Raw genomic sequence first — 71850 nt, 5'->3', positions numbered from 1 at the left:
ATCCACGGGAGCCCAGGAAGTGTAACCGAAGCCAGCACTTCATGCACAGGATGTATCCATATTGAAATTACACTCTGCCCTCACAAAGACAGAGCGAGAGTTAAGGGGATGGAGGGTAAAGAAAGCGGAAAGGGGAGGGGAGCGAAGAGGAGTCAGAAATGTGAAAAAGGTTGAGGGAGGAAGGAACAGAGGAGACGAGAGGTCAGACAAGAAATAGTGAGAGACTCAGGAGAAAGACACAGAGGAGATTATTAGGAGAAAAGTAGAAGTAGAAGAGAGTGCAGGATGAGAGGTCACAAGATCGTGTGGATACCTATGGATGCAACAAACACATGGATTGGCTGAGCATAGTAACATCCAGTTTTTTAGTTAAAGGATAAGTTTGACTTTTTCTAATCTGTCATAACAACAATAGTCAGTTCCTTACTGAATACTGAAAACAGGTTTTCTTTCTGTAATAATTCCTCCTGTCCAGACTGGCTGTGAGGAGATCCCTTCCAGTATATGTGATGGACAAACCCCTCAGTCCTTGGTTCTGATCAAAAATATCTTCAAAAGTTTACCTGATACTAACATGAGGCCCCACCAGTCTTGAGTTCATGCAGGCACCTGTTGCACATCATCTTTCAAGACGCACATGAATAATTGTGAAATCGTCCTTTAATAATTAAGCAGTTTTGAAAAAGTTTCAAACCTCAGCTGATGCAGGAGGATGTAATTGCTCAGTTAAAGTTACAAAGCTTTAATTCTACAGGGGACGGACTCGTACTCTCTTGAATGCATTACTTGGCGCATTACATTCTTTAAACCACCCGTCCACTCTGATGCTGTTTTCCAGTACAGTTGAATGCACATTTGCTATTGCTATTGCTCCTATTACTGGTGCGGAAAGGTATGTATCCTGAATGTACATGTGATGATCGGATATGTCCGCTGATCAGATGTAGTCCTGACAGCTTTTAGGAGTAAATCCACCCTAGGCCAGAGGCGGATGACATACTCAAATCAAATGCAGTAATGCATGCTTGTGTGTCATTTAGTCTTGCTAGCATGAACGAAGCGGTAAGTGCATTGAAATGAGTGGCTGTGTAACACTTTTGATGTCTGTGGCTTTGATGCTCGTGTGGAGGGAGAGGGAAGGGGGGAGGAAGGGAAGGGGGCACGAGGTGAGGGTGGACACTGATAGGCAGAGAGAAAAGGAAGGGAAAGAGCTGATGCAGTGAAGCTTCAAGGAGATCAATGGTAGAGATTTCAGCATGAGTCCAGAGAGTTTCTTCTTTCCCCCTCATCTTTTCCGTTAATGGTCACACTGTTTGGTCTGCTTTCTTGTTCAATCAAGTATTATTTTTAGAGCATTACGGCAAACAACATTAGGAGTGCATTAGAGATGCCGAGGAAACCAAAGGAGCAAACCCTGCAACAGATGTAGATTTTAAAAAAAAAATCTTACCTCAGACTCACGTTTGTGCTCTCGGCTCTGTACAGATCACCAAACGGACCCCAGCACGATCACAGGGACGTCAAAGGACAGGGGGCTATATTTGGTTTTTCTGGATGAAGATTAGAATAGGTCAATGAGGAGCTGGCATATAACCACCTGGACCAGAGTTCACTGGGTCTGTTCATCTGAACTCAAATGACTTAGTTTTTTTTTTTTTTTTTTTTTTTTTTACAGCTCTTCACAGAGTTTGCTTAAGCTTAAATCTGTTCAGTTCCACAGATGTAGAAGGCAGATGCATTTAAGTTCATTACAGACCTTAAAGTTTAAAGCTATAATGTGAAACCTGAGTTAAGATTTTATTATTAAATGGTCCACTAAAGCATTGTGGACACTGACTTACAAAGTATCAGGAGATTAAGTGTAGTCTATCTGCGTAAGGAATGTATAGAGGTCAGTTTCATTTAATGCAACATTAAAAGATTCAAGAGTGTTTACTAAGTAAACAACAAAAGCTATTTTACCAAAATCCTGTTAAAAACACCAGCAACTGTGAGCTTTAGATATGATCTCTCTTTGTCAGGAGTAATGACCGGAGGCAATTCAAAGAGAACTTTGATAGAGGAAATGAAAGGATGCAGAGCTTTGGTGAGTCAAACTGGTCTGAAAAACATCATGACAGCAAGTAATTACTTTTTTCAAATTGTTTATTCATTGCTACAATTTGATGTTGATGGATTTAACCCATAATAAAACAAACATGACTTATGGCAAGAAAATAAATAAGACAGTCACAAATTTGCTACTGCCATAAAAGAGCAATTTACTTCAATTTAAATTCATTACACTCAAAATAAAAATCCAATTTGGCACTCTAAATGGGCTTATTCTTATTTCGGCGTAGTGCATTGGGTGGAAGATTGTTTTTGGACAGGTATTTTGTTAGTCGCGTGGTCCCAAGTGACACCGTGGGCTAATTTCCTTGGTTTATTAGTTTTACAAGAGCTGGGGATTCGTAATGTGACCGTGTCCTACTCTCTCGGGGGAGTTATCGTGTTGCAGATCTGTAGTTCTTGTGTGCGTATCCTGCCTGTTTTGTGGCAGATGTTCTCTGCACTGCACATATGGTATACAGGAGCTAAAGAGAGACTAAAGTAGATGTCCATTCGCTGTTGTGACAAGGGGATTTGGTGTGCATGTGCTAGTGTGTCAACCTAAGGCTATTTTACAAGTAAGTACCATTGCCCACCAGCACCTTGCATCCATATGTTATTTCAAGTTTTAAATATCATGTAAATGCAAAAGTTTAGAACCATATGGTAATGGTATTAAGAAATAAATTGGGAGTGCGTGTTCACACATACACACCTTTAATTATGTTTCTTTGGGTCTCATCAAATGCCTCCTGACAGTCACACTTGCAACATTTAACACAGCTGTATACATTTTAAAGATGCACTACCAGTGAGCCAGAGGACGTTACATACATGCACGTGCGACTATCTTTATTTTGTTTCTCTGACCCCTGAATTGTGCACGGAATTGAGTGTGACTCTTTTTGATTTTCGACAGGAACAAACAGCCTGATAACAGTCTCGCACTTTCCAAGCCCAGACAGGCCACGCAGGTGGTGGCGATACACTGTGCTGTAGATGCACCATAAAAACAGCTCATCTGTCCTGCCATTTTTTGTTTTCTTTTTCTTTTGTTTTTTTACAGGCTGCACTGTGGCCTCTCTCAGTCAGGTGTTTCTCAGTTAGATTAGGCGTGATTCAGCACCACTCTCACTCCAGCTGTTCTGTTTTAACTGAAAGAGGGACCCTGTCTGAGTACATTCAGCACAGAAATGAATTAGTCATGCCACAGGATTTAAGCCTTGTAAAGTCAGACTACGGTTTGTGTGCTCAGTTTTTGCTGTTGGCTTTAATTCTGAGATGTATCCGGTGAGAATCCACTGATCCTGAAGGAAATATTTCCAACCAATCAGCAGGGAGCATTTAGATCATAGCATGACTCATCATCTCTCAAAACCCACTCAAAGCCCTGTGATTAGTGTATTTGTCAAAACAGGTGTAGAATGTCTGAGTGATATTAAAGATATTGACATTAAAGATTTTATTCTAGTGCCCAAAGTGACGCGCAAATGCCAAGATTTCCTCCTAGCTTAACTCTGAATTGGAATCAAACACTGAGTGAGCTGGGGGAGCTGTTGAGCTTTAACTTAAACCCAGTGTAAGCAGAACGTTAGGTGGGCGTGCCAACACATGCACAGTATGTCTGTGTGTGTGTGTGTGTGTGTGTGTGTGTGTGTGTGCGCGCCGGGTGCAGAGCTATGGAGTGGACCTGCTCCTTGTTTTGAGGTGAGAGTCAGGTGTTTGTCAGTCCGCACTGTATTTTCCATTTCAGTGCACATCAGTGCAAATGTCAGTATTCATTGACTTCATCCCCAAAAACGTGCACGACCGCACACACTCTGACACAACAGGCTTGCATCTCACCTATACCCACACACATGGACACAAATACTCACAGTGCACATGTAGTGTGTGCCTTAGTAACACAAAATATTTGTAATTCTTTTCTGTTTACGTGTGTGAAACCACTGTCTTGTTTTTGCTCGCTACTCATATTATGATTTCTCTCTTTTCTGTCATTGTGTTCATGCCAATAAGCCACATGATGAGTGGACTAAATGGCAGAGCTGGCTAGCTGATGCATGCAGACAAGCAATTTACAAATTAATCTGAAAACACAGAGCACACTGCGTACTCCGTGAACACACACTAAATTGCACAGCAATCTTCTTCTTTATTGCACAGCCCCCCCCCCTGTTAATTTTACCCTCTGCTTCTTGATTTCTTTTTTGTGCCTAATTTCTTCAGCCTCTCCTCCACGCTTCCATGTCCTTCTTTTCTGTCTCCCTCCTTCCCAGCCGTGCTTTACATTACAGCTGCGGTGTCATACACGGGGACAGTGAGGGAGGAAGGGCAGAGTAAATCAGTCAGGAGGGAGCTCGGCCTTTTTTCTCCGATGTCCGGCGACGCCTGCGTCGTCCTCGCTGGAAACGAGCGTGGTGCTGATTTGCATGATTACACAGCATTCAGCAGACAGCCAGTGCTTCATTACTCACTGCATCACACACGCACACGGGATGATTACAGGAAGATCCGTGAAGCCACACACAGACAAACACACACACACACACATATAAACACCTACGCCCAGACATAAAAGCACATACAAATACTGTACATCAGAGTAATTCCATCTGACACTGTTTGCAGCTGAGCGGTGGCAAGGATGACGACACACCCGGGCACACATGTGCATACATTGTCTCACTGATTTGAAAACTTGTGTTTAAGGAATCTTCAGGTATTTCAAAAGCTATCACTCTGAGCCGCGTTGTCTATTAGCGTAAGAGCCTACCTTGTTAAACCCTTGCCCCTCGCTGAATGGCCTGTATAATCTCACTGCTGGGCGAGCATAAAAGGACAGCAGTGCTACTGCTGCTGTTGGCCACAGAGCATCAGTGGACAGGTACATGACTGATCTCTGTACAAGGAAAGAGGGACGATCAATACAGAGCTATTGAAGACCTGGATCGATGAAAGGCCAAAGGATTCACAATGCAGAGGCCACCTCCCAACACCCTTCCCCATTGCTTCATGGTGTGAGAGCAGCGCATTAAAGCTTGTAAAATGTGCAAGTGAGTGTGCGTGTGTACAGGCTATTTGACAGGGAGTGAAAAAGTGAGCTTTGCTTGTGGCATCTGCGCAGATGTATGCCTGAACATCCCCATTCTTGGCTGTCATTGGAGAGTATGAGTGTTCATGTGTGTGTTTTACTGTCTCAGAGGTGCCAGGACAGCCCACCTTAGTGAGCACAGCGTGGATCAATAACTGCTAGGCAAATTTATTGCACAGATGGCACCTTGGGCTGGTGGTGGTGGTGGGGGATTGCGGTCTTCCAGGAATTACAGGTTTGTGGGAGATTTACACCTTTAGGTTACTTACTGCTAAACATGCCAGCGATATTGTTGAGCATAAAGGAAGAGGGTGATATAAGTAATGCTGTGCGGCTACACCAGGCTTGGATTAATATGGCTTAACTTGATCATTCCAGTGAGGATAAGCTAGAAGCCATATTAACGTACAAAGGATTGGAGCACTAGGAGGCGGGATGCTGAAATTCAAGTATTCAGCATGATCAGAAGGTGATTCAAGGTGAATTCTGAGGTGCAGAATAGCATTTAGAAACTCACTGCTATCACGTGTTCGTGTGATAATGTGCAACGTCCCACGTTTGCATATCCTGTTTCGAGCCTTCCATGAGCGCAGACTTGCTCTTTGAAATCACCAAGGCGCAGACTGTGTTTTCACTCCGCTCCTATTCAAGCAGTCGTTCCGCTTTGAAGTCCAACATGAGGCTTTTATCTTGTTATCTTGTTATTTCATTGTATTCCCCCCGCGCGATGCCATGCTACATCCCCGGGGGGGTGGGGGGTGTACAACAAATACCCAGGGCCATCCCTCTCATCCATAACACACGGCCGACAATGACGGCTGGAGAGAAAGCAGGGAGGGGGAGCAAAAAACAAAAAGGTCCATTTCATGTTTGAACTAGAACAGAGGGGAATTTCCAGATTGACCATATACTGTAATGACGAGCCTAATTAATCAGATGCATAATTCATGGGAAGGAAACGTGTGCTGTGGAAGTGGAGGGGGAGAAGACAGGACTGCATCATCAGCACTTTCTTGGAGAGAAGATGGAGAAGAACCCCCCGGAGCGTGTATTTGCGCGATAACGAACACGCTGTGCATGTGCTTGACCCGCACACTCCGACAAAAATGTCATTGTGGGCAAAGCATGGGCTTGAATAATGAAATGAAAAGGAAGTATGCTGACGAGCGTTTCAATCCCCACTGTCCCTAGAGAACAGTGATCACTCATGACCGAAAAAAAAAAAAGAAAAAAAAAAAAGCATCATGGATTCAGCCTGTAATGAGACGCCTTTGGGTGCCACTGTCTGAGATCTGTAACTAGATAAAGGAGTCGTGTTAAAGGTCTTCGAATGATGCTGAAACTCACATGGGCCTAAAAAGTCAGCTCAGACAGAGCACGCATTTCTTTGGTCAACTTTGGCTTTACAAAAAACAGGAGAGGCATACAAAAATGTCAGGTTAATGAAAACAGTCTTCAACCCGTATAATGATGCTCCTTTCATGTTTTCTATTAGTCAGACAGACTTTGTTGGGAATTGTCATTTGTTCTGCTCCATCTCTCCTCCAGGTTTCTCTCCCCTGCCAGCATAGAGGCAGGTCTGTTACCTCTGTGTGCGGAATTATTTTCATTTCACCTGCCGCATATTTCCAAGCGCGGCTTCGATCGCCTGGTTGTTACGGTACAAATTAGGCAAGGTCAGCTTGAGCCGTTGCCATAGAGACAGGGTTACACCAGGAGATGATCTGGTAGCCTATCGCCATGTCTCTCAAGTACGTTGTGTCAGTGAGAATGTTCTTCAGGTTTCATCCTCATGTCAGATCCAACAGTTTACCTGTAAACAGTCTCTGTTCACAATTTCATTCAAGGCATGTGTTCTCTCAATGTTCCAAGCTCAAGTCTCTCTCTCTCTCTTTCTCTCTACACTTCATATAAAAAATAATGCAAGTCACTCTGCAGGAAAATTTCTACCTCCTGTTCTTTTCTTTTATCCTCATCATTCTCCCCATCCAACTACTCCTTCTTGAGCTTTCAGAGAGAGAGAGAGAGGGGAGACAGCACAGGGGACAGGCTTGTCCTCACTCCAACGCCCACAAAAGGGGCTTTGATGCTCAGGTGGGAGGACTGAAAACTCTCACTGGCTGTCACCCCGGTTTCCTGGCTCCGGGTGGCTCATCTAGGAGCCAGAGCTGCAAACGCTGCAGGAAATAAAGAGGGAAAAGAAAAACGAGGAACATGAAGGAAGAGATAGTCGGAGAGAAAGACGGAAAGAAAGCTGCTGGGCTGTTACTCGTCAATTCGGAGCCCATTCCTGTGGTGGAGCCATCTGCTGAGGGAAGGAGAGAGACAGCGTGGAGTACAAACACAAAACCACGATCCGCTCTGGTTCCATCACCGCTGTTGAGAACGGTGATTGTACAACGTGCAGGTGAAACTGCTGAATGCCTCACTGAACCCAGACGGTCTAAAAATACACAAAACCTGAAAAATAAGCAGTTCCCCCTCACACAGCAATACAACCCGCAGTAAATCTAAACTGATACTGATACTGCTCAACTTGTGTGTGGAGACTGTGTGTGTGTGTGGGGGGGCTGACTCAAATCTATGAGGAGGGGGGCTGGGGGGCATTGATCAGAAGTAAATGCTCCCTCGTTGTGCTTTGCCTAACCTTCACCATGCCAAGCAACCTTAAAGACAGACTGTCCAGTTTGTAAATTTGGCCTGTCAGACGAAACGAAACAGATGGACACAGACGTACTGTATAAAGACTGCCATATGAACAACTTAATCAGACACTAATTGAAATGAAACTGGGGGATCACAGTCAAAACTCCACATATGGTAGGCAGTGGAAGAACAAAAATGATTAGGGCTATTTTTGTGGCGGCAGAAAGACCAGCGCAAACAGTGCTCTGACGGTTTCCTGACTTTGAAATTCACTTTCACTTACATTTACTGTGTGCATTTACTGAAGGTTAGTAAATCAGTCTGCATTTATCTATAAACTATTATAAGTGATTCCTCTGGTATCAGTTGCCCGCAGTTGCATTATACTGTATGAAAAGTTCCTCCGTCAGTTTACGAAATCCCTGCAGCCGTCTGAAGGCAGCAGGACACATACCTTGATAAACCTGGATCCTCGGATTTGAGAAATGCAGCAGAATGCATTTATACATGGCTGTCCATTTTGTTTACCTTTATTAAAGCACTGTCTTGCAAATGCAAGCAATGCAGCATTGCGCTGCTAAAAGTTAATTATACAATACGACACACATCAGTCTGGTCTGCAATGATCTGCATTCTGTTTATTAGTGGTAGATGTCGAATTACAGCAGCTCATTTCGCCTGCATGTCATTGCTTCCTTTCCAGAGTTTTTGATATTTATATTTTATATATTTTTGACACTTTTTTTTACTGTGATATTTTGGAGAAAACCTCTTTCCATTTGTTGAGCTGTTGTCATGCATCACTGTGATTGGCTGAGCGGTTTCAGAGCGAGAAGACCAGCGATTCGAGTGAATTTATTCATCACCACACCCTCCGATTCAGCCAGCCCTTTTGCAATTTTGCACTGGTACGACCTACATGAACCAAAATAGCAGGTGCGCTTGGTGACGCCCACACACAGTCGGTGCGCCCAAGACCTACTGCTCTGCACTTGTCATTGAGCTTGCCCAGTTACAAGAGGGCCCTTTATGCTCATGTCGCAATTAAGTGAGAGGTTATGAGCATGTACATCCATGTGGGTGTAAGAATTGTGTATGTTAAGGAGTCCAGATTTTGCTACGCTTATACCTTAGATGACACTGATGACATTAAAGTGAAATACATTCCCTGCCATCACTATCAGAATTAACTAGTCGCAATGAGACGTTCATGTCTGGCCACGCAAGCCAGTGAAGCACTACTGCCACCACTAGATATAATATATACAGTATAGTCTACAGGCTCATGAATGATGGTGGTTGGAGTGCTATATATTAAAGTATACATGAGGTTGTTCCAGCCATGTCGGCTGATTGGTGCATGCTGCAGCTGATAGATTGAATTAAAATGAAAAACTTGTGGGATATAAATGAACCTGTATTTTTAACAGAATAAATAACACAGTGCTGCGGTTTGAGCATTTCTGCAACGGCAACACCAGTCTGCAGTTGGAGTGCCTGGGAGGATATCTAGTATCACTACATCACCTGTAATAACATAAAGAAAAACACCCTGAGATAAAATATTAGAGCTACAGCTGTGCAAGGAGTATGCAATAAGTACTAGCTCAGCGCAAACAGCAGACGCCTTTAGGGGAAATTATATTCCCCCATCAGAACATGACTGACAGCTGACATAAGCTGTGTGCACGCGCGTGTGTGTGTGTGTGTGTGTGTGTGTGTGTGTTGGAGCTTCGATCATTAATCAGACAGCAAGCCGACAGCACTGATGAATTGCCTTCTCCACTGCATAATCTACATGCTGCTCTCTCTCTCTCTCTCTCTCTCTCTCTCTCTCTCTCTTGAGCTTCACTTGAGTTTGACTGTGTGTCTATGTGAAAGAGAGTAAAAGTAGAGAAAGGAGAAGACAATCTATCTCCATTATCCTTTTTCTCACCCTGGTTATTTAGCATCACATCAGCCTGTCTCCCTCTGTCTCTCCCCTTGTTTCCTGCTCTGCCACTTTTTCATTCCCCCCTGTCTTCTCAGCTCACTATCCTCCTGTTGTGTCTTCCCTCTGTTTTTCCCCACTGGCTGCAACTCTTACCCTGGGGAAATACTGCTTTCCTAATGACATGTGCAGATCGTGTGTTGCAGAGAGAATGGGATGTTAATGTTGCCTGATTGAGACGCTGTTTAAAGTGAGTTACTATTCTCAGGTTGTCCTCCATGCTCCTGTGTGAGAATGAGCATGCGATGATAGGCACAGTGTGTTGAGAAATACTGTATCTGCGCTGTTGTGTTGGGATTCTGGTGAAAAACAGGCACATACTGCCTCCTGCTGTTCAGTAATGCAAAATAACATTTATCCAGCAAATTAACGCCTAAAGCAAGTTTCGATATTGTAAAAGTACAATCCTCAAATATAATATAAAGCAGTAAACTGAATTTAGTTCATCATTCCACCCTGCAACGCATATCCAGCCCCTAAACAAGCATATCTGCGACTGCCTGGTGCCAACCTATCTCCTCAGTTGAACACTGTGCAGGGCTTCTCCTCCATGGGTCATTGTTCCATATTTCAGCTTCAGTCCCAGAAGTTAACAGACCATCTGAAACCCACCTGCTACTCTGGTGTTCTGGGACGGGGAGTAGAGTAGAGTAGAGGAGAGGAGAGGAGAGGGCGCCTTATTTTCACAGCAAAGCAAATCCAGAGGCCAGGAGGCTCGGGACAAGGTCTCGGAGCGAGACTGATCAGTCGCGGGAGAGAAACAGAGAGGAGCAGAGGTCACAGCTGGGCCAGTCCACCCGAACAATCAAGCATGGTTATGTGTAATTGATGGATAATTTGCTTGTGGGGGACACAAACGCACAGAGCTATTTATTTTTTCAAACACTAATTGAACTCGAGACTACGTAGAAACGTTATTTCCCCACTGACAGCGGGAATAATGGGGCAAAACAAAAAACGCACCAAAAGATCGAGAAGCAGACAGTTTTCATTTCAAGCCTTTTCAGCAGCGGAAAATGTGACCAAATCATGAACTGTGACAATCTGTAACATTGTCCTTAACCACGCTCTTAACCACCATCAAGTGGGATACTGACAGCAGCTCATGAAGAAAAGTTTTTTTCGTAATGTTTCTGGCTTGATTTCAGACCATCTGTGGCGAAACCCTCTGCAGGGCGTGGGTTGTAAACCTGGGTTGTACACTGACCTGGGTGCCCAGTGGCTATTAATTACACTCAACTGACAAACTCCAACAAACTCCTGCAGCTTCCTCCACAGGCTCCTGGTTGTGGAAAGGTCAGTGCGAAGGCAAAAACATCAGCCCTGGTGTGTGGACAGTGTTAGGGGACATAGTGTATGGATAGGAATGAGCTGAAACTATTTTATTTGCATGGGATTAAGAAGTAATTGTAATGTACTTATGCTTAAGTGACACACCGGGAATAAGATGTTTGTTAATTACATTGACATTTAAGTTTCAAAGATCATATAGGCCAGTGACAACCGAATGGTCCTGAAAAACCAGTAAGGTTGTGTAGTTGTGTGTAGTCACTTGGATTGTTTGAGTAAAGGAAAAATCCTAAGTATGACAAAGTTATCAAGTAATAATTAATAGGAGATATAAATATTCTGAAGCTGTGTTATTCAGTGGTATCCTTGTTATTTTGTGGCACATTCTTGTGTCAAGCATAAATGAATGGGAAGCTTTTGCTATTGCTAATTAATGAAACAGTTCAATTACTGTATGTCCTCTGAGACAGGTGGTTTTCAGCCAGGATACGTTTCACCATTAGCATCCATGTCTGCCTGATGGGTTGGCAGTAATGGGATATTGTTACACAGGGGGGAGAAGAACAAGAAGCTAGCTGGAGGACTGTCTTTGGTTATAGTGATAACCACAAACTTGTAACCCTTAGCTTTTGTCAAGCAATAACATGAGTTGTTGATCGTTCAGCACGATGTTAAAGAGATGGCTCTTTGCAGTCTATTAAGTTTACAGCTTAGAGTTTGAAGAGTTATCAGTCTGTAAAAGCAGTAAATGCCTCTTGCTACCATAAAATCTTTTCACTAGATGCACATCTAAAAACTGGGTGGGATAGAAGCATTAACAACCAATCAAAAATTGCCAGTGGGTCAGATTGTGTAGTTGTGTAGTAAAACAGTATAATGAGATGGCATGCAGCATTTGTTTTATTCCAGTGATGGTACGTTGATTATTATACTTAAATGCCCAGAAAATATAAATACATTGAGTGAGATACTTTTTAAATTTAAGGAAAACAAGCCAAAAAGCAGGTTTACTGAGAGATCATGAGAAGTTTATTTAGTAAAAGTTTTCCAGGTAAGCCTGCAAACCCGCCTCTATGCAAAAGATCTTTTGTGTTAGTTGATCCATTGCAGCGTGCTCCTTATGGGGAGACCAAAATGCAGGATTAACTTCAAAACAGCTAAAAGCTGTAGTTGGGCATTTGAATCTGAAAGTTAGAGAGGTCATCTGATTGTGCTGCAATATATAAACATATAAAGATGTGCTGGGAAAAAAAAACAAAAAAAAAAACACAACAACGACAAGTTTTTACTTTTTATTCATCAAGACAACATGAACATTAAAAGCAGAGCAAAATTAAACAAATCTTCAGTCTTCAAAATCTTTTGATCAAAATTAAATCAATATATTTTACAGTAAGGGGACAAGAGCAATCAATGTGAGCTCTAAGTGGAGGAGAAAAGAGACACGCCCTCTATTATGGGTCTAACATTGTACATACGCTTTCAACTGAAAAGGAGGTCAGGAAGTGAAGTGGAACCTGACAAACCAAAACAAACCACAAGCACTGTTTTTATTTCATTTTTCACTAAATGCCAAGAAACAAGGAGGATGTGTAAAGATTTTCAAAATAAGAAAACAAAAACTGATACTGAAATTCTCCTCTAGGTTTGGTATTTATAGTGATGCCTGGCTGACATCTAGACCAAGAAATACATCAGATGAACCACAACTACCCTCATCCAGTCAAAAGATAGACAGGTAATGGTAACATGAAAATCAATGTATTGTTTTTTTTTTTCCCTCTCCCCTCATTTACACATGTATGTTCATGTTTTTAAATAAGCCACTACACATTTGTGGTTCACCTTGTTTTTAAGCAGCGACGTGTCAGGTTCAGGGTAAGGATGGGTGCGCTCTTCTGCTTCTTCCTCCACCAGATATCCCAGCTTCCCCTGTTGAGCAAAAAATGTTCACAGAATGCAATGTTAGCAAAGGTCCCACAACATATGTTTGTAGCAACAGCTGCTGCTACTGGAGCAACGATATCATCTACATAAAGATTACTAGTCAAATATATCCCTCAATTTTTTTAACAGAGGAGAGTGGAGAGCATACACAGGAGACACTGCTAATGATGCACAAGTACAATCTCTTTACTAGCACAGTGGACATTTGAAAATTTGATCTATTTGGCCAAAACATCCTGATGATTTTCTAATATATTTTTCAGTATATTTTCACTCTGATTAAAAATGTTGGAACTTGAACAAAGTCCATTAGTCACAACCTTAGATCTTTTAAAATAAGTGACACAACTGTTTGATATTCCCTTGCCAATGTGAAAGTGCACTTGATAGGTTTTATTGGTGTATTTGATTTCAATCTAAAGATGCGACATTAAAACATCCTTAAAAAAGAAATCATACACATCTGTGACAATTTCAGCTGTTGGCATAGGAATATCAAGCAGGCTGCCTGTGCATCTCAGCATTTTAAAAAATGTGTGTCTCTGACATTTCTATCAAATGACCTTTTTCCCCAAAAGTTAACAAATAAAGAAACAAAGAAACACAATAAAAAATATACACAATCAAGCTGTCAAGTTCATGTTTTGGAGAAGTACAGAATTGTTTTTTTTTTTCTGACAGGCAACAGCATTCAGAAATGGATGTGGGTAGAGAAAGGAGTACCTGGGGTGAGTACCTGCACAGTTTGACAGTCAGAGAGTATCCATGATTTTTAATTTGCCCTTTTCTCATGTGGTCTCGCTCACAACACCAACGCTGTGTGAGGTATGGAAGTCAGCTGCAATTCATTCGATAAACCCTACCCCTCCAGTTAGTTAGTTACGTTAGGCCTCCCCCCCCCCCCTCCCACGGTGCTATAACACTCCCCCCAAAAACACACACTGCATGGCATTATCAGGCACAGTAAGCTGGACAACAAATCCATGGCATTTGAGTTATGATTACGGCAAAAGAAAAAGGCTTGTTTCTCCACATACACCTTTGATGAAGGCTAACAGTATGTCTGTGTGTTTACATATGAGAAAGCGAAATCCCCAAGATATATGTATAGATATATAGAAATATATGTATAAACATGTAGACACACAGTGGCTAAACTTTCTCCCTATATGAAGTGTAATATCTCAACAAATAGAAAATATTACATTTTCCTAATTCAAAGTTAAAAAAAATAAAAAAAGAAAAGAAAACAAAATAAATAAAAACAGGTAAATACAGGCAGGAAATTTTGATTGGATTTGTTAATGTTTTTTTCTGCCATTTTGTCCACAAAGACAAATATACATCTATAAGGATCAAAAACCGATACAAAACGAGGGGTACCTCCGGGCATGTTTGCTCAGGGCTACACTGGCCTTTCCCTCTTGGCTTTGTGTGAATGTTTTCTACCTTCTTCTCATTCATCGGGCCTAGTCCTTCATCTTCAGTGCATATTTATGATGCACTATTTGAAAACAGGATAAAGATATATGCATATAGTACATAAGACAAAATCATAGGCATTGAACTGAACATAAACAGGGTGGGAGAGGGAGGGTGAGAGGGTGGGTAGGGGAGATGGGAGAGGTAGGGGGAGGAGGGGGGTGGGAAGGTGGTGGGTTGGGTTGAGAGCCAGAGGGGAGCGAGGAGGAGGACGCACTTACCTGAGCCTGATCTGAGGTCCTATCAGATCAGTTTTAATTGGACTGAGTGTCACCTTCAGAATGGAAGAGCTCTTGCTGGCCATTGAGCAGGGGGGAGGAGGCAGAGGCAGCCGCCTCTGTCTCCATCGGTTCCGCTTCTGATGAAGCCTTGATAGCCGCCGCGTCGCCATTAGAGTGCTTGTCTTTCTTAGAGCTGCTCCTCTCCTCTGTCGCCTTACGGTCTAAGAAAACATACACAGCCATCAGAAAATGACCATTTCTCCTTGACTGACAGCTGCCTTGTTTAAAAGGCAAAGTTTTGAGGTAATAGCTAACATCTGCTATTAGAATTTTTCCTTACTGGAATTAGAAATCTGCACACCTTCTAAAGAGACACAAAAACACACACAAAATATGAAAAAAGTCAGAAATCTCACCTTTGTCTTTGGATGACCGTTCTCTGTCCCTGTCTCTCTCCTTCTCTCTGTCCCTGTCCTTGCTGCGACTGCGATGGCGGTGAGATTTGCGCTCTGAGCTGCGTGACCGCCTCCTGTCACGACTGCGGGAGCGACGCTTTCTGTCAGAGCGCTCACGGCTGCGCCTCCTCTCCCTGTCTCTGTCCCGACTCCTACAGAACGAGGAAGGTGAGATGTAGTTTATTTACTTATTTTACTTTTTTTGTTTTTGTTTTTTTATGTTCTATGTTTGACTATCCATATATTCGTGATGTTCTCTGTACAACTGCTAATAGCCTTTGAGCATTATGTCTAAATTTCCGGGAATCGTATTTTTTCCCTTCGCTGCTCACTACCAGAGAGCTAGTATTTAAAATGTCAAATAAAGGGAGAAAAGCTTCTATTAGGGCAGTCAAGTGAAATTTTGATAGCATTCATCATTTTAATTTGTACTGTCAGAGGAAAGCTTGATGTACTAAGTAATTTCACTGTTTGTGGTACGAGCGAGCAGGTTCCAAAATTAACACAGCCTGATCAACAAGTGTGAATACGAATTTGCTTTGGTCAAAAAAATAAACATTAAGGGTCATTAGTCAATCGGCGTGTCATGTAGATGAGCTACAACAGTGTAATGACAAGTCAAATCTGCTATGTTTTCTTGCTTAGACCAGCTAAAAGTGCAGGTGGTGAATAAAATAATATCTTGAAGTTCAAGCTGTTTACTCAAATTTTGGATTGGATTGAAATGGTGCTCCTAAATCTGGAGCTTCACCCTTTTATGGTGACATATTGTTGTTATTAGCCCACCAAGAAAATGCTGGTCAATGTGGTTCAAGACAGCAAGCCGTACCTGCTGCGTTTCCGGTCCCTCTCCCTGTCCTTGTCTCTGCTCCTGGACCTCCGGCGATCACGGGATCTGCTCCTTTTCCTGTCCGATGCCCGACTGGAGTGGCGGCTGTTGGAATGGCTTCGGCGCGCCCTCCTGTCCCTGTCCCTGTCCCTATCTCGTTCTCTGTCCCGTTCTCTGTCTCTCTCCCTCTCACGCTCCCGCTCTCGCTCTCGTTCCCTCTCTTTCTCGCGTTCTTTCTCCCGCTCCTTCTCCTTCTCTTCCTCCTCCTTGCGCTTTTTCTCCCTTTCCTCCCTCTCGCGCTCCCGGTCTTCTCTGTCCCTCCTGAGCGCCGGGTTTTCACCTTGGGGGTCCTCTGAGCGGCGACGTAGTTTCTCCTAGGAGTAAATAAGTGAGAGCCCTCATAAATGATTAAGCTGACCAGTGCATTCTAAACCAAAGCCGAGATGATACATCGTCCAGGATTCACTTTGTTAAACATTAAGGGAGAAAAATGATGCAGCAGCATCATCTTGCAACACTGTCAATACTCTGCAAAAAATATGTGTTAGTCAACATGTGTGACATATATTGACTAAGTGACAAAGTATATCTTAATGAATAGCATGAATAAGTCCTACAGTTCTGTCAGGATTAAACTGGCATGTTTTTCAGTTTCTTGTTCTGCTAAATAAAAACATCCAGCAACTTATTATACACAACTCCTACATGCTGCATCTCATCATCTATGCATGTTGTCTTTGTGACAGGTGATCCTGTTACCTTGAGCTCCTCCACCGTGGATTTGATCTTGGCGTAGCCCATGTGCTGCTTGCCCATCAAGTGGTCGTCCACTCGGGACTGTGCGTCACCTACGATGAGGAAGGCCCCACACACCTCACACACCTCCATCTGTTTCTCCTGGGCTGCAAAGCTCTCAATGGTCTGGATAAAAAGCACAGGCAATACATAAGAAAACAAGGTAAGGAGCATGGAAAGGAGTGTTTCTGTTCCAGAATGCTTACTGCTGAGGAATAACTTTGAATTAGTCACTATGAATGTCACTGGGACAGGTTATCAGTTCAAGCTTGGTTTGTCTTTAATCATACGTGAAAGAATAAAGCTTATGTTTGTCGACAGCTAGCGTTACATGACCAACGCCTACTATCCTGAGCAGTGTCTGTAGGCTGATTAGCCTGGAGTTAAGTGACTCACCGAGGGGGTGGAGCTGAGCAGCTCCCTCTCCTCCTTCAGCTGCTCCACCAGCTTCATCATTCCCTGGGCCTCCTCCACTCGGCCCTCCGACCCCAGCTCCTCAATCTGAGCCAAAGCAAAGCAGAGAGAAGTCAAATCAACCAGTTGACAACTAGATGTCTGAGTTGTCAATTCACTTCATGTGTCAATTATATGTTTCCATGTTGGTTGGTAAGTAACAGGCTTATAAAGGTATATTACCTTTAACAACAGTCATATTACCAGCTGATATGGACTAATCAATTATAAAAGTATCTGTACAACTCATTTTTACCATATTTGATACAAACCTGAACAACTAAGTCTTCAATCTTCTCTGTTAGAACCTGAATCTTCTCCTCATTCTTTCCTGAAGGACCAGGACCCTGAAGAAAAAAAACACACTGTATCTCAGGTACGCCCATGCAAGCAATGCACCATTTCCATGGTGCTCTTAGATTACAAATATGTGTACTGAGGACACTGAATAACCAGAGCTTAAATTAAGCACAAATGCAGCTACAGGGACAAGTTACAGAACAATGTTCCAAAACCAGAGCACTTACCCCTGCATTCTGCTGCGCCTGGGAAAGCGCAAGCCGGGCATGCCCTCTACGAATCCGCCGCTCCACCTCAGCCAAGAGCGACTGCAGATAGCGCAGGAAGTCTCGCTCATAGCCCTCCTTCATGAACCGAGAGCTCTTCTCATACCTGGACAGAATGGGGCAGGAAAAGGTTACTAAGTGGGGACAAATGAGTCATACAGAAATTACTTCTCGAACCACAACCAGAACTTACATTTTTCTGAGATTCTCATCATGGATTTTCTCACAAGGTCCTGGAAAAGATTCAAAAAGTTTTATTATCTTTAAACATAACAAATGCAATCTGTTAGCGCCAGATGTATTAATAATATTTATACACACCCACAAATTCTTAACTTACCCAAGTCAGAGCGGGTGTTTGTGAATAGCTCAGCTGGGCAGAAGCCACACAGATAGTATCGACAAACCTAGATGAAGAAGATCATTTTTACAATTTAATAAAGCTAAACAAAAGTAAATATAACACTTATATAGTTAATACCTTTGGTTTCACGTTACCGATTAAAATCAGATCAATAAACCATAGCAGGACACAGACAAATGCGACAATGGCTATTATTCAATCCTGCCGAAAGCATCACAGCGGCATCTGTAACGTTATAAGCTTCATTGTAAGCCAACAAAATACCATTACATTAGCATTAGCAATATGTGGTACTCACACGCGTGTCTAGGCTACACTCAAAATGCTAGTGTACGATAGCAATTTCGTGTGTTGTGGTTGACATTTGAACCGATATATATTATGCTTAAGAGGGCTAACGCCCACATCCCGCATGCTACAATTGTAGGCATCTCAACTTGTTACCGTTATGTTATCTTATAAAACTAGCTATGCTAGTGTTAGCTTCATTGCTAACTTACGCTCTCGTCGTCCCATCGCACGTTTGATCGCTTCTCGTCAGGGGCCAAGTTTCTATCTCGGCCCATTAACTCATCGAGTAACTGGGCTGCAGAAAGCATTTTGGCTAAAACAATGTAGCCTTGATTTAAAGTACAGCGATATCTCCCGAGGAGCCAGTTCACACCAGTATATTGCGCGCTCAAGTACTTCTGATCAAAATGGCAGACGATGTAACAACAACGCCCGTTCACGGTACAGCTAGCACCAGTCCAGCAGCAGCTTTCTCAGCCTTTGAACCGGAAGTACACTTTGACTGTGTGGACCTTTGAGCAGTTTTGTTTTAGTAGATGCTCAATTAAATGCATTAATACATCCAAGCCTTAGCTCAATTAATTGTTTCTGATAAAAGCTAAAATTTTGAACCTTTATTCGGAAACGTTCTATTTATGTTTTGACCGTAGACTTCTCTATGTGTTTTGATTGATTTATTTTGAAAGTTTTTTTCCTTTGTTTTTTTTAACCGGAAGCCGCAAAATACGAGGTTCTGAGGGCACCGACCTCCTTATCCGGGACTGTCCCAGGAGAAAGTGGAGTAGGACGATGTAATCAGTTTCTTTTGTCATGAAATAATAATAATAATAATAATAATAATAATAATAATAATAATAAATCTTTTGAAAATGTTTACAACCACTTACAAATGACCATAATCCCCACTTTAGTGTGGCTGGTCCGAGTGGCCAAGCAGCAATGTGCATGTGCTTGCTGGAGGGTGCCTGAGGGTGGTTGGTACACATATTTTGTTTTCTGCACAACACACTCCACTCTCAGACCCCCATTCAAATAAGGAAGAACCATAGTGGAGGGATCCATGGATGTTTTATAAGAAAGGTGTTTGGATTAAAACCTGGATTAGAGGAGACACTGAGCAGCTCACAGGTGTCACCAAAGGCTGGAAGGACCTGGACCACTAAACCCCCTCTGTACCACAGAGACCCACAAAGAGGGCAAACTACACACATATGCAGGAGCCCAAATTCAAAGACACTATTCACACAGGCCAAGGAGAGACAACAAATGCTAAGAAAGGATGAATTCAAGTTTCAATATTCAATTTTATTTACACAGGACATGCCAAATCACAATATAAAGACAAGGCACTTGCAGATGAAGAAACTGCAGACAGAGGAGAGAAATGAGGGAGAGAGAAGAAAGAGAGGTGAGAAGGACAGAGAGAGAAGGGTCAGGCAGGTGGAGACCAAGGCAGGCGGATTAGTGGAAGAGGAAGTGTTTCACTCTGAAAAACAGAAAAAAAGTTTCAAATTAAGAGAATTGTTCATGAAAATTTAACACCAATACAATATAATGCTGACATGCTGATGTTTAGCAGTTAATGATACTATTATGCTGACTGATTGACTCACATTAATAATCTTTCCTCTGACTTGCTCATCCTTTTCTTCGGCTGTTGTGGTGAAGAGTCGGGAATGCTCAGGCCATGTTTAGTCGCCCACTTTCTTATAGCGCTCCTCCTCTTCAAATTTCAGCAGCTCTTTCTTTTGTCTTTGCACCATCCAATAAGAGTCCAGCAACTTCTTCACCCGCTGCCTCTGCTTGTCTTCATAGATCAAACACTGCCTCTTTTGCCTCTCTCTCTCAGCTCGGGTCTTTGGCTGACCCATGAAGAATGCTACAGCAATAAAGAAGAGACCAGGGGGAAAAAAAGGTATGTCATAACAACAACAGTTTATGTTGACATAATAACATGACAAAGATTGTGGATTATCTTACATCTGTAAATCTGATCACCCTCCTCCAGTTCCCTCACGTATGTTCTTGCGATTTTCCTCTTGTAGCGATCCGCTAATGAGTCATTGAGCCAATTCAGAAAGCATCTTCGAACACTCTTATCTTTTTTTGGCTCCTCAACCTCCCCAGTCTTCTCCTCTGCAAGAACTGCAACATCTTCCAATTCATCCAGTTCTTCAGTCTGGGTGATGTTTTGCCATGTTTGGTGCAGATTCTGCAGCTCTTGTAGTTCCTCCAGATCTATTTTTTCCACCATCGGGAGTGGTGTGCAAACCTCCTCCTGTACAGCATTGTAGATTTTTACCTCTACTTCCTCCCTTTCTTGTTGGACTTTTATCTGCCTCTCCCTTTCTGCCTTCTCTAAATCTAAGTTTTACAGGAGGTGAACCTCCATAGTGGTTTGCCCAGTAGGCCTGATCTTTTCCAAACTTGTTTGCTCTTGTGTGGCGTCAGCTGAAATTTTGGCCAGGCCTCTGGTCTCGGCTACTAAATATCTGCTCCAAAGACAACAGTCTCCAACATGCACCCTCTGGTTGTGGAAGATGTTGTCCTGGAACAGACAGATCTTGGTGGTGGACTTATTTGGAAGAATCTCCTGGATTGTCCTCCTGGCTGAGCAGCATTTCTCTTCCTCCTAGATTGTCAAAATAAAAGCAGGAAGTGTTTTCTCTTGTAATAACATTACTCTTTACCAAAATGTAGCATGATATTACAAATATATAAGAATAAATTCTACTCAAAAATCAAGTCATTCTGAGTTGTCTTTAAGCTCTTTTACTGAGGGTTTAGAGAAATCACAGAATGGTCATGTTTTTTCAAAATGTTTGCCTGTAAGGATATCACTGACACTAATAGTTAAGAATTCAACATTCAGACTGTTTTGAACCTATAAATCCACTATAACTGACATCCACTACTGGTAGTATAGTGTGTTTTCTTAAGCAAACAAAAGTAGTATATTTTCTGTTTCTTCTTGTCAACAAACACTGTTAAAAGAACCAAAAATAAATTGATCCTATACCAAGAAGTATTAGAATGTGTACCCTGGTAAGTCTTCCTCTGTGCCATAGAGCTCCAGTATTGTTACACATCAATGAGCCTGGATGACTGGATGTTTCTTGATTGTACTGTAATTCATTTTTGAAATTACTGACTACTGGCAATAAATATATCTTGAGATCATGTATGTAATGTCTTCAAAAAGACCAAATGTTTGTCTTTACCTTCTCATGAAGGATTGCGACCGTTCTGCTCTTCAAGTCCATCCCTGTCTCTTTTCTCTCCAGATTTTTCCAGACGCTCAGAGTTTTGGTTTCTCTCAGTGTGGGAGAAAAGCTCTCTGGATGTTGGTGGCAGATATCAAGGCCTGAACATCTGAGTTCAGTCACTGGTTCTGCCTGCAGCAGGTCTTCGCATATGCAAAATTGGGACTCGGCTGTCATGGTTCAGAAGAAAATGAACACTTCTGTACCACCACTGTCTTATGTACTCTGTACAGTGAGAATATGGACTGACTGACACCAAAGAATAAAGCTGACCTCCCCTCTGTGTATGAAAAGTTGTCTTTTGCATATTTCATTCCATATTTTGAATTATATTATTTATTTTATTTATTTTCAAACAGTAATTAGCATAACAGCACAAATGGCTGCTGGCATTAACTTACGAGCATTTGTGAACACCAATGCCTCACATATGCATATATACATATGTTAATACATTCAAGCTTGTTGAATTACTTCTGATAACTTTAATATACTTTATTATTTTATTTGATAATCATTGTGGTAAATCATGTGTTTTATCATTGATTAATTTACATGTTTTTGTACTTAACTGTCCTCTGCATAATAGTAAGTGTTACTGTGTTCCTTTCAGTGTTTAAACATTTTTTTTTGATTGACCCATTTCCTAAATCACAGACATAATAGATTGTGAATTGTAATTACTGAAAATGTGGAATTCTGTTTTTATTATTTATTTAAAACAGGTAATTATTTCTGTATGTGAGTGAAATGATGACTTATGTTAATGGAATTCAGTTGTGACATTTGGCAGCTGTAGCTAAGGAGGTAATGCAGGTCACCCACTAATTATAAGGTCAATGGTTCGAGCCCAAGCCTTTCCAGGCCATGTGCCGAAGTATCCTTGGGCAAGGTACCGAACCTCAAATTTCCCCTGGCTGTGTTCCATCGATGGGTGAATGTACTGTACATGTACTGTATGAATGTTTGTGTGAATGGGTGATTGTGACCTGTAGTGTAAAGCGCTTGTGATCAATATGACTAGAGAAGCGTGATATAAAATGCAGTTCATTCCATTCCATTAATGAATGTTTGGTACCCATAATTGTTATTGATAGAACCAAGCCATGTATATTTTCTGTTACTGTAAATAAATGAATTAAAAAGTGCAACAATTGCAAAGCAAACTAAAATACATTTATTTTAAATCTGTTTAGGTGGTACTGATTGTTTATTCATTTATAGTCATTTCTACTTGATCTTATGCAATTTGACAACCACATTAATCATCTGTCAGTCACATGTTTCTGTACTGTATCTTTATTGAGGCTATTTATCTTTGGACATAGTTGCTTACAATTTTCAAAAAGTGACTAAAACTAAATTAATATTTATTTCTTGTCAAAATTAATACCATACAATATCACTGGAACTGGACCGTGTGGAAATAGTGTTCTGAGAATCTTTCAAACCCTGATAAGGCACTAAACATTTCTGTAGAAGAAAAGTTTTGGCTTTTACAACTCTTTCGCGAGACATTAACGCATCACCGCATTCGCCCGCAAGTATAAGGCTCTGACGTCAGACGCCGCAAAATGGTCACCGTGCCTCACTCAACAGATGATGTCGGAGGCGTCATGGCGGGGTCGAAATTTAAATCCCCCTGGAATAGCAAAACTGTCCTGTGTAAAAGTTAAGAGACACCGGGACGACCGCGTCCAACGACAGGAGGAGCTTGGAAACTCACCCAAAAGGTTAGTGATGATTGTAAGCTAGCTACGAGTTAGCGGAGTGTTTATGTCGTTGCACTCAGGTGTGTTACCCAAACATGTTTAACTTGTACTGCAATGTGGAAATGCAGGCTTTTGTTGCATATGTTGGCCCGTTTAAGTTCCCGTGATTTAAATGCAAGTTCAAATAATTAAATCAAAAGTCGGCGTGTTCTCACTCAGAGGGACACGGAATTAACCCACAATGTTGATTGTTATTGGTGTCTGACAACATTATGGATAGGATTTCTACAGGGTTATTCATTTATTTATTTAAAAGCATAAGATACCTTATGTTTAACCGGAAATCGCTTTATATCGCCACGAGATTACACTGACAAAAACAATAATTTCACTTGAGTAGAACACAGGAACAGCTAGAATATTGCAACCTCCATCTCTGAGTTTTTGTCTTATTGTCAGATTTTCAGTGGTGGAAGAAATGTTCAGGTCCCTAATGTCAGAGTAAGTCATTGTAGTTTAATACACTTTTTTCAAAGTATGGAAATATCTCGAATAGAATAAATTTAGTGTTCCTACACAGCCCTGCCTCAATGACGGGGATATAGCCTAAACAGTCGAATCCAGCCAATCCAATATCAGCAAGAGGTGGCGTTCACTGTCGTGCACGGCAGGTGGAAGTGTGTAAATAGGGACAGGAGGAGTGAGAGAGACCATAGAATCCGGCTCATGCGTTGTTGCTACAGAGCAGATAAAGAAGAGATGACTGGACTAACAGCCTGAGTGGCGAAAGTCAAAGGAAGAAGAAGAAAAAAGCTACGTTCCTGCGAGGAAGGAAGACGCGCGTTGGTGTAGCCTTCCGACACTTCCGGGAGCTGAAAAACCTGAAGGCGGATGTGGAGGTTTTTTCTGTTTCTGCTCAACAGGTGTGTAACATTAGTTTTGCTTTGTTTCACAGAGACAGTAGGAGGAGAGTTTCTCTGTCACTGTTTGGAGCAGCCGTGCTCGTCATCTGTATTAGTTAGTTAGCTTCGCTGCAGCTAATGTAGCAACAGTTTAGCTAACACGGAACCTATATGTTCTGTCATTGTTTTCTTTGTATTATATTTGTCCATACAACATTTTCAAGGGCTTTTATAGACCGGAAAACCTGAAAATAAAAGTGTGAGTAATGCAGAATGTGAAATGCTATGCCAGGTGAAGTAACTTTGCTTGTTAGCTAAGCTACATATCTACAGGCCTCACTCCTTTACCCTCAAAACCTCTTCAAAGTTTGGCTGTAACAATAAAGAAATAGAAGTATTGCCCAAAACAAATGCATATTATATATACATATTGTATTAAATATAAAGTAGTAAAAGAATTGCATGAAAATTATAGTTTTTCATTTCCAGGCATAACATTATTTGTATAACTTATCCTGATGTGTGTATTCTGCAGAGAAGACCATCATCAGATGCAGGGGTGCTGCTGTGAAAGAAATCAAGGCCTGGTGACTCAAGTTAACTCAGAACTTGTTCAGATGTGCCTGCACCATCTAATGAAGAGCTTTTGAAAATGCAGGTCAGCAGAAGAGTAGGTGAAGTTTTGCTTGAGACGTGCAGTATTTTAATTCTAAGTTTTTATGAGTTGTTTTGATGGCACATGTTACATTAGCCGTCATTTCATGGTGTTCTCAGTTTTTGGTTACAGTTGCATAAGAGTAATAGTAGGTCTGCAGGGCACTCACAGGCAAAGGACCAAGGATTGACTCCCTGCACTGGATTGTGTGAGACGGAGCACTGAGGATTGATACCCCACATTGGAATTTTGTAGGACTGAGGACTGACTCCCCATATTGGGGTTATGTTGCATTGCATGCAAATTGTATGAAATGTTTGTGTTTTTGTTTGGATCTGTTATCTTAATGATATTTGTTGTATTGAACTTTTGAATGCAATAAATACAAATGACACCATATCCCTGTCATGTTCTATTGAGTCTATAGAGAGCAGAAGCAGAAAAATGTTTGACATATCCAGTATTTATTATTTTTCCCACAAACATAACCACACAATAAATAAAAATTAAGGTGGGGACTTTGCCTTAACAGTACCACTCAGTGTCAGAAGCTATCTGGTGTGTCTGCAGGAGGTGCAGGGTGTCTCTGGCAGACACACCATGGTTGGCTGACTCTTGACATTTTGTCAGTGTTCAAATATTAAAATGTATGATGACCAACTTAAGTTATTTTCACATTACATGTGGACTCAGCATCAATCTAGAGGCAATACTGTTATAGTGATATAATATGGGCTGTAATTCATAGGTGTTTTATGCAGAGAACAGTTGCTTAGCTGCATGCCTTTGAGCCTGCAGCATCTGTAAGTGTAATAGCCCTTCACTGTCAGGCCTGTAGCCAGACTATATTATCTCTGTAAAGAACAGAAGAATAGTGAGACAGATCGTGTACTTTCTTCTCTTGCTTCTGCCAGTCTTTATTTACACACATACATACGTGTAGTAAAACTTAAACTGTGCCCAGGACCAATATTTTCTCTCCTTAACTCATACCCAGGTCACAATTTCATTTAAATATGCAATAAAATTCACACAATACAACTGTGGATTACCACTCTTGAATAATAACAACTAAGAGGCCACATGTGTGGTTTTAATCACTTACTAACCTGTAAAGAACTGAAGAATGGTGAGATGGACAACAGGTCGTGTGCTTCCTTCTCTTGCTTCTTCCAGTCTGAAGACGAGAGGTGACCGCTGTCCACACTAAGCTGTCTCACCAGGGAGGTGATGCCCCCTTGTGGCGTAGAGGGGAATCCAGCCCCAGCTTAAGTCTGACACTGCATTACATAATCAAAAACCCCATTTACCACACATGCACTGTAGGTCAGCAGGTTCCAGGCTGCCTTTACTGGCTACTCCTCTTCAGCCAGGTGTCGGCTCTTCAGGTGTCGGTTTGGTGATGTGCATTCATGGATTATGGGTGTGGCACTTTAGAAGAAGTGCTGAAGGGAGGGATATGTTTGTTTTGCTGCAGAGTTCAAATATCAACATCTCTTTCTCCAGGATGCCTCAGAGTACCTTTAAGTAAAAGTATCACACAATAACACAAACTAACCAACCAATCCAGCAGTGGTATTCTAGCAACTCTATACTCCGTGAGGTAAAATTAACATTTTTGTCATTGGAGTCTGGTTGCAACATATAGCAGTTTCCCTTCAATAAAAAGGTATATCTGAAGGAATCCTATCCATAGTGTTGTCAGACATTAAAAAAAAAATCTGACTGTCAGTCACAAAAACAAGCACTTCAGTGGACATACTTTAATGTAGACAAATGACATTGGATAACATTGCAGCAGCTGTTCATGGTGGATTTCAAAAGATCAATCGTTACCCCCCAAAACAGGAAAATAAGGCCCAGGTTCAAAATATCAGAGTTTTCTTTTAATGCTACTACTTTGTAACAGCCTGGTGTCACCAGTCCATGATGACTGTGTGTAATGGCCTTGCACTCCTGCATCGGAGGCTCTGATGTGTCCTGCTGCTTTAAAATGGCTGCAGGGATTTTAAAAACTGAAGGAGAAGCCTCACACAGAAAACAGCTGTAGACAACAGATATGGTCACAATAACTCATTAACTTACAGATGAAAGCATACTGATTTTAATGAGTCATGCTCAACAATTTAAACGCATATATTATGCATGACCCTATTATGGTTGTGCATTTTTTTCTATACTCAGTTTGCTCCTTTTGATGAAATCACCAGTACATGGCATCGGGTTGACGTGCCAGAAACTGACATTGCTTTAAGATGTCCATTCTCAATGCAAAAATTTCATTTGAATGAAATTCCCACATGTTGGTGCCTCTCTTTCACACCTCTCCTAAATACCACACAGATACCAAAGTGAATTTCAAGGTTTGGAATATATGAAATGTTTCCAGGAAAACATTAGAGGCTTGAGACTTAACTTTTAACAATTTTTTTTTTTTTTTTTTTACAGGACAATGTCCTCCTGTAAGGTGTGGGAATAAAGATATCCCGGGAGAATCTCGTCCTTTAAAACTCACCCAGAAAGGTAAGTGTAGAGTTAATGTCATTGCTGTCAGGTGAGTTGGCTCCTGTTAGGCTCATTCACCTTGTACCATAATGTAGTTGTTTAGAGTAACATTATGAATTTTACTGCATACTATAATACTAGATATATATCATATAATGTCCTGTTTTTATCAAGTTTCCAAAAACTGTATATACCTAAAATACCACACAGATATCAAAGCAAATTTCAAGGTTAGGAAATTGTCAGAGGCTTGACACGTTACTCATAACTCATTCTTTTCTCCCCCAGGTAGATCTACGAACCAGTAAGTGTCATTTTTTTTTTTATTCAGTGTTTTGGATGGCTGCCGTGCCGCTCTCTCACAAACACGCACACATGCACACACACTGACTCTTACCCTCTCATTCTTTCTGTTGTGTTTTGGAGGTATCTTGTCATGGCCGCTGAGTCATGACTGATGATCTATGTCTGTCTAATGAGCTTGATATGTTTTCCCTTCATGTGTTGTGTCTTTGCTTGGCTGCTATGCCATGACTGTGTTACTGTCTGTTTTTTATTTTTTTTTTGGCAACATAGCCATCTGTCTAGCCAACATAGTCTGCGCGTCCAATTTGAACATGGACACCCATTAATTTGCCTGTCTGTACAACTATCTCCCTTTCTTTTTTTCTCCCTCTGTTGAGGAATGGATAGCTAAACTGTGTTGGGATGGATGTGCTCCCAGTACAGTTAGAGCATTTAGTGGTCTTTCTGATGTTTGGATTGGATTGTGACCTTATTTAGAGGACTGCAAAAGAGTTGGAAGCTTTAGGAGAGTAACTATCTGTCTGAAATGCTAAGCTAGTGATGGTGTGACCACAAAGAATCAGGTGTTGGACGGGGATGGACTGATGTGGTGCAGAGTCTGAAGGGACTCGTTCAGGGCTCAAACAGGTTTTATGTTCACTGAGGACAGATGGATGCTAGTCAGTTTTGTGTACAGTGATTTGATGGAGCTGCAGTAAATCAGGGAAGTGGAGTGAAAAGTTTTTGTGATGTGTTGTAAACAAAGGTTGTGTTAGAAGTCAGAGGTATTTCAAATTTGACCTTTGGCTGCGTATTGAAGGTGCCTTGTTTTGGCTGCCATGCTATGAAAAATTGATTTCTGTGTGCACTAACTTTTTCTTTTTAGGTAAATCTACAATTGGTGAGTACCATTTTTATATTCTATTCTTGAGTTGAGTTTTTGGCTGGCTGCTGTGCCTGCTTGCTTATCTCTATAGTAGCACTGAACAATCTGTGAAAATATAATTGAAATTACAACATGGCCAAGTGCAGTATCTAAATTGCAGGAACTGCAGTTTTTTCCATTTTCATCAGCCCTACTCTAGATTTGTTATATTTTGACTGACTCCTTTTTTTGGTTTTTGGTTTTTGTTTTGACTATACTAATTTGTCAGGGATGTGTCTGTTTCTTTCTTTTCTGCCTGTTTATGGGGTGTTTTCTACCCCAATGCATTGTCAGACAAACACATTTCCACTGTGCCATCATTTTCACTGTTTAGAAAAAAGGTAGATACTAGAATCTTGTGAAATTGCTGTTTGGAAGCGAATTTGGCTTTTAACTATACACTACCTTTGACAACCGTGGTAGCTGATATGATACACAACCGTAACCCCTTTTCCCATGATAAACAACAGCTACATAAGGCTTTTTAAAGTTTGCTCCACAGGCAGACACATGACCTGTGGGTGTCCAAAAACATCAGCTGACAGCACGGGTTAAACTAAGCACAATGTTACTGTATTAAAAACAATATTTTCTAACTATTTATTGATATTTATATTCATATCAATAATGATCAATATTGCACACAGTGTTGCCAAAAACAACCACAAGTTCAAGTTAGGTAGTGGGTGGGATTATACTCCTTCCCACCCAGTCGTATTTTAGGACAGGACAGGAACCTTGTCTTCATCAGTTGGTAGGAATTGTATTAATGAGCTGTTCAATAAGTGTGACCTTTGGTTTAAATGGAGAGGTGCATGCATCAGGAGCCAGATGACTCTCAATTGTAACCTCCCAGAGTCCACTGTAGTTTTGTTTTCAATTTTTGGATCAATTTAATGGTCAGTCACTGTGGAAATTGTTACAGGTATGAAGGAGGCAGTCAGTGTCAAGCCTTCAATGTTTCCACTTAAATCAGCACTTTTCTATAGTTGTACTTTTTTTCTTCAGAAGTCCAGATGACTTCACCTGAAAGATGGAGGGTCCCCAGGCACTCCCTTTACTTCACTATCAATCTGTTGCACAATGGACTAATTTTTTAGTGATACTGTGGGTTTGCAAGTATGTCATGTGACAGTCAGGTGATGTAGACTATGAAGCATTGAAGATGGCAACTGTATAAAGTGTATTAAATCTGAAGAAGAGCATGTAGACCAGGGCTTTTCTGTGTGGAGTTTGCATGTTCTTCCCTGTGCCTGTGTGGGTTCTCTTTGGGTACTCTAGTTTCCTCCCACCATTCAAAGACATTAGGTTAACTTGGTCCTAGGTGTGAGTGTGAGTGTGAGTGGTTGTTTGTCTATGTGTTGGCCCTGCGATGGACTGGCAATCTGTACAGGGTGACTCTTGCCCAACTTTAGCCGGGATAGGCTCCAGATAAGTGGTATAGATAATGAATGAATAAATGAATAATCCTTGTTTTCTTAAAAGAGTGGCATAGGGTATCAAATCAAACATCAAATCTACACAGAAGTGTAAACTGACCTTTATGAAGGCTACATGCAGGGTGTAGGGCATGGTGTAGGGTACATGGCTATGTAATTTTAAATTGTAAAGTTTTTAATGGTGACATTGTGTTGAGCCATGAAGACCAGCAAACTGCCCTCAGACTTGACAGGTACCCTCTTAGCTGGTTGTAAGTGTAATAAACACATCTGACCAAATGTGAAATGGAGCTTTGTCAGCCTGCTGGGAGGAGTACATTGATGTATAACGCATGCCATTTCCGTTTGTGACTATGGATTAATATTGGTATGTGTTCAGGCTAAGACTGTTATCAAACATATACATTATATACATTATACATTGCCAAGAACCAGACCTATCACTTCCGGTGAATACTTAAAAATAAATTCATGAAATAGAAATTTAAAAATTGTAGCAATCAGAAACGAATTAACAGTAAATGCTATCACTATGAATCTTATATATTTCTTCTTTTTTGTTTGTTGTTGATTCACTATGGAAAAAAGAAAATTATTATCCACAGCCTGCGACTGACCCATCAACACGTGTGCGTTCATTGTTTTCTTTTTTTATTGCTCAGAGTTGTTTACTTAATGATGAGAAGTGCGGACCGGGTCATGTCATTGGAGTTTAGTAAAGGGGAACAAAACGCGTGAAATAACTGATCATATTCAGAGGGGAACTAACATTTGCACTCGCTGTTGTTACATCTAAAGATGCCCCCCGATGAGGCGGTGGTGTTTTTGGCAGCGCGCTGCTGACGGAGCTCTGAAACCACTGATGGATTGAATGAGTGTGCCGACTGTTGGCAGCGGTAGCATAACGTGAACTAACAACAGAAATAGATTGCGAGGACGGACCCTTCTGCGTAAACACCAAAGACTCCAACTATCAACGCGAAGTTACGTTAGCCGAAGCGATTTTCGGCCACAAGCTAGCACCAAAGACAGTGCTAGCACCTCGCCAAGCTAACCAGTAGGTAACGTTAGCCGGGTAGCTAATGTTAGCTGGCAGGGCTGTATTTACCGGACCCGTGTGGCATTAGAAGGGGAATTAGTATTGACAACTTAATCCGAGAGGCTTTTGTCTGTCCTATGATCTGACAACGCTAGTTGTCTGTACCAAAATGTCCACGACTTCGTTGGATAAAGAATTACAGGAGCGACTGAGAGAGGCGTCTGCCATCGGGGATATCGACGAAGTGCGGACACTGGTGGAGAGCGGAGTAAATGTTAACTCACAGAACGAAATAAATGGATGGTGAGTGTTTTAATGAATACATATGGCCTTCACTACGCGAGCCAACAAGTGTTGGTTTGCCTTGCTTCACAGATTTGTAAATATTCAGCTTGTGGCGCTTATTGAAAAGTTCAGTGCAGTCACTGCAGCCAAGTGCGTTGTTACAGGGATTAAAAGCGTTCAGTGTGTTATCCTATTAGGCAGAGCAAGGCTTGTTAGTCAGCTGGTCCTAACACCTTTTATATTATTTATCCAAAGAGAAAATAATTGCCCTTTTAGCCAGTGTTTTGGATTGAAGTTTAAAGCACCGTTTTTTGGTCCTCTCATAACAACAGAAAGGACTAGTGAATGGAACTGACTTTACAAGCCTGTTCCCATTGCTATAGTTCGTTGGTTAAATCACTTAATTGTCATATTGTAAACATGGATCAACTTTATGCAGTTAAATATCAACAGTAGGTCATACAGACTTTCGTGTACAGTAAAGTACTATGAACACTAGATTGAAATAACTGTGCAACATTGTCATTTTCCAAGCTTTTTTTTACATGTTGTTGTCTGTGCCCATAATCAGTGAAGTTAAGATTGTTTGAATTATGCTTAATTATGCTTTGACTCAGATCTTACAAGTCTGAGGTAACAATATGTCTTTCATTCTGTACACCAGTGGCACACAAGCACTGCCATTGTTCAGGTGGTGTCTGCCTCCAACTTCCTAGTTCAATACACACCCTGTGTGATGACAGGTGGAACCATGTAAATGTCATTCTCAAATGATCTAGAGTATAGACCATTTTAGAAATTTTAAGTTATTTTATTGCAGTGTTTTGGTTCTTTAAACTCTGTTCTTTCTCCAATAATCCCACCAGGACGTGCCTGCACTGGGCATGCAAGAGGAACCATAAGCACATAGTGTCCTACTTACTCAGTTGTGGAGCGGACAAAGAAATCCTCACGGCTAAGGATGAGTTGGCCTCACAACTCACATCCAAACCAGAGATCAAACGACTGTTAGGAGGTAAACTGTACTTTTCTCTCTCACTTGTTCCCTGTTCCTTTCACATCATTACAAGTCATCATTTGTTAGTGTCATGTAGTGTATCAGCTGCAGTCCATACTGTCTGTATGATACTTTTACATGTAATGTGCAGGTTAATGCATTGACTGTTGGTGGTCTAACTATCTACATCTGTTTATGATTTTGACTGTTGATTTTGATTTTCTGGGTTATTGCCTTGAGCTGTTACTAATGAAATAATCCTCTTTTTTAATGCACATTATTGCCACAGTTGAGGTGGAGGAAGTGCCTGAAGTCAAGGAGCCTGAGTTGCCAATCATTCCCAACTACCTGTCTAACCCTCCCTTCATGTACTCCAAGATGGACAACAAGTCAGAGGTCATCCTAGCACAGCAAATTACCCAGAATGGTTCTGGAGAGCACGTTGAGGACACACAGAGTGATACAGCCTCCCTTTCTCCAACCCATGAGCCTCAGAAATCACAGAGCCTAGTCTCTGACAGTCCCACTCCACCCTCCAACCCCACTACCCACAGCCAAGCCCCGGCCGGGGAATTCATTCCTGTGACTGAACAAAATGGCATGACACCCAGCCCGGCTTCATCCCACAACCACGCTGTCGTTAACTGCACAGTGCCCATGGACCTGTCAGTTGAGCCGCACCTTGTAAACCATGCTGACTACCCGCATGCGGTGGCGCACAACGGCACCATGTGCTCACCTCCGTTGGCCTCCCCCAGCCCCAGCTTGGCCAGCAGCGGCGGAAGCCAGGTTCAGGGCCCGGTGGCCGGCGCCAACCCAACCATAAGCAGGCAGCAGTCTATCCCGCAGCAGCTGAGTTACAGCCAGGCTGGGGGGTCCATGCCAGCTTTTCAGCCTTTCTTCTTCACTAGCACCTTCCCTGTCAATGTACAAGGTGAGAGAGAAATCATATGTTTTACTATGTCTAATGTACTGTCCACATATATGGACTTGGGGCCAACCAGTTATCTTTTATTGTGAGTTTAACACCTTAAAATCATGCTGGTGCCACTTTAAGTCCATATATGTGCACAGTGGTAAAGCTTCTGGTAGATTCTGCAGCTCTGGCTTTAATTTGTCACGTCTAAGTGGTTACTCATCCTCAGATAATTGACCCACAGGAGCAGAGGCATGATAACATTAGTATTTGCCTGTGTGTTTGCAGCCAACTTAACTCAAACCAGAAGGGATTGTCAATGAACGTCACCTCACTCACCATAATGACTGAACTGTCACAGGCTCACTATAACAGAGGCAGACACAGAGCTGGGAGGGGTCAGTCAAGTCTTCCCTAAAGTTTAGAGAAATTACAACATAGGGAAAGTATTTATTTGGATTGTGCATGAGGGTGGTGAATCAGACCTCATTATTCATGCTTGTGTTATCTTGACATGCCACTGTTAAGCATGAAATTGCTATAATTAAATCAGTAGCTCACCTTGTTATGTCCATCAGCTTCTTAAAAAGCACAATGTATTTGTTAATAGAGAGGTATCACTCTGGTCCTTCTCTGTAGAGTTGGTGTTGAAAGTGCGTATCCAGAACCCCAACGCACGGGAGAACGACTTCATTGAGGTGGAGCTGGACCGCCAGGAGCTCACCTATCGCTCCCTTCTGAGGGTCTGTTGCCGTGAGTTAGACATCAGCGCTGCGCATGTGGAGAAGATCCGCAAGCTGCCAAACACCATGTTGAGAAAGGTATGGGGGAAAAAAGGCAGAACGTTGTATGCAAGTTTATGTTGTCGACCGTTGTCACGCATACACAAAGAAACCTTCAGTGACTACCAACTTATAATGGCAATATATTGAACTTTCAGCTTCAAAAAAGTTTCTATCACTAATTTTTTTTTGTCTTGTATGACACAAAGATTCAGTGTGTGGTGACAGGCAGTTATGATACTGTAAAGCCCTTAGAACCCAATTTCAGTCATAACTCACTAAAATCTGACATAATGCTTTTTTAGATTCAGTATGACTTGCACTCTGTGAGGATCTCGTTATTCATCATCATTCCCAATGTCCATTTGTATGGATGGAAATAAACGTCCATGAATCTGCACAGACATCATAGAAAAAATACGCTCCTAATTACTCCAGAACTTGCCTGAGAATCATCATGTTTTTAAGTTTTCTTAACTGTCAAAGTAACCCAGTGATGGCTTTCTGTATGTCCACGGGTACATTGCAAACAAAAACTGCTAACAGCTAATTCGGCATACTTTTAATGGTGACAATTTGCCAACGTTTAAACACAGTCCACAAAAACAGTGAGGGTCAAATTGTAGCCCACAGCTAACTAAAGCACTCCATGGAAACTGTGTATTTCCTCTTTACTTCCCCCATAGGTTTATGGGACCTGGAGTTCCAAAACTTTGAGCAGCATTATCAAAGAATAATAATAATGGGTGAAAAAGGCAAAAAAAAAAAAAAAGGCCTCATGCATGCACACTGCAAGCGACACTGCCTCAACTCTCTAATTAGGTTGTTTGTGACTCACTTTAATGTACCACTGAAACCTCCTATACACTCTGTGTACACTATTTGTGTCATTATCCACTGTCTCTGACAAGTAATGACAGTGTAGTGCCTGTCCAGATTGAAAATAATTTAATACCTTCAGTATAAATTAATGTGTTGATTATTTTTTCAATTTATTCTTTAGTCTATGAAATGTCAAAAAATGCCACATTACAATTTCTCAAGGCAAAACAATTTTGGCCAGTTTTGCTTGCTAGATAAATTAAAATAGTACCCTGAGATAAAATAATCATTTCTATTCTGTTGTACTGATAAAAATGAATGATTAGTTGTTGAATTTGTTGTTTATTTTAAATGTGATTTTCCTTCCCCTTCCAGGACAAGGACGTGGCTCGGCTGCAGGACTTTCAGGAGTTAGAGGTTGTGTTGGAGAAAGCAGAGGGCCTGTCCCTTTTCTCTGGGACCGGGGGCCTAACAGACAGACCCTGCTACAACATGAAGGCCTCCCGCCTCACCTATTAGAGCTGCCGCAGAGCCCGAGGTCTCCCCTGCTTATGATGGGCTTCTGTAGCTACCCTCAAGCAACCTTAACTAGTTGCCTGCCCAGGTCCCTTGTTACAGCTTTGTTTGGCTTTGGTGTTTCGCCAATATCCTAAACTGGGATTTCTTTTTTTCAAGTTCTGTAGCTTTTGTCCTCCTCCTGTCCTCCTCTGGCCCTCCTGCCGCTTTAGTGTACCCAACCAGTTCTAAGCGATTACTGATGCATGGTGTACTCGATTATGTGCGAAAGTATTTGGGCCCTTCTCTCCTCTCTTTATCTCTTTCTCTCCGCCCACTGCACTTTGTGCCAAGGCTCTAGTGGGACAACAGAGAGGGACGTTGGCCTGTCTTCCTTATGGACTGGACTTGAATGGGGTTCTGCAATAGGCCTTATATGGACACATCTCTGTACTGGCTGTGAACTATGGTCACAGACAGTGGAAGATGGTCTGGTTAGACTGGGAGCAGAGGATGGCAGGAAGGATTTACATAACTCTTACTGATATGATTATCATCAGTCCACAGTACAGGACAAGTTGCAGCACAGCGGACTTGCACACGGCAACTTGGATTTCTAGCAAACTGACCTATAGTGTTATCAGATATTCTAGCTGGCGTACACACTTTCATACATGCTGTAGGCATAAACCTTAGTGTCTTTTCCTGCAGAGGGCCTAAATGTTAAGGTGGAGGTAATCTCACACCAGGTGAGATTTAGGGTGAACTTTGGACTAATAGTACTTTTATTTGCTCACTACACACACACAGTATGCTTTAATCTGTATCCACACAATGATGGATACGTTTGAGTAGGAGTACTGATTTCCCTACATATTTAGGTCATTCATTCGTACACTGTGGAAAAAGGAATAACAAGTTTTGTTTGAATTGTTCTCTTCTGTGTCTTTTCATGTGAGACAAAAAAACTTCATTTATATCATAGAGATAAACGTGCAGCGACTTGAAGCAGGACTCTTTTTTTTTTTCTCTCTACAATACATTATCACTTCTGCTTTGCAGGGTGTGTTGCTCAGTTCAGTCAGCATAACACTTGTAACTGTCAACTGTGAAGTATTTATTTTAAATTTTTGAGTCACGTTGATTCTTACTAATAAAGAGAGATCGTGCTTTTGTGCTCTAGAGCAACAGAGCTCAAAGTCCCAGCAAAGGTTGTGTATGAGGCTCACACTTAAGTTAAGCCCTTTTGTTGAATATTTTCAGTTTTACTGTCTTTCTGTGTAACTGTAATTAGAATCAAAACCAAAAACTAATCTAGCCAGCAAAGATACTAACTGCAGAAAAAACTATCACTGCTTCAGAGAAGAATGCAGCCTTGTTAGATTTTCTTTTACTCTAAGTGAAGAGGAAAGAAATAAGACATAGCAAAGGATTTTGGTTTTATGATTGAGTGCTTCCTTGTTCCTCCAGCACTAATCCAAATTATTATTTCTGACATGTTCATCTCTGTTGCACTGTGTCACCACAGTTAAAACCTAGGCTATCTATATGACGACTAGATGTCTTTAAAATGTAATGACTGAAAGCAACACAGAATATCAATATATATGGCTTCAGTTTTGGTTATCAAGGCCAGTCTAGTGCTAATATATAAGTTTTTATTAAAGAAAAAAGTCAACTTTGAGTTTTGTCAATGTTTTCTCTTTGGTACTTTAATTAATAGTAAGTAATAACATGATTATTCACACTAATGGCAAGGAAAAAATGTTCTTCTAATATATATTAAGAATTTAACTGGTGGAGAGGTGCAGCCATGCTGTGTTGGACAGTAATGTTGTTTATGCTGCTTTCATCGACACATTATATTCCTTTAATTCTCAATGCTGGGTCTCATTTACTTTAAGCAGTGCAGTAAGCGCTCACTACACAATGTCCTACAATCAAAAGGTTTCTTACCCAGTGGTAACTGTTTACTGTTCAAATGTATACCTGAAGCTCTTACTGTATTTGTATGTTTTATGATATATTTTTTATTAATTTGTATAATTTTTTTAACCAGCTAGGCCTGTTGTGTTTTGTGTCAAAAAAAAAAAGTCTACTATCGTGCAAGCAAGAGTTCAACAATGGGGATGAAAAGTACCGAGATGCTATTGTTGAAGCCAAGTGCAATGCGGGGGGGGGGTAAAAAGAATGTGTTTCCAGAAAGTTTGCTGTGAGAAGAAAAGGACTTCCAAGAGTGCTTATTTTACGTTCCCAACTATGTTAAATGCTTTATTAAGTGAAGTTGTGCCACACGTTTAAGGCAGGAGCTTGGTTTTGAGAAAGTGGGATGATGAGTGAGGAAACACCCCTCTGGCCGTCTGGTGCCCTGGGTGAGAGAGAGCGCAGCATGTTTTGAAATGGGTTTTTATAGGATCTTCTCTGATTCTGTGGAAAAGGAGACAACTAACATTGTATTTGTGGGGTTGCTTACTGTTCTAGAAAAAGCAGAATACAGTTTGACTTAACCTATGCATTCAGAGTCTGATATTTTTATATACAGTACGTCCTGTGTACTTGTAGAAATAATCTTCGGCACTGTTAAAAGTTGTGTGTTTTCGTTCTGGAGACCTGTATCTGTTCTTTGATAAAGCATGGTGAATTACTTGATCTCTTCCCTCGTTTTCTCTCAAACTGGCCTTGTGTCTTAGATAACCTTACGTTCATCTGACTAACTGAAGTCATTTTAATGTGAACATCTATCTTAATTCCCACTTTTAATGAAGGGACCAGTTGCATGTATGCTGTGGCTTCTGATGGGGGTAAACTCCACAGTAATGAATTTAAATGTATGTTTCAGCTTAGAGCCACTAGAGGGAGCAGAACAGCAAATATTGCCACTAGTTGAGCCATAACATACTGTAGTACCAGAAGTTAAATGCCACTTCACAAAGTGATAACGAGAGGATATCTTTTTTTCTGCTTGGACTTAATTTAATTCATAAAAGGTGTTTTAAAACTTGCTATTTAGACACAGGCACATTACACCTTTTTTGTACTAAAATGCACCAGCGTCTCGATGCCTTGGTCAAGCAAGACAATGCACCTTCGGTGCGCAGCTCATAAGAATAGGTTCTCTCAGAGTGAGGAAACATGAGGCCTCAGTTGTCTCAGGTTTGGCCATTTCGTGTAAATTAATGGAAGTTTTGGAGACTAACTGATTCGTGTGTCAGTGTCTTTCGTAAAGGGATTTTTTTTCCTGCTTTCATGATTGAAGACTAGGAAAAAAGTAATAGTGAAATTTGAAAGTGTAGCATTCAAGTCACATATATACTTTATTAGGATAAGATCCTATCTGCACATTGATTCTAATAAACCAGTGAATAATAATTTTTGACTTGGCTAAATTTTCTGACCCAACAGCCAAGAAGTCAGTTATATGGATAAACCCTCTTTCATGGATGTTATTTTATATTTTAATTAAATGCAGTATGTATCAACGATCTAGTACATTTTCTGTAAAAATCTGTCGGGGAGCTACAAAATATTCAGGTGGATGTATAGCTCAGCAAACAAATGAAATACCCAACAAATAAGTTTGTCATCACATTGATGCAAAATGTATTACACACAGCAGTCGTGCTCACTGATTTGTAATGCTACCTACAATACCTCAGCATAAATGAATGACAAAGTCTTTAACTATTGAGACAAATTTATACTGTTACACAGTAAATATCACCACACCCTACATCTAAAAACAAACAAATTTCATTCATTTGCATACTGACAGCAGTTGAACTTTTCAGGAGGGATTTGCCTGCTTGTAAAGAAACAGTAACCACTGCTATATGTTGAAGCTTGAGCGTTGCCTCAGAGTATATTTTCTGCATAAGTGAAATAAAGCTGATATATTTACTTAAATGTGCAACTTCTGGAAAATCAAACTACTCTTTTTACTGATACAGATGTTCACTGCTTGGTTTAGACTTCCTTTTAACTGATACTCAAACATGCCAGTTTATTACCAGTTATTAGGTACATTATTTCTGGAAATGTTCCAGATTTCGAGGCTCAGTATTGTTGTACCGTCCAGCTGTGGTTTTGTCTTTGGCCTGTCCCTTCACTTTTGACCTGCATTTGTGCAGCAAGGCAATGTTGTACATTGTGTTATGAACTGAACTGATGAGACATTTTGTTATGTTCCCTTTCTGATTTAAAGAACATAAACAACAAGTTATGGTCATACTGACACATCCGTGTATCTGTGAATTCCTTAACCTCTTCAGTGAAATGAATACAATAGGGTTCATGTGGAGAGCAGATGTTCAGACAATCTGGAGAGCACAAATATTGCATAATCTGAGTGGAACAGTGCTGAGAAAGTTAAATGTGTATGTGTATGTGTGATCTAAATATAGGGACAAAGGAACGTATGGGAATCAGGATATATATACATTTCACTGGACTTCCATGAATCCGTGCATATATGCCCTCATGTCTGTCTATCGGCATGTTGTGCTGTGTGTGTCTAGACTGGGGCTGAGGGATCAGCTTAGGGCCCTGCTGTGGCTGGACGTGTCTCTCTCCTTTGTTCTGGAGTGAGACACTCATAATAAGCTTAGTAAGAACAGTCATAACACTTGCATTGTTTTGAACCGGCTCCACCAGCCTTCCCAGGCCTCAGTCATGGGCAAGGGACGCTGTGGACCTGCATGGTCAGGAACCCTCTAAGAGCATTTTAGAAATGGAGGCAGAAGGCGACGTTACTTGCAGGTACGCGTCTCGGTCGATGTGCTCGGACTATGGCCCGTGGTGCAGTTTGTGCCCCTCTCTAACAGGCATAATGCACAAAGCCAATGTACAGAGCTACTTATTTACATCACAAACGCATGCATGACACTGTAAAACCACTGAGATTAATGGTGAAACTGCTGAACGATGTACAGTAGCTTAAACCTATAAAGCCTAACATCCCGTGATTGATTCACGTGATTCATGATGAATATAATGAGTAATTAATCCAGTACAATTAAATGATGGAGTAGAGCTAGACTTATTGACCAAAATGTAAGGACATATGGAAGAAAATAAATACCAGGGTCATCTTATAAATGTAGTGTGTCTGCCATCTTATTCTTTAACTGTGAAGACCTACATACAGCAGACTGGATAAGGGGATGCATTTTGACTTCAGGACTTTGAACTCTTTTGAGTCTCTTAAATTGGCAGACCGTCACCTGTCTTTCTATGACCCCCATCTCCGCGTTTGTGCTGTCTCATAACACATACTTAGAAGAAGTTCCCATGGGTGGAGACAGACTAGAAGGAGTGGCATCTATGTGTTAATTTCTGCGAATTTCTTAAGATAGTGATGATACGAAGTCTGTAGTGATTAGATTATAGCCTCCTCACGTCATTGTTGTCAAGCGCATTAAACATTTCTTCTAGCATTTAAGGGCAACAGTTGGAGGAAGATTTTTATGAAAATTCAAATTACCGTCATCGGTAAACCGTCTCTGTTGCACCCATCTTTGTTTCTCAGGTTCTTGAAAACCCCTTAGTCATTACTTCTTGTGGCCTTTAGATTATTTAAACAGCAGTACATTGTATACCTTTAATAGATATGCAACGTTACTATATGAGATTTTAAAAAGTTACCGGATACTGTATGAAATTACTGATTCAAAGACCAACTCCTCAGTCAGTTAACAGGTTTAAACTTTGTTAAGTGATGCTGAACATTATATGAGATGCTTAATTGTTACCTTTTTATGAAAATGTCTTGAGAGAAAATGAGTAGTTGTGAGATTGTTTGTCAGAGAGGCTGAACTCAAGGTGAAATACCACATCATCGTAGATTCAAGATATTTAATCATGTTGGCAAATATCCCCGCAAGCTGCAAACATGTACAAAAACAAACCTCAAGTCTCCATATTGTGTGACGACTGAAAATAAACATTAATGGAGACATCACATGAGTCGCGAAGCTGTTTTGAACCAGGCTCAGAGAGATGGCGAGGGTGCACTGAGAAGGTCAAAGTCAAGGTCTGTTTTCCAGACAATACATGTGCTGAAGGCAGAGACGGTCGGAGCGCCCTGCGTGGGGTCCTCCGAGTGGCTTTATTCAATATGTGACATGCCCTGTAGCCCCAGTGTCGGCTATGCTGGGAATGCAGGGTCTTGAGGGGTGAAGGTTAGGGGTGGAGGGCCAGAGGGGGCTAGTGGGTAAGCAGACACTGAAAACACAGCTTGACTGTGTTTGTGCATTTGTATGGACTTAGGTGTTTGTGTGTGTGAGAGTGAAAAATGTGTAAAATGAGTAAAGATGATGAATATAATCACATTTTATGCGCATGCGGGAATATGAATGTCACCTGTGTGCATGTGTAAGTGGTTGTGTGTGTGTGTGTGTGTGTGCGTGCGCACGCGCCTGCGCCTGTGCAGGCTCACAGACAGCAGACCAGACTGAGACTACAGGGTTTGGCCTGGAGAGCACTGGGCCTCTTTGGACTCAGCAGGGACTCAGCTTGGGAAGCACATACTCTATATTGGCACACACACACACACACACACACACACATATTGAGGCTATTAAAATCTTAATTTTTTTTGTTCTTCTAAAGATAAAGGTAGACCAGCTCTTAAGCTTTTAGGTTTTTAAAGGCTGTGTGACTGTGTGGTTGGAAATGTAGCATTATGTTTGAGTGTGATTTCCTGTTTAGTTTGACCTAAAATGTTTCCGTTTGGCATTATTGAAGGACATTATCCATATATTCAGCTTACAGCAGAGGTCTGTACTGTTCCTGATTAATTTGGTTTAATATGTCCATATGTAAGACAGGTGACATACTCACCTGCTGAAAAATGTTGATCACATTGTGTCAAATTGCACCAGTCCTGGATGACAAAAACCTGCTAAAAACTAGAAAAACAGCATTTCACACCATTGTATTACATTGTATGTTTCTGCACATGGTCATCATTAACACAGTTCGCTGGTTGGGGCATTTCAAAAGATTTGCAGTGGCTCATTCATAAAAAACAACAGTATGAACTATTGCTCAACAAGTGCTTTAACAAACTGAATTGTTTGAGGATGCGTGTTCTGTCATCTGAATCTGTTAAACTGGAACAGTATATTATGTGACATTAGAATATGGACAGTTGCAGTTTAGTGAATCTGTTACTCTGTGTGTGGATTTGATTCTGCACCGGCTGCATTCGTGTGTAGTGTAACACTGATGGTGCAGCCAGCATTGCAGGAACTGAAGTCACTCTATCTAAAATATATTTTTTTGATCTGTGATCTGAGGAAAAATATTTGTGTTTCCACAAAAGACAGCACAGGTATTATAAAGGTGGCTGTTATGACACCATCAGCTGCTGCAGTAGGATTACTGACACCACCTGTCTGGAAAGTATGGCCGCTGTTGGTGTCAGAGTTTCTGATTTACATAAACTTTTAGGAAAGAGGAAGAAGAGGAGGACAGAAGGTTTCACCTAATTACTATCTAAAATGTACCACCATTGTATACATAGATTAAAAAAACCTTAGCAAATTACATATAATCTATAATGTAAAATTATGCATTATATGTAATAATGAAGTAATATAGATAAAGCACTTTTTGATAAATCTAATCAGAGTATGCTGCACAGTAGAGAACAGAGACTAAAAGAACTGCACTGAGTTTGGTGCCATCTCCTGGAGACTGACATTTGCTTCTGATGGACAGGAGAGATTTTACACTAATTAATGCTTTATTATGAGACCGCATACTGCTCAGTCTTGTCACTTAATACTGCGTTTTAATTTGATCCTATATGTCAAAATATCATTTTAGTACTGACATATGCAAAGAATAATATTAGATACTGCACTAATAGGAGCTATTAGCTGAGATGTAACTTGCAGTCTGTTAACAGTGATGAATGTAAATAAGGAGCTGTGCCATAGTGTGACTATATAAGACAAAAAAGTTTTTTTTTTTTTTAAAAAATTATAGGCTCTATTCAGTAGCCTTTATATTTACATCTATTTTTGAATGTGTGCCGACATCATTCTAAAATGTTTAGTTCGTGCATAAATTTTATAATAAATGTATCTCCTACATTTTCCTAATATATTCTTACTAAATATCTCCATCTCCTTTGCACCAGCTGTGCCAGCTAAGGGTTAAGGCAGCCCAGCGCCTTACGCACAGGTGTCTCGCCAGTCCTCTAAGAAACAGCGGCTGCGAACTGTTGGAGAACTTTTTTTTTTTCCTTTAATTAAGTTGATCATAACTGTAACTCAGCTGGGATTTGCTGTCCGACTAGACAGGCCACTGTAATTCATGTAGTTAGATCTTAAGTGGGTTTGCGCGCCGCAGCTCTAATCTCTTGCTACTATTAAACGTGGAGCGATAAAACCTGGAGAGCTCTCCACACCGAGCCTGGTCCCGCACGGTCAGATTTTCGTCGTTTCTATTGCTGCTTCTGATCCCAGCGCTTAGAAAATCACCTTCGTCGAGAGTTTAAAGACTTTTTTCAAAACTTTAAGGCCGCGTTAGACTCAGTTGTCTCTCGCTGGATTTCTTTTCTTCAAGATTCTTTTAAGCGTCCGTTCTGTTATCGCGCCTGATATGTGGTGGATGCTGTTTCCCCGATGGATTTGGTTTCTTCTGGGACACTGTTACACTGTACTCCTTTATATGGACAGTTGCCGCGTGAGAGCTATGCCTATGCCCATGTCTGTGGCAAAGGTGGTGTACTCTCACGCTGGTCTTTGCCCGAATGACCTGAACCCCAACCTGTGGGTGGATGCTATGAGCACCTGTATGCGCGAGTGTGAATCCGACCAGGTGAGTTCTCCCGCCGCTATCTCTATATACACCCATCTGTCACCTATTACAAAACTGAGTCTAGCAATTCACACAGTTCATGAGGTGTTCAAAAACTGTATATCAGATAGTCTTATCTTATGGTGTTTTGGGTCCTCTATAGTTGTGCACAACAGTTAAAGAACTATTTTTGCTTTGGAGTAGTACTGAATACTGAGGATACACTACTTGTTAAAGTTAAACAAACGACCATAATAATGAGGTATATATTGTAATGCATACAAAGTTTTCAGGTCCATTAATTCTTATGTTGGAGCCTACATGAAGCTAAGACATTTACCATCATCTGTCCTAAATGCATAAGGACTCTACAAAACTGGAATATAACACGTTGTGTCATATCCTTTGGTACAAAATTCCTAGTTCCCAACAACTTCTGTTTTTCTCTGCTCTGTGCATGAGCTGCTGCATGGGGGGTTATAAGAAAAATAGCAAGCTGAAACCAAACACAACACAAATAATCTTAGTGGTTATGTAATGTTACACAACATTGTTAACTATTAATGTTGTGTCTTCGTGAACTCATGCGCATGTGTTTAAAGAACCCTCTGATCTAAGTGATTGCAGTGAAATCAATAGGTAGAGGAGTCAAACATTTTCTTTGTTTTATGAAGTGTTTTATTTCGCATTAAATCCCAACTGTTTTCCAACTTTAGGACTGCGAGACGTTTGAGAAGTGCTGTCCTAATGTATGTGGTAACAAGAGCTGTGTGGCAGCGCGCTACATAGACATCAAGGGAAACAAGGGCCCCATTGGAATGCCAAAGGGCGCCACCTGCGACAAGTTCATGTGCTCTCAGCAAGGGTCCGAGTGTGACATCTGGGACAGCCAGCCTGTTTGTAAGTGCCGGGACCGCTGTGAGAGGGAACCCCACTTCACATGTGCATCTGATGGCATGACTTATTATAACAAGTGCTACATGGATGCAGAGGCCTGTTCCAAGGGTATCTCTATCTCTGAGGTCACCTGCAGGTAACATGTTAAGTATTTAAGATCTCTACCTTTTGTTTTTGGTGTGATGAGGTAAAGTTGTCCTTTTTTAGTCATCACAATAAAGACATTTGAATAACACCTTTTTTTGCTGGTGTAGAAAAATATATATGACTCTATACAATATATCAACATAGGATACAGTTAAAGAAAGCTCTGATTAGTTACATTCTTATTCAATCTACCTACAGGTACCACCTAACCTGGCCAAACACCAGCCCAATCCCTGCAGAGACCACTCTACATCCTACTACTGCCCTCCAGACCACTCTCCCAGCTGACATCCAGCTCCCCAGCATACACAGCGGCCCCACCCAGCTGGCTGTTTTTGCTGGAGAGACGGCTAGCTTCCTGTGCGAGGTGTCTGGGAAGCCGCGTCCGGAAATCACCTGGGAGAAGCAACTGAAGGGCAAAGAGAACACTGTCATGAGACCTAACCACGTCCGCGGGAATGTCGTGGTTACTAACATTGGCCAGCTGGTCATATACAACGCACAACTTCAGGATGCCGGCATCTATACATGCACTGCCAAAAATGTTGGAGGAAGTGTATCAGCACACTTTCCCTTGGTAGTGATCAGAAAAGAGGTGAAAGGTAAGAACGTAGAGGGGAATAGCACCAACTTGCCTTTTCCAGCTGAAGAGTGCCTCAAGAGTCCAGACACAGATGATTGTGGAGAAGAGAGCATGAGTTGGTACTATGAACCTAAGAGGAATAACTGCTTCACTTTCACCTACAGTCAGTGCAATAAAAACCGGAACCATTTCGACACCTACGAAACCTGCATGCTGTCATGTGGAGGAGAGCTAGCGGCTCCCTGTAGTCTACCAAGCCTCCAAGGGCCTTGCAAGGCTTACGAGCCTCGCTGGGCCTATAGCAGCAGCCTCAAAAAGTGTCAGTCCTTCGTCTATGGAGGCTGTGGTGGCAACGAGAACAACTTCGAGTCCAAAGAGGCCTGTGAAGAGATGTGCCCCTTTCCGAAGAACCACAACTGCAAGATGTGTAAACCTCGGGGCAAGATGGTCACCAGCTTCTGCAAGAGTGACTTTGTGATTCTAGGGCGTGTGACTGAGCTGACGGAGGAGCAAGAGTCGGGCCATGCTTTGGTGACGGTGGAGGAGATCTTGAAGGACGAGAAGATGGGTCTGAGGTTCTTTGGCAAGGAACCGCTGGAGGTGACTCTTCTGAACATGGACTGGAACTGCCCCTGCCCCAACATCACAGTGGCCGACGGGCAGCTCATCATCATGGGTGACGTTCAAAATGGGATGGCCATTCTGCAACCCGACAGCTTTGTGGGTGCCTCCAGCACTCGTAGAATCAGGAAGCTTCGTGAGGTCATCCACAAGAAAACCTGCGATTTTCTTAAAGATTTCTCTGCCGTCCAGTAGGTTCTTTTAAAATCTTACACTCACTGAAAGTTCCCTTGTTTTAAGATTATTTCCAAGCTCCAGTGACCTCACCAGTCTGACTGACTGCAAGTAAGCACAAAACTAGTAACTTATCTGTAACATTGGAGGTTTTGTTGCCTCTTTCAGACATTTTTCTTTCCTTCTTTTGCTCCTTATTACTCATTAGACCTAAAAAAAATTCTTATAATCATGAGTCATAGTCATAATATATCATTTTTACCAGTTGTTTTCATTCATCATTTCTTTACAGATGCTGTGTTAAAACTGTTTTTTAATTAGAATCAATAAAAGCTAGACAGTTTTGGTGTGAACACCAGGGACACGCTGTCTGAAGGCAAGTAGAATAGGAATAGTCACATTCACTTACCCTGTAAGTGAGTGTGAGTGAGTGTGAGTATTTAATCTTTATAACTGCATATTAAAATGACATTATAGTTTTTTCTTCAGATGTTATCTTGAGTACACTAATATCATTCATTTAGCAGTATGTTTTAATATAATTGGTTTGTTTGCTTTATGTTTTTTTGGGGCCTCCCAAAATAAGATGTTGTATAACAACTGTCCTCACAATAATGCAATGTGAAGCCTCAGTTTATCTACCAGAATCAAATAAGCTCTTTGGTTCCATTTTTTTGTGGAATCTATTTTGATAAGTTTAAATTTACAATACAGAATATGTATGTGGACTTCTGTACTTCATATTTATTTTTCTTGATCTATTTCTCATAGGGCTATGGCCAAGGGACATATACATATATATATAATTACATAGAGTACATACATATTTATCTATGATATACTTTATTAGTGTTCATCAAAATGTTTATGAAATATGATGGTAAAATGAATAAAGTTGATTTTGAAAATATTACACTGTTCTTGCTTTTTGAGGTTTTTGTACTTTTCCCTCTGCCAGAGACAAAATACCTGACATGCTCTGAGTTTATCAAAAGACTCATGCAGTCAGTGCATGTACCATTCTGTAGTTGACATCCCTCTATCCATGTCCTCCTCCTTCTACTTGTATTTCACACACACTCACACACAGGGCCTTGTCTGGCATTAAAATCTGAAACAGGTCACATTCCAGCCCAGCTGTGGTGGCCTGCAGAGTTGTGTGTTGTGTTGTGTCTGGGTCTGGGGCCCTCACATAGCACACACCCCACCGGCCATCCATTGGCCTCGTGCGGCCCCTTTCATGTGCAAGAGGCCGGGGTGAATCGAAAGAGGAGGAGGAGAGGGATGTCGGCTGATTCTCTCTCTTTCCTTCCCTCAGTTGGCCACATCTGTGTCAAAGGGGCATAATGAAGAACAGAGACGGGAATGGGAGGGGTGTAAAAAGTCACGTAGAAGTACGGGAACGTAACCCTTGAATTCAACTTAAGCTAGGATAGAATGATTTGTCTGCATTAACACTCAATCATTCTATAGAATCTCTAGCCCTACATGAAGAGATTGTGGCTAAATCCTGGTGTGAAAGAGGCTGGGACATTGGAAAAATAAAAACATGCATGAGTATAAAGGTGCAAATGGTTACAGTCAGATGAGAATCAGCTCAAGGTTGGCAAATGCTAGAACTGTGGGATGCCTTAAAAAGAAAATTAGTCACCAGAACCAGCAGGACATACAGGAAACAAAACATAAGGAGCCAACTAGCCACTGAATGTTTTCCCCCTTCCCCCTCTGCCCTTCTCTAACCCCCTTCCTCAGCCCTCTTCCTCAACTTGTCTGCCCATGCAGACCGACAGACAGCCAGCCTTGGGCAGCGACCTCTGACCCCACTAATGAAAAAGAGGCCACCAAGGAAAAGGCCACTTTCATTAGAACTGTTGACAAGTGTTAAGTGAATGGCTGAGCTCCAGACTAGCTCCACACAGCCCCCTTGATGCCTTGCACATCACAGCCGGTTGCTGATTTCAGTATCAAGTTCACTGAGAGACCACCAGCCAGGCAGCCTGCCAGACAGACCATAATATTAAGCCAGACAGCCACAGGTACAAAGGGGGGGCACAGTGCCCTCAGTGACACAGTATCAGTGAAGAACTTGCTGGTCCTCAGAGGGATGGTCAACATTCTTTCAAGAAAACTAAATCAAAAAGGCATTACATGAATCATTACACTGTGAAACTCAACTTATTTTGTTGTTAGGGTGCAGAAATACACCTTTTCAGCATATGCCAACAATCTAAGACAGTCTCTTGTCTCAAAAACAGTGAGAAATTTAAACTTAAGCCACAATTCTTTAGTTACAGGACACAGGAAAACAACTCTCAGGGTTCACTGTTTGTTTAGTTAAACACCAGACCTAATCAACCAGATTAAATCAACGCTGTTTTATCACTAACTAATAATTTCAGAAGTCATAATCATGGGTTAAAGTGATGACTTGTGCTCATCAAAATGTTGTTTTAAAACAGGGTTAGCTTATTGACATGTGAGTTATACATATATTTTTTAAAAATCTTAAGTCTTTTATCTACTATAATGAGGACCTGTTTGTGTGTCTTTTTAAGCATGTCTCAGATTAGTCACATGGCCATGGAAAACCACAACAATAGTATAGTCCACTGTGAGATGTGAGATTTTTTAAATATACAAGTCTGGGTGTAAAGGCATCGTTGCATTATTAAAAAGAGAGAGAAATACACTGGGATAGAGGAAAAGACAGAGGGGATAGATGAAGGGAAAAAAGAGGAGGGACTGAGAGTGGAGCGGAGGGAGCATGACCCACTTTGCATGCAGGTGGTTCATCTTGGTGAACTGATGCGTGCACGGGGTAGGGGGGGTGTAAACTATAAACACACATTCGCTCACACTTGCTTGCACATGTGATATATGCACTTCAGACGCATACATGCTGTAACCATAATCACAGCTTACATGCCCCTTTGGATAACTGGACATTTTACCCATAATTCAACTGAACTCATTTCCAGTTTACTATAATAAATGGACTAATGACTGATGCTTTGTGCGCAAACACGCCAAGACATCAAATGTGTACTACATTTGAAAGCATGTGTAAGATATTGTAGGACTTGTGCTGTAGTTATTTTTGCATTAAGTTCTACATCTGTGCGTAGGAGATTCAGTAAAGAGACAGATATTTAGAAAACTACATTCCTTTTTGTGCAGTCACTGAAGCTGTCCACTGGGTGGCAGCACAACATTTAACAAAGTTAGTTACTGGAGATAAAGTGTATGATAATACACTGAATAAAATGTCCATTTTAACAAGTGAGTTTAATTCATATTTAACAATAAAGAATATATTTTTAAAGACACAATTCTGCATGTGGAGTGAAAAAAATTACTTGTGATCAGTAAAATTGTATATATATCTTATATGAATATGTCATAAACCAGAGCACTAAAATCAAGAAAATGCCAGTGTCATCCCCCAGCATAGATTAAATAAGTAGTTACAGATTTCTGTTTACAGTGTATAGTATGTCCTGGATTCAAAGCAGAATTTTATGTAATTTCCGATCTATTGTACACACACAGTGTCACTTGCCCTATGAATGCCTCACAGCAGTCAGCCAGATGGTCTGGTAGATTGTGCCCAATGCACTGGATGTGTGCACCCATACACACACACACACACCACACACATACACACAGTGTCAATTGCTGCACTCCAGAGCACAGCTGGTCCGTGTGTTGAGTTAGAATAAAAAAATCCGCCAGATGGGGAGGGATAGACAGAGGGGACAGAGAGACGGAAAGTCATGAATTACCAAGATAAAATGTGGAATACCAGAACACTACATTCACACAGTCTATAAATCCATGCACAAATGTACGCACACAAACACACAGCGTGAGTGCAGTGGATTAACATTGTTGGCATTTGGTGAGGAGTATGAGTAGGAGTAGAAATTTTTACAGTCACAATGAGGACATTTCATGTTGAAGTTTTTGGAATTACATGGCTATACAAACAAGAACATCCACAAACACACTGATGCACAGGCTTGATTTTCTTCTTTAAATCTCATACACACCTTGACTATTGCAGCGTTTCAGTCCTCTCCTTGTTTATTTCTTAAGACAGGTGAAGGTGGGTGGATGGTGAACATAAGGCCTGCATGTTTGCAAACGTCTGACTGCTTGTTAACAATATGGCATGTGTTTGCTGACAGAAGGAGAGAAGTAGGAAACAATTTGGAGGAGATGAGACATAAATCGAGGAAAACTGAAAGTGGGAAGGAAGAGGATGGATAAAAGTGCAGGAGGGGGAGGGGGAGAGCAGGGAATTGAGAAAGGTAAGGAGACAGGAGAAAAAGGAGAAGAGGACAGGGGGAGGACATAGAGGAGCAGAGGGTAAAGGGTGGTGGTGGGGTAGCTGGGATGAGTGAACGATAAAGGGAGAAAGGTCATCGTAGCATAAGGAGGGTGTAAATTGTTCAGAACATGAAACTGCTGCTGTCGACTCCAGAGGATTCTTTTCTTTTTCCCCCTTATCTTTTTGCTTTCTAAAAATAGTACCTGCTCAATGTAGGGGGAAACTAGGACACTGTTACCTCACATCTCTCTGTTGTATCTATACCTACTTTATTACATTTTAGATAGCTAGATAGATAGACAATTCACCTGCGATGATAAGGAAACCATGTGGGAGATTCACTTGCGACATTCTCCTCACCCTCTTTAGCGTGAATAATAACCATGTTTTGGGAGAGGAATAGTAATTTTCTCCATTAGATTACAGCCTTACACGATGCACTGAACAAATCTGTGCCCTCTAATTATCAAATATAGAGGCGCTACGTCGCTAAATAGCACTTGGAATTTTAAACATGTAATTCTACATGCCATGACATGCAGCCACATGCAACCAAACACAAATGCAGTATGCTTACATGTAGAAATAGAGGCAGAACTAATTATATGACCATAAAACTACCGTGAAATTAAGCTTTCCGCCACTTAGCACGAATCTATGGAGATCATAGAAAATAAATTCAGAACACTTAAATACACAGGAACCTGTGTGTATTAAATAAACAAACAAACAAACAAACGCCTGAGGCTTTCAGTTTGTGAAATTTCCATGTGAAAGTGATGTCTTTTTAATGAGATGTGACATCAACCAGCCTGGTTTTGATTCAGGTCATACTCACAAATGTATCATGCACACATACACCTACCTTGTCTGTTTGTTTGAATTTGTGTTGTGTGTGTGTGTGTGTGTGTGTGTGTGTAGCCTGTGTGCACTCTGTCAACCAAAGAAACAGTGGAACTCATCTTTAGTTTCAATTATACTCAAGCGGTATTTAAACAAGAATGACAGAGAGTAATGGAAAATAAAATAAAAAATCCAAACGGTAACCAGAGAGGGAGAAAGCGAGGGAGGGGGGAGAGAGAGAGAGAGACCGAGGGAGGGGGGTGGTGGGGATGAGGGGATGCTCGGGACAAAATGTTCTAATCCCAAACCAGCATCACAGAGAGTTACTCAGGGATTTCACATTGTTTCTGTTTTGGGACGAGGACCATTGTCCTAGAGTGACCCAGCAGAATGGCAGCAGAGATCAGCTGCTCGCAGGAGAGAAGCAGAGGATATCAGTTACTGTCGATGTGACTGGCACGTCTATGAGTGTTTTGAGATGAAAGGGACAGAGAGAGAGAGAGAGAGAGAGAGAGAGAGAGGGTTCACATCAAATATTTCACTGTGTATAATGATCATTAACAGGGTTGTGATGTATGCTAACAGTGCAGTACAGTAAAGTGTGACTTTGCTCAATAATGAGCATTGTAAAGGAGTACAATTTGAAATGTAGTAAAGGCAATACAGTTCCGAATCATAGTACGCCTCTGTTGTTTTTGACAGTTTGGAGGTTAACTGGTTTGCTGTTTTACTGCTAGTTTGACAGAGGGTTGGTGTCAGTTTGGTGTGGGGACACAGTCAACCACCAAAAGAGGAGATATGTACATCCCAGTTCAACTTCAGGCTTGTCTTATTTACATAGCTGGCTTCCTAATGTTATCCAGTAGTAAGGAATCACCTGGTTTAGTTCAGAGTTGGAGGGTGTCACAATAAGGAAGGGACTTCATGCTGTCAGTAAAAACCTCTAAACTGATGGCTTGTTAAATTACAATATCTTGTTTTGTTTTTTAAATACAGAAGATGTAACATGTGGGTGTGGAGGCTTTCAAGTTGTTTAAAAACGACCCTTGGGGCTGAGTAATGAAAGTGACATGTGAATGAATTAATTACACTAATTGCAGTTGAGTGAATAGTAATGTAATTACTTTTTTAATGAATAATATGTAATGTGTAAATTATTACATTCTTCAGGTAACATGCCCATTACTAGCCAGTACACATCTTGATGTGTATTGCAAAAAGTCATCGTGGGTCCCACGGCATCATGTGACCTGCAGTACTGACTGTGGCCACTGCGACAAAGTACCAACAAAACCCAGTGGTTTGTGCATGGCACTGTGTCATCTTTTCGTTTATACTGTGATAGAAAGTTGTATCACACATACACGTGCTTACAGATACAGATACAGCATTCACACACAGCAGGGGAGCCCTAAATGCTGCTGTAATTAGGCTCAGTGGGACTGTTCTTCAGTGACCTAGTAGTAGTAAACGCGTAGGACCTTACCACCGGCTGTGCTATCAATACCAGATTTAAGCTGAATGTTAAACACAGTGACCCACATTGGCACTAATCACAGCCACCGAGGTGAACCTGTTTGCGGTAGATGGGTCCAAAAGATTTTGTCAAAATATTTTCCTCTTCAACCTCCCTCACTTGAATGATGCATAAGCCTCTCCTCAAGTGTTTGGATGCTCTTCCAACCATCCCAGCCTATCTATCTATCTATGTACAAATATATATATATGTGTGTGTGTGGTGTGTGTGTGATCACCCAAACCTTATACGCTCATATTTTATATCACCCAAATTTACATGGAGGTAAAAAATATCAGCCATTAATTTTCAAAGCTCATGTGTACAAGAGAAATTTGAACCAGACGCCAGCCTGTTTTTGTTCAGGTAGAAAATATACCAGGCCTTTCCTCATTGACACAGACCTCATGTCTGTACAGGCTCTGTAAATAGCACTCTTTCTGCTTACGGCCACAATGACTTCACAGCCCCCGTTGCTGTGGCACCGGAGGGGCCAATGGATGCAAGTCACTGCTGAAGTGCTATAAAGCTCTGCAGACACTGGAGGGAGTGCTAGACTTCTAACAGGGGAAAGTTTGTTTGGATAGTTTGTTTGACGTTTGAGTCGCTGCTCTCAGGTCAGTTTCATGTTGTTCTTTACAGAGACAAGCACAAACATCAAGCACAGAACAAATTAGACTCAGGAGCAATGAAAGTGAATCTGCCAGACATAAGGGACACTCAATCGTTTAATGAGAAAAAGCAGATAAAATGTCCCTGATTGATTTTCTTTATTAAATTAACCAGTTAGTTACTAACTGCTGTTTGGTGCTGAACTGCTAACGTACAGTGGGTTGTTAGAGCTTTTTCACCGAAAACAACTGCTTGGTGTTTCCATAGACAACACTGTGAGAGCTATGAGAGTGAACCAGAGAGCTAAACAGTGTACTGAAACTAGATAGGAAGCACCTTTATAACATGCTGCTTTCCATCTATGAAAAAAATTAAAATGTTAGGTGAATGTCTGTACACATAAATTAATTTAACTTTATTTTCAACCCACAATCTTTATATTAAGATTTAATATATAGAAAGAAATACTATAAATACTATAAGAGCAAAGACAGCAAATCTATTGCCTCTCTCTTGTTGTCTCTCTGTCTGTTTGGTTCTTTCAGAGTACACTTCAGTTTCACCACGTAACTCTGTGGAGTGGGGAGAAAAAAGGGTGCCTTATCCTGCACCTATCGCTGTTTGTTACCATCTTAGCATTTGTAGCATCTGACTAATGTTGGACCTTACATAATAAGTCACTCACCGAGACCCAAGTTTAGCACGGGGGGGCTATGGGGTAGCTGAGAAATACGCACGTCAGATAGTTTCCTCAGTAAGTCATCGTCTCCTGAGGACTATTCAGCTGAATTGTATATAGTTTACAATCTGTGTATAATCAGTTACTGATTGTGACTTGGATAATGGTGAGTCCTACAAGGGTTTTTACATTGTTTACAGCTGACAGAGACTATCGAGCTACATGGAAAATGGGCTTGCTCATTTTCACACACATTAATGTATATCATAAGGCTTAGGTGTCTGACCTTATTTCAAGAGTAGCATTACATAAGCGTTCACTACTTGAGATGGAAGGAAATGCCTGGGCCTGTCAGAGACAGAATGAGAGAGAAGTTGCAGACGAACTATTTTTGGATTGCAGTCAGGTTCCTTTCTCCACAGTTTGTGCCTCTCTGCTGTGAGAGAGTATGAATATTAATCGATGCTTTTATCATTTGCTGTGGAAAGGCTCCCTCTGTGTGTTTGAATGGCAGGAAAGCCATAAACCTATTTTCCCTTCCGCCGTATTACCATATGAGTCGAAAACATTTCTCACGGAAAGAGAGCAGAGGACTTGTTTGAACATAAAAGCTGCTGTGTGGAAGTGAAGCTGGGCCACATGAGTGAATAATTTGTCCTTTCAGATTTGTTTAAAGAGAGGATGATTAGTAATCAACAGGTAAAACGCAAGATAAATGACGCTTTCCACATACGGGCCTTTGTCAGGCAGGTGTGCCTGTGGGTGTGTGGATAAGTGTGTGTGTTGACTTTACGTGTGTGTGTGTGTGTGTTGGCTGCGAGGAAAACGTCTCTAAGCTGGCTACAGCCAAAATCCTCACGTGCAGCTCACATCTAATCAAGGCTTGTGTGTGTGTGTGTGTGTGTGCGCGCGCGCATTTATGTGCAGCAGATCCCATGACGTCACACTTTCGTCCTGAGCAGCTTAGGTGGCGTGTCGGTGTGTATTAAACATCCAAATCACATGACACTTGACCTCTGACCTTTGCTGTGCTGTGCACCAGTGAGAGTAAAACACATGAGCTCAAACAACAGTGTGTGTGTGTGTGCGCGTGTGTGCTGGATCAGAGAGACTGAAACATAATCTGCGCAAATCTTGACCAAAACAACAGACAGAGAGAGGGAATGAGAGATGAAAAGAAGACAGATTGGAATAAAAATAATCAGATAAGACAAATAGAAAGTGTAGCTCTGCGCCACTGAGGGATGAGCGAGTGAGCCTGACAGTCGTTAATAATGTCCCACTGGGGACGTCACCTGCCAAACGACCATTAATAGGCTGCTTGAATAGACTGGAGCAGGCCAGAGGGGGGCTTATATCAAAAGTTTGCCTGGGGATGTGACTATGCCTGAACTGTTGCTATGACAACTGGAGCTCCAGCTGAAATGGGGTGAAAAAGTTTGTGGATGAATTCATAAAGAGATGAGAAATCTTGCAATCGCAACAATGGCGGATGACAAAATCGACAGGGCTGTCCATTGTGAATACCATGTACCTGCAGTGCTGTAGTGCCTCTCATTCTGTTCTTATAACATATACTGTAATAAATAAAAAAAAAACCCTAATCATTTACTTCATTTTGATTAATTAGGCTTGTCATTCTAATAGAAACAACTTTTCTCAAGCTTAACGGCTTACAGGAGTCTACCTACCGGCTAATGTAGCGTGCAGTACAAATTACCATGAAACATCTCTCATAATCGCATCACCAGTTCCGCCTAACATGTATTCCTTTTATAGCCTGATACTGTGACTCATATAAAATCACATTACATATTTGACTCCCTTGCTTTGAAAATGAGCTGCGTGTATGTATGCATACTCTGATGTGTACAGTTGCCTGGTAATATGATTTTGCCCCTGAGCCGCTCTCCCATATGCTGTATGTCGGCTCTCATATCTATTGTAATGTCTGTTCAGAGCCCGAATCGTCTTCCTGAGCAGCCATTAGTTTCCTCTTCCAGCTATGGTTGATTTTGACATCCATTTGGGGTTGGGGAGGGGGTATGTGCGGGAAGGGCGCAGGGATTGGGGGTGGGGGTGAGTAAGAAAGAACTGTTACAGGTGTTTATTTAGACATAAACATATATTTTTCTTATGTGTGTGTGTGTGTGCGAGTGTGTGTGTGATTTGTGTTTGTATATAACACTCATGAGGTGCACAGCAGCAGATGGCATGTGCTGTCGTCTGCCAGAGCTTCCACTTCTCACTGTGTCAAACACACACAGACACACGCACGCACGCACTAACCCATGCATATGCACACACATGCAACGTCTACAATTATCCCCCTTGAAGACTCATCTGCTCAGGATATTGCCTTGGGACGGAACAGGAGCTGAAAATGTTGCAGCAGCTTTGCTGTTTGCAGTTAGGGCAATTATTGCAAACAATGAGAACACAATGCCTAAATGTAACTTTGAGTATTTACTTTGTCCTTGGAGTTTCTTTAATGAATAAACAAAGACTTTGGCTATTGCCTCAGTGCACTGTAGTTGGTTTTCTCGAGCTCACTCACACCTTTTCTTGACCATGCGTGAACAACACTGCAAGCTCCCATGTGTGTTTTAATATGCATATTTTATACATAAATAAAACTATGTAACATATTGTGTTTTGTTGTGTATGATTCCATAATTGTGGTTTTACTTAATTATAGTCAGAATATTTTAGTACTTTTTCCAGCCATTTGTGTGTGAGGCCCATACTAACAGGTGCAGAGTGTATTATTGGATTGGTGAGTCAGTTTGTCTGTCAGACAGTTTTTAAAACTGAAAAAAAAAAAAAACAACCCAGGGGCTAACCCTCTTTAATTCACTGCATTCATGTGATACTTACTACGTAATAGAGAAAACACCTATACATACACATAGATGCCTGAGGATATACATAAACACAAAAAATGACACAAAGACACAAACGCATGCGCAGCCTCCAACATTAGTCCATATCCGCCCCCCCATCTGTCCCTCACATGTTACACATTCACCTCTGAAACACACACAGTTTTGCAAACAGTCACACAACACAACAACACATGTCCTTCAACCCAGGGCTAATATGTGTTGCACTCATGCCACCTTGATCCCACTCACCCACCCACCCACTCCCAGTGCACTTCCACCCGGGTTTATTGTGATACACGCCACAGCCCCGCTGCACTATTAGCATTCGCATGGTTGCTGTAAGTCTGACGTATGGGCTGTTTATAGCTTTGCCCTATCAATAAGAGATGACCAGTCCCTTGGTGCAAACCATCCAGGCCAAGTTATATCATAACGTGTGTGTGTGTGTGTGTGTGTTGAACAGCTGCAAGCAAAGCCCTGAGCAGGCTCTCTGCTGATCCTCTGCTCTGCATTAGGTTGATGTTTCCTCTCCTGTTGCGTGGTCAAGACAGACAAGACGAGGCAGGCACATGCACCTGCTCACTTGTATGTCTATATATATATATATAGACATACATGTATACTCACACTATATTTACACACACACACACACAGACATACAAAACAAACAGTCATCGCAGAGATATGTCCATGTACACACAGACACATATCTAACAAACTGATAAAGATTATCAAAAACACATGTGACCTCAAAATTTAACAAAACACATACAGTGAAAACAAGGAGGGAAAATATGCAACCCTGGGGCAACACAACTGTGAAAGCCATGTCACATTATGCAGACTTAAAAGAAAAACAATTTTCCAAAAGACAGAGAGGGAAGATATTGTTTAGGTGCTGTTGTTTTCCTGTTGGCAGCAGTAACAGCAGGATGGAGCATTAGGTGGAACTCTTTCCTGCTAATCAATACAAGTTGTTAGAGCCTCTCTCTCTCTCTCTCTCTCTCTTTCTCTTCCTTGCGCTCTATGTCTCTTGCTCACAGATCCATTGTAATGCAGCACAGAGCACTCCACACATGGCCTTGACAAAGGCTGCTTGTACTCTAGTAGACCTTGGGCTCAGAGCCTTTGTAGGGAAAGTCTGTGACCTCACTCATTCCTTTTATTACACAGTCACATACACACAAACACGCATAGTTTGGAGGGAAAGCACATAGAGGTGGACGCTTTGAAAAAAAAAAAAGACATCTACTGAGATGTAATATTGTTCTATTTGCAAACATAAGCTCATGCCCCTTGGTGCATGTAGGCCCTACACTGATGCACCAACACACTAGGACACACATACACACACAAGCTCACTGTGCCCCAGTCCAGCTTTTCACAGTGCTAATGGCCTTGGTGCTACGAAAGCTCAGAGCAATAAACACAATGCCGGCCCACACGGCATGTGAGTGAGTAGGCTGTGAGTTGTGTGCTGAATGGATCTGTGTGTGTGTGTGTGTGTGAGAGTGTGTGTTTGCGAAGGAGCCAGGCTTTGTCACAGCCCTCCACACAGAAAAGCTTCCAGAAAAGGCTGTGTTTCAATATGGTTTTGTAAGGACCTCGCCACCGGGGCTCAAAGCGGACAAACTGTTCGCCACAGCTCAATTCATGTTGTGTTTAATTTTATCACCCTGTGAGGTTTTTCAGTATATAAAACAAAACAAGCTAACAGGGAGGTGATGTCATTTGTAGATGTTTTATTTATTCTAATGGCTGTATGGATGGAAATGACTGGCTGGCAGCCTGTTGGTCCAGGTTGAAATATCTCAGAACTATAAGAAGTTGTTTGCCATGAATTTTTGAGCAGACATTCATGGTCCCCAGAGGATGAATCATATTGACTTTGGTGATCCCCTGGCTTTTTTCTCTAACACCCACCATGAGGTTCATACTTTTGTTTTTTACTAAAACATCTCAACAACTATTGCTACCAGCAAGTTCACTTATCCAGTAAAATAACTCAACATCTACAACAAATTTGTTGAAAAGATAAGCATGTCCCCCTGAGGATGAATTGTGTTTACTTAGATTAGGTCAAAATTTCAATGTATTGAATACTTTGGTTACCAAATATTATTGGTATAGCTATTAGTTTATATAATAAAAGTTTACTTCAACTTAATTATAATAATAACTTTACTTTGGACTTATTTATTTTTCTCAATATCTATCTGTACTTTGTGCTATTGCAATGCTTGAATTCCCCCTGAGAATCAGTAAAGGCTTATCTTACTTACAAAATTAACGACATTCCCATCAGCTTCAGATGTGCTTTGTGTTGAGTGCTAATTAGCGAATGCTATGCATTTATTATTAGCGCTTAGAGCAGTCCAACGTATGACCTGATCAGCCAAGATGCATTTTAGGTTGCGATGAAATATTATTTTTAATTTGTAGCTTGCATATCAAACATGGCTCTGTTCACTCTGATATTTCCAGCTGAATATTTGTCATCCTCTTCTTCTTTTGTTTTTATTGTGGTGGCAAATAACAAAATAGTGCCTCATTGCCATCATTGGGCAGGGAGTGCAGTTGACTGTTTTGACAAGATTATGCCAGTCATGCAGTTGGGGGATTTACAAATATCAAATTAGTGACACAGTGGCTACCTGCTCTTTCACTGCAGAGCATTTTTGAAAAGCTTTGTTCTTTGTTGGTAGAAAATGCTGGCTTGGTGTGGGTTGATGGCAAAATCTAAAACAAAAGATGTTGTTTTTCAATCCATCCACATTGGTGTGGACAGGACCTTAGCTCTAAGTGCCAGACTCTCACTCCATAAAAAGATCACACCAGGTTTGTGTCTATCTCCCTTGGCCATACACTGACATATAAAGCAGCTGTGCTGGCAATTGTCAGTGTAGTAACCAGAGAGAGGAACAGAACAGAACAGGACTTCAGCAATAATGCCACCATGGGTCTGTCAGTGTGCGTGCACGTGCACGTGTATGTGTGTGTGTGTGTGTGAGAGAGAGAGAGAGAGAGAGAGAGAGAGAGAGAGAGAGAGAAAGAGAGGCAGAGCCTGCTGAGCCAGGCCTCTCATTATGTGGGATGTAATCTGAGCTTTCGGGGCCCGGACCGGCCCTCCGACTGCGCTGAATGGGGGTCGAGCACCGGCCCCCACTGTCTTTCCTGTGCTTTCACTCTGCTTAGCTCGGCAACTCTGATTATAAACCAGGAGGGTGGGGTGGGCGTTTGGGGCGGGGGGAGTAGTGGAGGGTTGGGTGGATCAGGGGTGGTGAAGTTTAGGGCTGGTATGGGTGTGATGGTAAGCTCCAGTTTGTGGGTTGTCTGAATCTGTCTTGCCGAGCTGTATAGTTAAGTGCGTGGAGTTTGCAATTTGCGGTCTTTATCTGCATATACAGTACGAAAAACATCAAAAAAAAGTATGAGAATAAAAGTACATTCCATTTTCCCTCTAACTACATGCTTCTGTCTTTTCCTGCCATTGGCTAGAAGGAAATATACAGAACTTCCAAATACAAATACACTGAGATTCATAGAGATACTATTTGATATAATGGTATAGCCATAAAAAATAATGCATCTTCATTTTGATTATCTCACTTAATATTGATATTAGACCCTAATGAATCTACATTTTAGGTGTTCCAATATTTGAGGGACACATCAAAGGTTATGGGCTGAAACTGCATTTTATAATTGGAATAATATGACTTAATATGGCCCCTGTTGATACCATCTATACATTTAAAACCTAATTAAACCTAGTTTTCCAGATGCTGTTACAATGGAACATGATGACGTGTGTGTGTGTGTGTGTGTGTGTGTGTGTGTGTGTGTATATATATAATGCTGAAGTCGGCCTACCATAGCACAGAGGCATAGATAACCTTGGGTCACCTCAGACTAAAATGACCGCTCCTGCACAATAGAGATGATTAATGTCCACCTTCTATATCTAACACATACACAAGCACATGTGTCAAGTCACGTGTACTGTATGTGTGTGTGTGTGTGTGTGAGTGTGTGTTGTTAGGGTGACAACCTTGTCCCTTAGAGCTAATGAGGCCTGGCGACCAGCGTCCCATGGTGCGATCTGCACTTGATACTAGGGCATTAGCTAAATACAGGAGGCACACCGTTCATTTCACTCAGTACGTATTCATCATAAGACTACATATTATATATCTCACAGCAGCCATTATAACCCCTATTTACACACACTGAGAAATACCCTGAGAAAGAACTGTCGTAACCAATCACCTTTCATGCAAATACAAAAAAGTGGGTGGAAAAAAGTTTTACCTAACAAAGCAGCCTTAATTGCTGGGATAGAAGAGGTTTTAAAAAAAAAAAACCCTCATAAGGTGACCTTGTTTCTCAGTGGCAGAAGTGGGTCTCTCTAATGTGGAATGAGTGCAGCTGATGGTTGTGTGTTCTTACGTGATATGTCATGTATATGTGTGTCTTTGTGTGAAAAGGAGGGGTGGTGGGGTGGTTGGTTTACCCCAGGGGAGCTCTCTGCCTACCTTTATGTGCTCCTGTGTTTACTTTCTACCAGTTGTAATTGGAGGAGTGATTCAGTCTGCTGCTCTCTGGGGAGCAAATTATTAATTTGTAGCCACTTCTGCCAGACTGCAGTTTCAGTAGAAAAAAACAGATGCATAAAAGAGAGGAAAGGAAAAGACTTGGGGCAAGTTCTTGAGTTTATTGTATATTTATATAAATTCTTTGATTTGTTTCATACTGAGTGATTGCTGGTCTAAAATAGGAATTTATATGTTGTCTAATAGGAGTATTTTTCTTCCATCCTTTCAGCTCTCTCTTTTTCATCAGTCTTTCTCGCTGCCTCATTCTCTATTCTACCTCTGTATTTGAGTGTGTGTGTGTGTGTGTGTGTGTTGGAGTGAGGAGGGTGGTAGTTGGCAACCCACGCTGCTTGTGAGTCAGCTGAATCACTTACACTTGGCACAGCTTGTCATTTGAGAGAGAGAGAGAGAGAGAGAGAGAGAGAGTGAGGCAGACGGCAAGGAAGCGGCGAGGCTCATGACAGAGGGCACCGAGTGAATGGTGGCCGAGCGGGGGAGGTGGTGAAATATGTGTTCCCAAAATCTGATGGGTGTAGCTGGTGAATAGATTGATGTGGCAGCAGGTGCTATGTTACGGAGTCACTGGCTACGCTTACGAGAGAAACTGGGTTATTGGGAGGATTTAAGGTGAAGGCGACAAGCGAAAGATCACACTTAGGTACAACTGGTCAGCTTAATTTCTCCCTGCATTTTTACAACTTATTAATTTGCTGTAACAGCTTTGTATAGGGCGTTTGGAGAGACCACATGTAGAGAGATCACAGAATTAACTTACTGTGTCTAAATTTTGCAATATGGTTAGCAAGCAGAGGAAACTTACTTTGACTTAATTTCAGTTGCACTCAGTCAGACTTTGGGTTTATTCCTACAAACAAGGATTATCTCCTAGCATGCAAATGCACAGCATTACCTTTCTCTATTATGCACACAACGTTGTTAGAAACAGCTATCATTAAGGTTTGGATAGGTTTGAGCACAAGGTTAAGTTTAGCAAAACATCATCAAGGGACCTTCATCATCATCATCTAACAATAATAATCACTCAGTCACGGTTAAGGAACCACCACGATCATGGCTAAAAGAAACCAATGTTTACTTGTTGGAAGAAAGGAAAAGAACAGCAGTCCAACATTTTGTCCATCCTTCCACCCAGACCTCTTCCCTCTGCAGACATTCATTCTTTACCATTTTACATTGCACATGCTATAGTATAATGAAAAACCAGAGGGTGAGGCCTGCTGTCATGCCACACAGCTGTTCGCTAGCAGTGACAGCTATGGCCGCTATATGAGAAAGACAGATTGACAGTGAGATCATGCATGAGAGAGAGAGCTGACTCACACAACAGCAGAGACACACATGCACAAAAAAAAACAACAACCTGCATACACACACGCACAGACATTCACATGCATGTACAGGGATCCATGCATGTTTTTATCCTCCCAGTGTATATGTGTGTGTAAACGTGTGTTTGCACAAGGTTCATTGTGTCCAACAGCCCACAGCCAACCTCTGAGGAGACGCTGTCTGCTTACATTCATTCCATTGGATTTCTCTCAGGCCTCAAACCAAAAGTTATCCTGACCACAGAGGAAAGACAGGGGAAAAAAAGGAAAGTGAGGGTGGACAAGGGAGAGAAAGAAAGAGAGTGTAAGAGAGAAAGAGGGAGACCGGCCAAAAGGAAGACAGAGAGAGAGAGAGAGAGAGAGAGACAGCGCACAAGAGAAAACATTGTTTATCAGCGTTTGTATGTCTGTGTGTTTGTGGGTGGTTGTGTTTTTAAGAGCATTCCTGTGTGTGCATCTTTTGTCCACCATATTCACTGTATGTTAGAAAAACCCTGTCCTGTGTCTTTTTATACCCTGGCCCAGTGTGTCGCCCTCTCTGACAATAAGATAGCATGGTGATTTGTGCGATACTATCTTTAGGCTCTGCTGACCTATCAGTAGCTGGGAAAGGAGACCTGAACCGGGGGGGGGGCAAGGTTGGGGCGTGGCGAGGCTCCAGCGAGTGTGGGATGTGTGGATGGTCTCACATGAGCCTGACCTGCTTTTTAGGAGAATCTTGTGCAATGCCTCGCGAAATCTGCTCCGGACACAGAGGTTGCTTTCTCAAGAGAGCAGCAGTCAAGCCCTTCTCAGGCTTTCAAAATGGCTTTGGGGGAAGAGGAGATCGAGTGATGGCTCATGTTACGCATTTTAACAAATAAGGTGATTATGGACAGGTGCATCCTTATTTTCAGATTCCGGGAACGCTTCAAAAGTCCTCTTGGCGCAAAAGTTGTTTTCATGACAGAAGCAATGAATGGGAATCTTTATCTGCCTTCAGGGATCCTATCTTGTATGTCCAACCATCAGAACACACTCATAAAGCCACCTGACATTATATGCATTATTATGAATGTATGCAAATACACGGCAAAAATACAGGACATGGTGAGGGGACAAAATATTGTGCAACACACAGGTACCAACTTTTATCTCCTCTCCAGTGAAATGTGGCTCTGTCCCCTCACATTAGGAACAGCATCATTGACTCACGTCCTTATTCTTAGCACGCTGCATCAGATGTCCTCTCAGTATAGTTTGGCTAGTGCACCGTCTATTTCGGTCCTCCTCTATGGACAAACATACTCTTAGTGGGAAGGAGGTGAGGGGTGATGGAGGAGGAAAAAAAAGTAAGAGAGCGAGGGTTTAACAACACCGGCAAGCCACATCGGGAAACCGAGTTGTGGCTTTCAAATGGTTTCACACCCTCTGACCAACACCTCTGTCAGAGTGGAAAGTGCTTTCAGTGTTAGAAGACAAGTGAGATATTTGGTGTTACCGGAGTGGGAGTAAATTGCAAGAAAGGGATTGAAGTAGTGACTTTTATAGGCGTAATTTTATAAGCTCAGTGGCGCTAGGCTAATCACAGCCCATTCTAAACATATAGTGTTAAAGGAATAGTTTAACATTTTGGGAAATGCTTATTTCCTTTCTTGTCAAGAGCTGGATGAGAAGATACCACCATCATGTGTGTATGTTACATATATGGCTATAGCAAGCAGCCAGTTAGCTTAGCTTAGCATAAAGACTGGACATGGGAAAACAGCTAGCTTGGCTCCAGTATCAGCTCTGAGGTTCACTAAATATCACAATATATCTTATTTTTTTATCCATTCCAAAACCCAAGAGTAAGAGCAACCATAGGTCTTCCTTTATTGTACATACTGTACAACCTACCTGTCCTTGTCAGCATGATCTGAACCCAAGAGTGCAACTGCAAGGGATTGTTAGTCTAGTACCTTTATTAGCCACGTGGCTACAACAACATCTATAATCAAGATTTATATTCTCATGTCAAACTCTCTGACTCAATATTGACTTAAATCAATATCCCTTTGTGAGTCAGGGCCTGCAGCTCTCAAACCTCATTACACCAAATGGATCTGCATTTTATCAGGAAGCCTCACATAGATATCATTTGGCTTGGGACTCCCGTCTGACAGGCGTTTGCCTTTTGGGCCAATCAGCAGCTGACATAACAGTGAGAAACTGAAGACCCCTCAGGACGCCTGCCGGTACTCCATCCTCTATTTGACTCTATTCTGTGTCTCTATCCTACAGCCCTATAATGAATACCACCAGGAAATAATATGAATAATCCAATAATAATAATAACAATAATGATCACATAAGATTACTGTAAATTCCTGACAACAAAGCTATAATAGCATGGTACAGAAAAGCTTCAACCGCCTGCGGTGCTACAGCAATAGCTGAATGTGTCAACAGCTTCATCAGATGTCGACTTTAAATATCTGCCCATCACTGAAATATCCCGTACTGATGGTTCAACTCATATGACAGCACTCTGTGCAGCTTCTATTAGTAGAACAGGAACTGGATACAAGTAGTTGATGGTAATATTTTTCTTTTTCCTGGTGCATCTCTATCTAATAGTTTGACTCCATTTAACTTCTTTATTCCAAACACATAGCTTTTCTCTAACTCACTAATTTATGTCCCAGGATCCTCAATACTGAAATATGAATATATATATGAGCTTTCTATAACATGGAATCAAATAATTAGAATGAAGGAACCTCTAAATGAGGAGACCAGGAATTTCTGAACAAACGCAAGGTTTGCATCATTAGTTGTGTTTACATGGAGCTTTTTGTTCCACTAATGATCAGAACAGACAGAAATAATTTATCACAGATTAAAAGTCTCATGTGAACCTCAATCTAACTGCTTCTTTCCAAAAGATGATTCAAATCTTGTAACAATTTGTTCAGCAAATGAAAACCTGTCAACAATGTGAACAATCTTTTTTTATTTAGAATTCATAAAAGCAGACTTTATGATGACTGTATTTCAGGCATATCTCTCTCTGAACATCGTCTGGGAAGACTCACCGCTCTCGAAATTTATGAACACTCTCTACCTTTTAAGCGGTGTGTGTTTCTCAGGGGAGCCATCTTGAATAGGTGATCTTATCATTTTTGGGGCCATAAACAGAAGGCCCATTCTCTGCTCAATAAGTACACTTGTTTATTCCAATAAAATGGTTGCTTTACAGTTACACAACAGCACAGAGGACTAATAATGAACATTAACACACAAACAAGTTTGCTTGTGGTGACATATATTTGAAATGTAAACAGGACTGCTTGTCAGACCATTTTATTTTGTTGGGAGTTATTGATCAAATTGATGATGTGGGAATTGATGGAGAGGAGGTAGCAAAATGAAAAATGTTTTGATTTGTTAAATTTCATCTAGAAATTCATCTCTTGTCTCTCTCACAGATGCACACAAAGCACACACACAAACAAATAGCATATAATCAGTGTCTGCAGTTTCCTGTGCAGGGGAAGGCAAGAGTCTAAATGATGATCTTTATGTTGTGGTTCACTGAAAGCCTGTGGTCTGTATACGTTTCTATTTTGTGAGTGCGTGTGTGTCAGAATGTACCCAACCATTACCATGTCTATTGTGTGTGGCTGTCAAGCCACCATGAATACGACTGGAGCTTCAATTGCAGGGTGGGAGGAAGAAGCCAACAGCTTATGGCTTAGGGACAACATTATATTTTCATCTCTGGGTTGACAACAGCATTTACATTCTCAAGGTCCAGTCTGAAAACGAGATGACAGAGAGAGGATGCTCCACTGACACTGCAGCATCTGAAGTGATTTCGTTTCACAGATCGCTCACTGAGGCACACCCGTGTGCACTGTCATCCAAAAGGTCATCGCTGCTGACATCACTGCTGCTGTTTAAAATGCCATTACCATTATCATGATTATTACTGCTTAGTAATGTCATCATAGTCATTCAGACAACCACTGTGATCATCATCTGTAACATCGCCATTATCACCGTCACTATCATTGTCGTCATCAGTGTTATTGTAACCTCTTGTTCTACTCATCTTCTCTCCAAATTTCTAGCTCAAGCGTTCTCTTCTTCCCCCTTCCTCTCTTCTCCTCCTCCTTTTCTCTTCTCCCTTGAGCTACCTGTAGCAGAGACCCCTGCAGGTTTATGCTAATAACAACTTTTCTCCTGAGACAGCCCAACTATTGGCTTCAATAAAGACTGTCTTCCTGTTGGGAACTTAGCTGGCTCATTGCTGTCTATTGACTCTGCAACCTGTCACATGGGGTTACGGCGTCGCGCTGTCAACTGTCAGCCCACACATACCTGTTTGCCCGCAGAGGACGCACGTATCACCGATTCATTTCAGAACACTGTGTGAGAGAAAAAGAGTGTGTGTGTGTGTGTTTGGCAGAGGTCACTGGGGACTACTACACTGGGCTATTATAGAGGTAATGGATGTTGTTTGTGCTGTGAGATGTGGGTTCAGAATTGAGGGTTTGTAGTTTGCAAGCAAGCAAATAGTCAGCCGGAGTGTGACTGATGTATTCTGAGTATTCAGTTATCTTAAACAATTAAAAATTATGGTGAGCATAGTGAAATTCAGCAATTAAATAAGTTTCTTTCTCTTGTTTACTTTGAAATGAAATTGCACAATTGCTGACAAATCTTCCTGCAACATTGCCTCATCTCCAGGAGGCATTAAAGAAATAGTTTGACATTTGAGAAATACACTTACTCGCTTTCTTGCTGAGAGTTTGATGAGAAGACGGATGTCTGGAGTCGACATCAGTTGCTTGGTAACTGGTCCCAGCCAAGAAGAGGTCCAATACATAACCCAATATAAAACTACAACTTTTGCACACATTTTTTTTTTGTACGGATTAAACAAGCAAGATGTTACATTTTAGCACAGACCTAGGCTAGCCGTCCCCCTTGATTCCTCTCTCTTAATGGTATGCTAAGCTAACCAGCTGCTGTCTCCAGGTACATCTTTACTGTACAGATGTCAGAGTGGTATTGATCTCCTCATGTGACAAGTGAGCAAATGAGAATGTGACACAAAATGTCCAGAAGCTAATGCTAACTATATGGCTGCCAAATAAAATTCACTACCACCTTCAGGTGATGCAAATCAAACATGGAGATGACTGCGTTGATCTCTGTGAGTTTGAAAAGTATGTTTTAATGAAACTCTAAAGGGATTAAAAGGCAGTTTTTTAAAAAATCGAACAGAAGTTGTGATGTATTCAGGTTGAATAATTATGATATTATGACAGTTAGTGTTATCATACGATGAATGCTTTGACTCCTAATTGGTTATTTTACAGTTCTGACGCATTTTATAGCATTTTCAGCACAGAGCTTGTAAAGGAAGCCAGAAAGTCTGTCCTCCTGGAGAATTTTGGTCTAATTCAGTTTAACTGGTGGTGCATATTTTCTTTATGGCCTCCTGTCTATATTTGGTATATGATCAAACTCAATTTTCTGGCAAAGCTGTAATTTTTTCTCTCTATTCAAACTGTCTCTCTCTGGCTTCCTGCTGCTCTGCTCATCACGCTTCACTATTTCAGTCCCTCTTCCTATATCTCCCCCTCTCTCCCTCTCATTTCTCCATCCATCCATGTCTCTGCTAACCCCTCCATCATGTCATCAGTCTATTCTTTCTTTTCTACCTCTAACTTGCCATCTTTCTTTCTCTCCATCTGCTCGCCTCACCCCCTCCTCCCCCCACCCACCCCCGACAACCCATCCCATCCTTCTCAGCCTAGCTGGCCGGGCTGCTGACGTCTGCAGCAGCAGTGGAGCGCAGCCAAGAACTGCCTTAAATCAAAGCGATTCCTAATGAAATGCACACACACAGACACACACACACACGGATGTATGTGAGCAGAGATGTGTGACAGGCACACACTGAAGTATGTGTGCACCCTCACACACACACACACACGTAATTGTCACGTACACCGACATCTTTCACAAACACGCAAATACAAATACACAAACGTTTTGTCACTCACTTCTACGTCATGTAATTGCTGATAAAAAAGAAAGAAAGGAAAACATTTTTTTTAAAAGAAGTCACACTGCATGTCTGACAGTTCAGTGCTTTATATTTGATGAAGGCTCCTGGTGAGAAGCAATATTTTCTTTGCTGAGCTCACACTGTGAAATCTGCCCTATTTTAACTCCCCTTCTGTAGCAATGTTAATACAACTCCTACAGCCCTCTCAGGTAAACTAATCTCTTTTGGCAGATTCTTTTTTATTTTGTTGTGATCTCCCTCGAAAAAACTCTTTAGTGGGAACATCTGATTACACAAAATATCTTTACTCCTAAATCTAATGTATATAAAATCTAACAGTGGGTAGATTCCTGTACCCAAATATAGACATCATGTCATAACAACATTGTTTGCTAAAATAGTTTCTTACTGGAGGGATTCAGCTCACCTACTGCTGTTTTCATCAAATCTGGAAACTGTCCAGTCGGTTGGCTCAGACTTCAATACTGTACACAGAAGACAGCCGTCTGTTCCATATCATGTTTTTTTACTCACACATCCCCTCCCCTGAGCGCAAAAATCTGTGTTACCTGACCCATATTTTATAATATAACTGAGAGAAAAAAAATCACTAGACATTTTCAGCTGAATAACTGTGATTTAAACCGACAAATCCAATCTCTATTTTTGTGACTTTTCGTCAGTGGGCATCTTATCCCCTTACTTCATTTTCATCTAATTCTCACACATGTTACAGGACACACTTGGTCACTTTAACAGTCTGTCTAATCGGGGCTGTGCTCCTTCAAGTGAGAACTACAGATCACATTTCAGTGACACGGAGTGACATGACCTGGCAGAACCCCTCTGCAGCTTCTCCACTTCCATTTCCTCCTCCTCCTCCTTTTCCTCATTTGCCAGAAAACTCACAAAACTGCCAGTAATCCTCTGCGATGGCTGACAGCACAGCAGGCACTATATCACATGATGGGATTGACGTTTTATAGGCCTACTGTGGACTGCTATCAGCCTGAGGGAGGGAGTCGCGTGAGCGAGGGACAGAGTGTAAATCAGGGCTGAAATGTGGCTACAGTGAAACTCTGTTGCACCACGTAGACAGGAGGATGCCTGTAGGTTTTTGGCCAAACAAACATTCCCCAGTCATGTGGAGGAGTGTGTTTGGATTTGCCACAGTGCTCTTGAGTTAAACTAATTTGAACCAAACCCAGGATTTAGTGCAAATCACCAGATAAGTGCACTTGTTTTTCTTTACCTCTTTTCCCTCCCTAATCATTTAATCCTCCTTAAGATAAAACAGTCTTTCGTTCCTCCTTTCCTCCAGGCAAGCTGCTGGTGTAGCTCTGTTCACTGCTACACCCAGAGCATGTGGGAGAGAAAAGAGAGACTGAAACACTGTATGACCCTCCAATTATTCCCGAAGAGCTTGGTTTCTACTCCTCTTTAGCTCTGGTATGAATCAGCACAGAAACAGCATGACAGCAGGTTCTCGCTGTTGGATTTACTGAAAAAAGCTCAAAAAAGGTTGGAGGGCAGACATGGTGGGGTTCATTACTTGTGATGATAAATTACGGAAAGTAATGTCATTTGTGGTGGGTGTTGCACCTGTGTGCCTGTGTGCAAGTGTCAACGTGCTTAAATAGTTGGCAACAGAAGGCTTTGACATGACATTTAACCTGAGGGCAAACTGTTGACTCATAAACCAAAAAGTTATACAGACAGCAGTTCCGTGAGATCACTGATGAAAGACTGACATTCGCTACACTTAAGCTGATTTGGCAGTGATAGTTATTTGACTTGATTATTCGATCAGAGAAAAGGGATTTCAGCCCTTTGCTTTCATGCAGAGAAAGTCTTTTATTTTGATGCAGTAACTTTCTCCTCATGTGCCAATGAAGAGAAAACAGAGATAAGTACAACTACGTATCTGTTAGCCTTTTTCTATCATTCTCATTTACACAAAGCCTGAATTTAAACTCAATAAAATACTGAATTTAATGAATAATTAATGTATATGAAAGGTCATTAGTTCAGGAATGAGTTAAGAAGCACATTTTCATAATAAGAAAGAACAATTATATCTTGTGGAATTATATAAAGAGGGGGTATTAGTGAAATAATTTTTTAAAAAGAGTCAAGTCTTTTATCAACAGAGAAGTTATTTAGGAGGGTGGAGCCCTCACTTATCACATCATCACTAACTTTTATGATGTGATTAAATGGCATCATATGAGCAAA

General features: G+C 41.4%; 3 protein-coding genes and 1 long non-coding RNA gene across 4 annotated transcripts; 2 read left to right on the top strand and 2 right to left on the bottom strand.

Moving 5' to 3' along the window:
* Positions 1-12390: 12390 nt before the first annotated feature.
* luc7l3 (LUC7-like 3 pre-mRNA splicing factor) lies at positions 12391-18980 on the bottom strand. Its single transcript, XM_018672208.2, has 11 exons — positions 18724-18980; positions 18200-18266; positions 18053-18092; positions 17821-17965; positions 17566-17640; positions 17237-17341; positions 16805-16966; positions 16046-16419; positions 15178-15368; positions 14762-14982; positions 12391-13043 (listed from the first exon to the last, which is right to left on the bottom strand). The coding sequence occupies exons 1-10, from the start codon at positions 18820-18822 to the stop codon at positions 14795-14797; spliced, it is 1446 nt and encodes a 481-aa protein (XP_018527724.1). The 5' UTR covers positions 18823-18980; the 3' UTR covers positions 12391-13043; positions 14762-14794.
* A 645-nt stretch (positions 18981-19625) lies between these two features.
* LOC108879345 (uncharacterized) lies at positions 19626-20881 on the bottom strand. Its single transcript, XR_001960327.2, has 3 exons — positions 20495-20881; positions 20128-20393; positions 19626-20000 (listed from the first exon to the last, which is right to left on the bottom strand). It is a non-coding gene; the product is annotated as an uncharacterized LOC108879345 (long non-coding RNA).
* A 10084-nt stretch (positions 20882-30965) lies between these two features.
* Positions 30966-38180, top strand: ankrd40 (ankyrin repeat domain 40). The gene is made up of 5 exons (XM_018672196.2): positions 30966-31542; positions 32391-32539; positions 32811-33455; positions 34077-34258; positions 35417-38180. The coding sequence occupies exons 1-5, from the start codon at positions 31409-31411 to the stop codon at positions 35558-35560; spliced, it is 1254 nt and encodes a 417-aa protein (XP_018527712.1). The 5' UTR covers positions 30966-31408; the 3' UTR covers positions 35561-38180.
* A 5570-nt stretch (positions 38181-43750) lies between these two features.
* Positions 43751-47676, top strand: wfikkn2a (info WAP, follistatin/kazal, immunoglobulin, kunitz and netrin domain containing 2a). Its single transcript, XM_018672183.2, has 3 exons — positions 43751-44362; positions 45058-45374; positions 45584-47676. The coding sequence occupies exons 1-3, from the start codon at positions 44144-44146 to the stop codon at positions 46782-46784; spliced, it is 1737 nt and encodes a 578-aa protein (XP_018527699.1). The 5' UTR covers positions 43751-44143; the 3' UTR covers positions 46785-47676.
* Positions 47677-71850: the final 24174 nt, after the last annotated feature.

This window comes from Lates calcarifer, linkage group LG11, assembly GCF_001640805.2.
Source record: "Lates calcarifer isolate ASB-BC8 linkage group LG11, TLL_Latcal_v3, whole genome shotgun sequence".
NCBI classification, from domain to species: domain Eukaryota; kingdom Metazoa; phylum Chordata; class Actinopteri; family Centropomidae; genus Lates; species Lates calcarifer.
This window is presented reverse-complemented; position numbering and strand designations above follow the sequence as displayed.

What these genes read in the sequence shown, in the direction of transcription:
- ankrd40 (XM_018672196.2), top strand. Translation starts at nt 31,409, where the DNA reads ATGTCCACGACTTCGTTGGATAAAGAATTACAGGAGCGACTGAGAGAG. An exon ending in GATCAAACGACTGTTAGGAG is followed by an intron (nt 32,540 to 32,810) that starts GTAAACTGTACT and finishes TTATTGCCACAG; the next exon opens with TTGAGGTGGAGGAAGTGCCT. An exon ending in CAAACACCATGTTGAGAAAG is followed by an intron (nt 34,259 to 35,416) that starts GTATGGGGGAAA and finishes TTCCCCTTCCAG; the next exon opens with GACAAGGACGTGGCTCGGCT.
- wfikkn2a (XM_018672183.2), top strand. Translation starts at nt 44,144, where the DNA reads ATGTGGTGGATGCTGTTTCCCCGATGGATTTGGTTTCTTCTGGGACAC. An exon ending in GCGAGTGTGAATCCGACCAG is followed by an intron (nt 44,363 to 45,057) that starts GTGAGTTCTCCC and finishes TTCCAACTTTAG; the next exon opens with GACTGCGAGACGTTTGAGAA. An exon ending in ATCTCTGAGGTCACCTGCAG is followed by an intron (nt 45,375 to 45,583) that starts GTAACATGTTAA and finishes ATCTACCTACAG; the next exon opens with GTACCACCTAACCTGGCCAA.
- luc7l3 (XM_018672208.2), bottom strand. Translation starts at nt 18,822, where the DNA reads ATGCTTTCTGCAGCCCAGTTACTCGATGAGTTAATGGGCCGAGATAGA. An exon ending in GATGAGAATCTCAGAAAAAT is followed by an intron (nt 17,966 to 18,052) that starts GTAAGTTCTGGT and finishes CATTCTGTCCAG; the next exon opens with GTATGAGAAGAGCTCTCGGT. An exon ending in AGGGACCGGAAACGCAGCAG is followed by an intron (nt 15,369 to 16,045) that starts GTACGGCTTGCT and finishes CTCGTTCTGTAG; the next exon opens with GAGTCGGGACAGAGACAGGG.